General features: G+C 35.1%; 3 protein-coding genes across 3 annotated transcripts in view; all 3 read left to right on the top strand.

The window, feature by feature from the left end:
- The first annotated feature begins 8177 nt into the window (after nucleotides 1-8177).
- LOC142340502 (uncharacterized) lies at nucleotides 8178-9114 on the top strand. Its single transcript, XM_075391076.1, has 2 exons — nucleotides 8178-8582; nucleotides 8890-9114. The coding sequence occupies exons 1-2, from the start codon at nucleotides 8178-8180 to the stop codon at nucleotides 9112-9114; spliced, it is 630 nt and encodes a 209-aa protein (XP_075247191.1).
- Nucleotides 9115-11661: 2547 nt separating this feature from the next.
- LOC142339655 (ribosomal protein S6 kinase 2 beta-like) lies at nucleotides 11662-42594 on the top strand. The gene is made up of 7 exons (XM_075389848.1): nucleotides 11662-12280; nucleotides 23993-24175; nucleotides 34823-34996; nucleotides 36738-37212; nucleotides 37621-38241; nucleotides 38667-38921; nucleotides 41812-42594. Exons 1-7 carry the CDS (start codon nucleotides 11738-11740, stop codon nucleotides 41865-41867), a joined length of 2307 nt encoding a protein of 768 aa, XP_075245963.1. The 5' UTR covers nucleotides 11662-11737; the 3' UTR covers nucleotides 41868-42594.
- Nucleotides 42595-56287: 13693 nt separating this feature from the next.
- Nucleotides 56288-70164, top strand: part of LOC142339656 (uncharacterized) — a 64424-nt gene continuing 50547 nt past the window's right edge. The window contains exons 1-3 of the mRNA XM_075389850.1: nucleotides 56288-56595; nucleotides 58858-58987; nucleotides 59447-59616. Coding sequence (XP_075245965.1) covers nucleotides 56476-56595; nucleotides 58858-58987; nucleotides 59447-59616 — 420 coding nt within the window. The 5' untranslated portion in view covers nucleotides 56288-56475. The remainder of the gene's footprint in view (nucleotides 56596-58857; nucleotides 58988-59446; nucleotides 59617-70164) is intronic.

Here is a 70164-nt window from a genome sequence, read left to right on the forward strand (position 1 = left end):
GTTCGAAGTTCAAGAAGTTTTTAATGGAAAAGTAATTTGTGGCAGGCAGTTTTTTTAGTATATTCAGTCCACCAGTCAGTTTCTTTCATTGCTTTTTTGCTAATTTTTTAAAAGTTCATCCTCTTTAAAAAATTTTTGCTACCGTTGATAATTTTCTTTCCGCTTGGGTCTCTTTTAAAATTTTAGCGTAACATTTGGCAGATGCCTCTCCCTCACAAATCTTTTCACCTCAAGCACCATTTTCTAGCATACCACTCTTTATCTTTTTAATGTCTGCCGAAAGTAGTTTCCTTAAGTGTCTCCTTAGTTGGGTAATTCGGTCCATAAGACAGATAATTTTTTACAAAACTAGTGGTTCTGTCCCTTCTAGGTTTCTGACTGCGTTGTCATTTTCAGTTAACAGTCTATCTTAATGATGCGACACTTTTTCCAGATTTTGATAGAATTTTTTAAATTCTTTTCGAAAAAGAGCAAATCTTTTTTTGTACAAAATAACTACGGCTGCCAAATTTTTGCCCTAATAGAGCCTTTTATTTCTGACCTACTATTTTCAGCTTTCTCACGCACGTCAATCACGCTATACTTATTTTTTCTCTGATCGTATTTTAGTAACATTCATTGAAATGTCTTAACTGTCTGCTCAGAGGAAACGCCATTATTTGCAACACAAAACTAGAGAAAAGGAATTAAATCATCATCTACACATTTTTAGAAGTATACTCTTCATCGGCCATTCTCACGTCTGTAAAGATATTTGATATGCTTTATAATCAATTTTTTTCAAAATTACTCCGATTCAACATGTAGAGCAACCAACTGGGGGTTAGAACTATGACGAAAATCAGCGCCATTGCTGGTAATTTCACTCAAATTAAGGACAATTACATTCGTTGGTAACAATGTTTCTTCCTTGCAAGACTTTTCTGTCTTGCTCTACGTTTGTTCTTACCCATTTATTGTTTTCCTTCTTCGCTTGTTGAGCAGGCTCTTTGGGATGTCTTTGTGATGCCAAATGACTTCAGGTTAGTGCAGTTCCTCATAGAGTATTTTCTTCATGTTTGATTGATAGGTTGTTTTCTTCGTGATACAAAATTAATTACGCTTATCAAAAGATACAGCTAAAAGTTCATTCTCTTTGACATATTTTCCCAATCTTAAAAATTTTCTGTATCATTTGGAAGATGCTTCTGCATCACAAAGTACTTCATCGCAAACTCTGTTATTTTGCCTTAACTCACCAACTTGCTTGTTAAAGTCAACAAAAAATGGGTTATCAAAAAATTTTGTGCCTAATTGGGTGTTTTGGTTTCGTAAAATAGAATTTCTCTGACGAATACTGCTAGCTCTACTCCGGCTAGGCTTTTGACTGCGTCGTCGTCGTTGTCTCTTGGCGGTCTATCTTGACAATGGGACAGTTTTTCAATCAGTTGTTTCAAACTTTTTTAAGTTGTTTTCTATCAAAGATCAAACCTTGTTACGTAATTGAAAAATTAGTGAGCTATGTTTTTTCTCAAAGGAGCTCCTTATTTCTGGCCTACTAATTCAATATTCACACGCAGATCATTCGCGCTATTTTTAAGTTATTCTTAGCTCGTCTATTAGTAATCTATGTTGAAAGGTCTTAACTGCTTGCTCCAAAAAAAATGCCAAGTCGCCGTTATTCGGAATACAAAATTTCAGAAAATTTGAATTAAATGATTATAACAAAATTTTCTCAGGAAATAAACTCCTGAATTGCCATTCTCACATTTTTTCTAGGGTTTTGATGTGTTCTAAAGACAGCTGCTATTCACAGTTGGTCCGTGTCAACAAGTAACATAGCCAACGGGGGGATAAAACTATGTCAAACATCAGCAATTGATTGGGAATTTCACTCAAACAACGGAACCATACGTCCGTTAGTAACAATTTTTCCCCTTCAAGATGCTGATGTCTTACTGTACGTTGGCTTCTAGCCACTTTTGGTTTTTCTTTTTACCTATTAAGTAGCCTCTACAAGTTTTCTTCGTTTAACCAAATAACTTCTAAGGTTTGCAGTTCACTATAGAACAAATTACTATCTTTTGATTGATTTTTGTTTTCCTCACGACCAAAAATCCATTATCCTTGTCCAAAAGTCCAACTTAAATTTCATCCTCGTTAACAAAATTTTGCCACCATTGCTAGTCCTCTATCCGCTGGGTGTCTCTCTTATATTTCTTGCGTTTTATTTGGCACAAGCCTCTACATTTGGCAGATGCTCTACTATTTGGCAGATGCCTCTACATCACAAGGCCTTTCATTTCAAACACTTTTTTCTCGCAAACTACTCACTAACTTTTTAATGATTGCCAAAGGTGAGTTTTGTTAAATTTGTCCTTAATTGGGTGTTTGGTCCGTATGATAGAAGTTTCTTGACGGTTGATAGTAATTCTGTTCCGTCTAAAGTTTTGACATTATTGTCGTTTTTTTCTAACAGTCTAACCTGATAATGCGACATTTTTCAAAAATCTGATGTTGTTAGATGATTTTAAGCGTATGGGTGAAGTTCAAGCCCTGTACCGTTGTTATGCGTGATAGCAGATATCGCTTATCGTCAAAAAGGCTTAATAGCGTGAAAGAGTGAAATGGCTGCTAGAATTTCCATTCTTCTACAGTTTCAAAGTGTTTTGGATTGCAGAGAATCAAGAAAGGACTCAACGGTAGGTCACTCTATCAGCGAATGTTGAGTTATTCGGGTAAGATATTGTTTCCGAATTTATATTGCATTTGAATATAGATTTCAGGTACTTTTGTATGTTATGGAATATACCTTACAAAATTGAATCAAAAATCCGCCTGATCTTGTTTTAGCTGATTGTTCTACATCTTTTCTGCTTTTTTGATTTTAATCGGTGCTGAGGTGTGGATGTTTCGAGAAATAAACTGATAAAACAAATATTTAAAATTATTATATATCAATACAAAAAAGATCAAACTGAACTTATCAACCAAAGGTGATCCGATTTTGCGCTTTCAAGAAATTTTATGCATGTTTTCAGAAGTTGGGGAAGGAGATGTTCACGAAGCTGTAATAAAAGACCAACTTGGGATAGGCAGTTTCTTAAGGTATTTCACTTCACAAGTCAGTTTCCATCAATGTCTTATTGCCTTACTCAAAGACGAACAATATGGTTTCCGACATGCACGACCAGTAGTCATTCGACTAGTATTCTTTCTAGATGAGATTTTCAAGCCCATGGACGAGTAAGTTTACCCACCAAAAACTCTTATCCCAGCATGAGAATTGTTGAGAAAAAAATGAAATGAAAAATTAAAATAATAAAAAAAATTACTATATGTAAGTATATACATATATATATATATATATATATATATATATATATATATGTACAGAGAAGATCAAACTGAACTTACCAAAGAAAAGTTGATCTGATTTTCGTCTTTCAAGAAACGTTATGCATGTTTACTGATCAAAAAAGGGGGAGTTCAAAGTTCAAGAAGTTTTAATGGAAAAGTAATTTGTGGCAGGCAGTTTTTTTGTATATTCAGTCCACAAGTCAGTTTCTTTCATTGCCTTTTTGCTAATTTTTTAAAAGTTCAACCTCTTTAAAAATTTTTGTCACCCTTGATAATTTTCTTACCGCTTGGCTCACTTTTACATTTTCAGCGTAACATTTGGCAGATGCCTCTCCCTTACAAATCTTTTCACCTCAAGCACCATTTTCTAGCATAATACTCTTTATCTATGCGACACTTTTTCCAGATTTTGATAGAATTTTTCAAATTCTTTTCGATCAAGAGCAAATCTTTTTTTGCACAAAATAACTACTGCTGCCAAATTTTTTGCCCTAATAGAGCTGTTTGTTTCTGACCTAATATTCTCAGCTTTCTCACGCAGGTCCATCACGCTATATTTATTTTTTCTCTGATCGTCTTTTAGTAATATTCATTGAAATGTCTTAACTGTCTGCTCAGAGGAAACGCCATTATTTGTGTAGATAATGATTTAAATGGGGATTTAAATCATTATCTACACATATTTTAGAAGTATACTCTTCATCGGCCATTCTCACCTCTGTATGGATTTTTGATATGCTTTATAATCAATTTTTTTTAAACATTACTCCGATTCAACATGCAGAGCAACCAACTGGGGGTTAGAACTAGGACGGACATCAGCGCCATTGCTGGTAATTTCACTCGAATTAAGGACAATTACATTCGTTGGTAACAATGTTTCTTCCTTGCAAGACTTTTCTGTCTTGCTCTACGTTGGTTCTTAACCGTTTTTTGTTTTCCTCCTCCGCGTTTGAGTAGGCTCATTGGATTGTCTTTGTGTTGCCAAATGATTTCAGGTTAGTGCAGTTCCTCATAGAGTATTTTCTTCATGTTTGATTGATAGGTTGTTTTCTTCGTGATACAAAATTAATTGCGCTTATCAAAAGATACAGCTAAAAGTTCATTCTTTTTGACATATTTTCCCATTCTTAAAAATTTTCTGTACCATTTGGAAGATGCTTCTACATCACAAAGTACTTCATCGCAAATTGTGTTATCTTGCATAAAACACACTAATTTGTTAACGTCAACAAAAAATGGGTTTCATTTTTTTTGCCTAATTGGGTGTTTTGGTCCGTAAAACAGAATTTCTCTGACGAATACTGCTAGCTCTACTCCGACTAGGCTTTTGACTGTGTTGTCGTTGTTGTCTCTCTGCGGTCTATCTTGACGATGGGACAGTTTTTCAATCTGTTGTTTCTACTTTTTTGAGTTGTTTTCTATCAAAGATCAAACCTTGTTATGTAATAGAAAAATTACTGAGCTAAATGTTTTTCTTAAAGGAGCTCCTTATTTCTGGCCTACTAAATCGGTATTCACACGCAGGTCAATCACGCTATACTTATGTTTTCCTAGCTTGCCTATTAGTAATCTATGTTGAAAAGTCTTAACTGCTTGCTCCGAAAAAATGCCAAGTCGCCGTTATTCGGAATACGAAATTTCAGAAAATTTGAAATAAATGATTAAAAAAAAATTTTCTCAGGAAATAAACTCTTGAATTGCCATTCTCACATTTTTTCTAGCGTTTTGATATGTTTTAAAACCAGGTGCCATTCACAGTTGGTCCGTGCCAACAAGTAACATAGCCAACGGGGAGATAAAACTATGTCAAACATCAGCAATTGATTGGGAATTTCACTCAAACAACGGAACCATGCGTCCGTTAGTAACAATATTTTCCCCTGCAAGACGCTGATGTCTGACTGTACGTGGGTTTCTAACCACATTTGGTTTTTCTTTCTACTTATTTAGTAGGCTCTACAAGTTGTCTTCGTTTCAACAAAAAAACTTCTAGTGTTTGCAGTTCACTATAGAACAAAACGCTTTCTGTAGATTGATTTTTGCTTTCCTCATGACCAAAATTCCATTATCCTTGTCCAAAAGTCCAACTTAAATTTCATCCTCGTTAACAAAATTTTGCCACCATTGCTAGTCCTCTATCCGCTAGGTGTCTCTCTTATATTTCTTGCGTTTTATTTGGCACAAGCCTCTACATTTGGCAGATGCTCTACTATTTGGCAGATGCCTCTACATCACAAGGCCTTTCATTTCAAACACCGTTCTCCCGCAAACTTCTCACTAACTTTTAAATGACTGCCAAAAGGTGAGTTTTGTTAAATTTGTCCTTAATTGTGTGTTTGGTCCGTATGATACAAGTTTCTTGACGGTTGATAGTAGTTCTGTTCCGTCTAAAGTTTTGACATTATTGTCGTTTTTTCTAACAGTATAACCTGACAATGCGACATTTTTCAAGATTTTGTTTCAATCTCTTTGAATTGATTTCTATCAAAGAGCAAATCTTCTTTAATATTAAGAAAATTACTGAGCTAAAGGTTTTTCTTGAATGGAGTTCATTATTTCTGATCTAATACTCTAAGTTTTCTGACGCAGGTCAACCACCTCATAATTAGTTTTTTATCAGCTTGTCTTTTAGTGATGTACGATGAAAAGTCTCAACTCCTTGCTCGGCGTAAACGCCAAAACAACGTTACTCGGAACACAAAACTACAGATAATTTGAAATTAAATTATTAGCTACACTTTGTTCTAGTCTTCTTTCCGCTGGATTCTCTCTTAACTCTTTAGGGTACCAATTGGAAAGTGCCTCTTTATCACAAAGTTTCATCTCAAACACAACATTCTTGCATACTACTCGATAGCTTCTTATTATCTGCCAAAAGATGAGTTCCTTTAACCTTGACCATAATTGGATATTTTGGACCGAAAGTTGGAAATTTTTTGACGAATACTGGTAGTTCTCTTCCGTTTAAGGTTTTGACTGCTTTGTTGTTTTTTAAGTGTCTATCTTGAGGATGGAACGATGTTTCAAGAACCGACTCAATTCTTTTGAATGGTTTTCTATCAAAATCAATTCTCTTTTCCTACACGAAATTCTACTTAGCACAAACATTTTTACCTAATGGAGCCTTAAATTTCTGACATAATAACATCAATTTTATCATGCAGGTCAATCACGCTATGTTTAATTTTTCTCTGATCGTATTTTAGAAATCTTCATTGAAATGTCTTAACTGCCTGCTCAGAGGAAACACCATTAGTTGGACTCCAAAACTGCAGAAAATGGGGAATTAAGTCATTATCTACACATTTTGTGGAAGTATACTCTTCAGCTGCCATTTTTACGTCTGTATGGTTTTCTGATATGCTTCATAATCAACTTCCATTCACCATTAATCCGACGCAACATTTAGAGCAACCAACGGGTGTTTAGAACTAGGACGGACATCAGCGCCATGATTGGTAATTTCTTTCGAACTAAGGACAGTTACATCTTTAGGTAACGAGATTTCTTCCCTTGCAAACCGTTTTTGTCTTGCTCTACTTTGATTCTTACTCAATATTGGTTTTCCTTCTTTGCTTGTTGAGCAGGCTCTTTGGGTTGTTTTTGTGATTCCAGATCACTTCAACTTAATGTTAAACCTGTTAATGTCATTAAAAAATGGGTCTCAATGAAAAATTTTGGCTCTAAATGGGTGTTTTTGTCCGTATGATAGCTATTCTCTGACGAATACTTCTAGCTCTACTCCGACTAGGGTTTTGACTGCGTTGTCGTCGTTGTCTCTTGGCGGTCTATCTTGACAATGGAACAGTTTTTCAATCTGTTGTTTCAAACTTTTTTTAATTGTTTTCTATCAAAGATCAAACCTTGTTACGTAATAGAAAAATTAGTGAGCTAAATTTTTTTTTAAAGGAGCTCCTTATTGCTGGCCTACGAATTCAATATTCACACGCAGATCATTCACGCCATATTTAAGTTTTTCTTAGCTCGCCTAATAGTAATCTATGTTGAAAGATTCCAAATGCTTACTCCGAGGAAATAACAAATCGCCGTTGTTCGGAACACGCAATTACAGAAAATTGGGAATTGATTTGTTGTATACACAATTTTCTAGGAATTACACTCTTGAATTGCCATTCTCAAATTTTTCTAAGGTTTTGATATGTTCTAAAACCAGCTGTCATTCGCAATTTGTCCGTGCCAACATGTAGCATACCCAACGGGGGGATAAAAATATGTCAAACATCAGCAATTGATTGGGAATTTTGCTCAAGCAACGGTTAAATACGTCCGTAAGTAACAAATTTTCTTCCCTTGCAAGAAGCTCATGTCTGGCTGTATTAGCCAAGCTGTCTGAGAGACAGGACAGTTCTTTGCGGAATGGATCCCATAATAATGTTGTTACACTGGATGGTGTTGAACTGCCAAAATTTGTCTTGCACGTCTTATCATTAGGTTCAAAGCATCCAGTCAGGGACAAATTTAATGAAGTGCAATTCCTTGCGGATGTAGACAAATTTGTTGTTGAGTTAAGGGAGAACAACACTGATGGCGAAAAGTTATGTGAAACAGAATCGTCCGCAAAATGGTACGCCAATCATGTACGTGAGACACCAATGAATAAAGTTTTTGAAAAAGCTAGTCATTTTTTGAAAGATCACAAACTACTTGCTGTACCATTTGACAAATGTTGCGGTTTTTGTGTTATTAAACAGACAATAAAATCGGATAAACTAAATGAAATCCTCAGTTCCAGTCAGTTTGAGCCTCGTAATGGAGAAAGTGATGACCTAATAATAAAAACGGAGAAACCAATAAATAGCAGTTTGCATCAATTAATGAAACAAGGAAAGACAAGTGAAAAGATTTATCAAAGGCTCAGGACAACTGGATCGCAACCGACCAGGCTTTATGGACTTGCTAAAGTACACAAAAGCTGTACTCCGCTTTGGCCTGATCTATCAATACCCGGTAGCAGTTACGAGAACCTCAATATATTCCTCTCTCCCTTTTTCGAGAGGTTACCAGGTGCAAATATTGAGACTAGCTCGAAAGATGCCAGAGCAGCTCTAGAGGCCATCAAATTGAATGAAGTTGAGCTAGTTGTATCTCTCGATGTTAAAAGCTTATACACAAATGTACCGGTTGAGGGGGCAATTGAAATTGCGCTTAAAGAATTGTACTCCAGTGACGAGATATCTGAGATTCCGAGGTCAGCAATGAAGAGCCTTTTGAGACTAGCCGTAACTAATATTCACTTTAAGTGTAAAAAAATGAGGTACACTCAATCGGATGGTTTAGCAATGGGTGATTCGCTGGCTGTAATTTTGGCAAATTTGGGGATGGGATCTTTAAAAAAAATCTGTAAAGAAACCAAATGAGGGAAGGGAGAACAAAACTCCTGACACAGAGGTGATATGCATTGACTGTAACCAACGCGTTACTTTCCGAGGGAAAGGGGTCGAGTGCAAATCATGCAAAAACTGGTTTCATGCAAAATGCCAAGATATCACTGACACAGAGTATAAGACCATGCAGGACATTGTTTAGATTTGTTCCTATTGTGCGGAAAAAGTTTCAAAAGAGAACACACAGGAATTGAAATTATTCAAGAGGTATGTAGATGACATAGTGTACATCGTCAAGAAGAACCCTCTAGATTACCTTGAGTATGCAAAATCTCTTCACAAGGACTTATATTTCACTCTTGAGACACCAAACGATAGTGGAGACCAAGCATTTCTAGATCTAAACATCAAAAGTAAACGAAGATAGGAAAGTTAGCTGTCATTGGTATCATAAATCCATCCAAACTGGCGCGATCTTAATTTTCCGTAGCTTTGCAACGTTACAACTTGAGAAAAATGCGATGCAGAGGACTGTGCATAGGATTTTTAATGCGACCAGTGACTGGCAATCCTTTGATGTAGCTCTCAAAAAAAATAGATCTGGACTGAAAATAAATATCCAACTGAGTGGTCCTCCAGTATTGTTAACAAGACGTTGGATACAATAGTCACGAGGGAAAACGTCAGAGCAACCCCACCAAAACAAACAACATCACAAAAAAGTTAAAAGTCTCAACAATAAGTTGCCTAAACCGAGGTTTTTTGTACAAAACAGAGGAAATATCACTCAAAACTTTGCAAATAGACTGAAAAAATTGTGTGATATTTAAATCGTTTTCACAACAAGAAAGCTAAGAAATTGCTTGCCCGCCCTGAGATAATCTTTTGACAGGAATTTGGAATCCCATGCGCTATATAAAGTTACATGTAATAGATGCAGTTCTATATATGTTGGCCAAACCAGCCGACATGATACCACTAGAGTTTCAGAGCATCAAAGGAAGGATTCTCCATTGGGACAACACCTTGTTGAATGTTGTGGTACACCGCATAATATTGAATGGGAGATTCTTGATACATATCGCGGGGTTGAAAAACTATTGACAACAGAAGCGATCTACATCAAAAAGCTGAAACCGCAATCAAATACGCGCGATGAGTACCGGGGCCGGGAATTGACATTGACGTATTAGTTCAAATGCAAAAAATGTGACTTTTGAAATTCAACAATTATTCGGGTACATGTTAATTCGAAATTTTTTCAACCCCAACAAGTAAAAATACAGATAGATAAGAATGAAAGTAGAAATCCCTTTTCAGGAATAGAAAGCATTATACCCAGGATTTTCAAAAAATCCGGAATCAAAATTCAATTGATTTTAGTGTAATAAGTGTAAATGAAATATTGTAAATGTGATTTTAACTGTAAATAGTTTCAAAAAATCGATGTTATTTCAACTCATTTCTTAGAGTTAGATTCAAAGACAAGTTTATATACTTTGTAAAAGATTTCATTCATTTTTTAAAGCTGACGATGAACGCAATGTTCGAAAACGTTCGTTTTTTAATCAATTTAATTTTTAATTGACAATTACTTCTCTACATGTTTTTGATATATATCGCTTCTATTGTCATTAGTTTTTCAACCCCGCGACATGCATCTCGGATCTCCCATTCAATATGCGCTGTAGTACAACATTCAACGAGGTGTTGTCCCACAGGGGAATCCTTCGTTTGATGCTCCGAAATTCTGTTGATGCTCCGAATTTCGGCTGGCTTGGCCAACATAGATGGAACTGCACCCATTACATGTAACTTTATAAAGCATGATTTCAGGGTGGGGAAGCATGTTCTTAGTTTTCTTGCGAAAATGATTTGAATATCACACAATTTTTTCAGTCTTCTTGCAAAATTTTGAGTGATGTTTCCTCTGTATTGAACAAAAAACATCGGTTTAAGCTCTCACTTTTGTTATGACACGTGCTCTTCAACGGGGGTGGGGGGCACAAACGGAAAAGGTTAAAAAAAATCAAGTGTCCTTGGATAAATTAATTCCATAATTTAATAATATATCTAATTAATAGATAGTGATGCTATTCTTATTTAGAGAGAGAGAGACTTAATTCTCAAAGAGAAACCAAAAGTATTAGCATATGCTCTTCATAACAACACAATTTGAACAAGTAAAAACAACATAATAGGTACAGATTAAGTCTACGCAAAACGTTTTTTTGATCAAGAAATCTTTGACAGCATTTATGTCACTCTTACTGAATCCGGTAATAATCTTAGGACGAAAGAGATAATTAGCCATAACTGTACTCCATGAGAAGAATGATTTTGAGTTGCTAAATTTGGGGTCGATTACAAATAAGCTGGAGGAGCAGACACGTTCAACGATCAAAGTGTCAAAGAGTAGCAGCGATCAAAGTGTCAAAGACCGTTAATAATGATCACAAAAAACAGCATTTGGAGTTAATATCAAGGGTTTTTGCCCAAATTGCTGTTTTCAGCTTTTATATAGAGGATTACATATATTCGATCGTTCATTGAATTGTAATTGTTTGTAAGATGATCTCTTCTACACATATTCTTTTGGTTACAGCTTGTTTTGCTGGTTAGAGGAAGTAAGGCACTATCACAAGTTTATAGGACCAAGCCTGGAAGACCTCTTTAGCCATTCAGATTTAGTAACCAATAGTAATGCACGATTTAGCGGTATTTGCATCCAGCTTTCTGACTGATCTCTCGTTTTATATTTTCGAAATATTTCGAGTTACCTGCGATGTGGTAGATAATTTGGGTCTCTCTCCCATTTTACCCCCCCCCCCCCCCCCCTGTGAAATTATTGCCCCCATTATGGTATGTTTACAATGATGTAGGGGGTGTATAGGCTACGCTGGGGAGTGAGGGCTATAATGGAAAGACCCGATCATTTTTATTTGCGACTATTTACATTGTCGAGTGCCTTATTTTTTTACTCCCATCTACTTGTTTTCAGATCTGTTTTGTTCTTCGTGAAGATAACTTGTGTGTAAGTTAGTTGCAAGATGCCGCTCGCGAGAACAGAGTTGTGGCAGCAGAACGACTCGGTACCCCTAGAGACCCTCGACGATGTTCCTATGGATGCAACATATCAGTCCTCGACATCCGGATCAGCAATGCCCGGAAGTTCCGATGGAGTTATCTTAACTGATGCCGTCAACGGATCTCAGGCATCTGCCGAAGAGGCTATGCAAACTGAGATCAATCTATCTGAGGTTCTAGGAGGTGAAGTCAAGAAAGCAGATCCTTCACATTTTGTCATGTTGAAAGTTTTGGGCCAAGGCTCTTTCGGAAAGGTGTTCTTAGTTAAAAAACGGACGGATCACGGCGGAGGTGATGGTGATCAACTCTATGCAATGAAAGTTTTAAAAAAGGCGACATTAAAAATTCGTGATCGTCACAGGACGAAAATGGAGCGAAATATTTTAGCAGAGATTCGTCATCCTTTTATTGTTACACTTCACTACGCTTTTCAGACAGAAGGAAAATTGTATCTTATATTGGATTTCCTCAGAGGCGGAGATTTATTCACCAGATTATCAAAAGAGGTGAGTTCAAATTGATACAGCGTAATCTGTTTAATCGAAGTATCACGTTAAAAAGAACTGCTCTCTGGAAAATTATAACTGTAATAAATAATTATTTTGTCCGTTATAATATTTCGTACCTGCGAGCATTAATTTGTTATCGAAGTATCAGTTTTTTGTCACTTCACTGTCCATGAGCTCGGTTTGTTTGCGTCATGTTAATTATTTCACGCTTTCATTGAATGTTCCGACCACCTTCAGCGGAGAGTTGATATATATCAATCTGCTTTTCGTTCAGTCAATTTTGGCCGATTGAATTTCATAGGAAAATTGTATAATAATAATAATTATAAATTTCTTTGATGGAGATGAACAACATTTAATATGAATATAATCTGAAAGCAGTTTATTTACATCTGGATCAAAGACGACCAAGCAATAAAGCGCATGTGAGACATCACCCTCAGAGAACCTCATCATTGTTTAAATAAATTCCGAAAACCAACGTGCATATGATGGAACTAAAAAATTTTGTATATATGTAAACTACGTCTGTGATTTTATAACTGTTTCTGCAAAGCCTTATCGGAAAGAAAGATTTATTTCTTTGATTGAAGCTACTATCATATAAGTGAAAAACCATTATAATCTCTTATCAAAGGGACCCTCCTTAAGTGTAAACACCTTTCACTTTAGGGCCCAAGTGAAAGTGCTTCAGAATCTTAAATGTTCGGTTAATTAGAAAACTGTTTCGAAAACAACGTTACTGATTTGGTATTTTTTGACTAAATTCCTAATTTGCTTTGGGAAAACCATTGAGTTACCACGGCATTTTTGCAAGCGTTGCTTTTCTCGAACATGTCTCAAGGAAATAATCATAACTAGGCAAGTTCAATTTATTCTTACTACTCAGAAAAATTTTCAGAAGGTTGTAAATTTGAAGTCGGAATACATCCAAAATTTGAGGCCAACATACAAATTGTCAACAGTGCCTCCTTTTGAGAGTAATAGTATGTAGAAACTTCTGTAGAAAATTAATTATATTTCGTTGTTTTCTTTGCGCAGCCATTAATCAGAAAAACTTATCGAATAATTGGTTTAATGTGAGAGTCGTAGGTTTTAATAGAAGAGGACGGTCAACACAATGTCTCAACCTACAAGTTAACCCAATTAGTTTTGCTATCTCACCACGAACATTGTCTTTGTGCTACTTAAAAGTTAACATCTTATCTATAAGAATACAAAGATATCCAACTACATTGTTCTCAGTGACTGGGCTTCCGTTAATTTGCAGAGGCGGTGGGGTCTTTTACCAAATTCTATCTGGCATTTGTTACCCTTTTCATTAATTGTCCACTTGTTAGCTTGAAGATACATTATCGGGTATTATAGGAAAGACCGAGCGTAGAATGTTTCACCGCAAGATTTTTCGAGTTTCGACTTTGTCAAGCAGTTATTGAGCTTTAAAGTTTACACATTGGGTTCAATTTGCGTTGATTTTGTTCGCTTCTATCGGAAGAAGCTCATTCTTAGTTCAAGTTTACCATTTTCTTTAATAAATTGATGAAATTGTTTATTGCGAGCTATTTTTATGGATCATAAAGCGTTCCTGGCGTGTTTTAAAGCGGCGCTTTGTGCCGTTTTGAGATATTTTGGATGGTTTTCAAGGCTTGCACATAGAGGGATATACACTTCAACCATAACTTGACTTATTCATGAGCTTGCTTTTAAAATTTTTATGATATTCGTCAAGAAGTTGTCCAGAAAGTGTCAAGAACTTGTCATCTCTGTCAAAAACATTTTTAACATTTTTAAATGGGGATGATCATGTTCCTCATTCCAAATGAATTCTACTGATATTTTACAAATTTTGATGTGCCGTGGTCTTCTGTCATATACTCTAAGCGACGTAGATTAGAAAATATTACAAAAATTGCTGTTTTTGATGCTGGTTTTTATGAACACATGATTTCCTTACGAAATTTTTAAAATGCATAATAAATTCAAAAAACAGAGAGTACTAGTCCAAAAATGGAGAATAATCATAAATTTAAGGTGTGCTTGGTTGGGGAAATCATGGTTTAAATCATTTGTCCAAAAATTAGTCCAAATAGTACAAGAACTTCAGTATTCACACTAGGGGAGTGGAGCGTATATAATTATATGTACAGAAACAATTGTATGATACATTTGCTCTTTCATTTAAATTATTTTATTTTATCTCTACTTGTTATAATCATTTTTTTAAAATCTGGAGACTGTCTCCTTTCCTGGCATTATTTATTATCCGGGACTATTACGCGAGATTGTTGTTTTGCGAGTTTGAGGTGGTCTCAAGTTAGTCAACCGACTTTTTTTAGTTTTACTTTCGTTTAAAGGCTTTTTTGCTAATACTTACAGGTCCTTGCTGTGTTCGTTTCTCTTAACTTGACTCATAAACTTCTCTTCAATTTTGTTCTATCAATCTCAATTAAAAGCGAGATGTTTTTTCACCCGAACAGTTGGTCTTGTGGATGTAATCTTATCAAAATTTATTTTCTGCTGATTCATTGTGTTCACAAACTATCAGATAAAAAATTTGCACTTTTTTTTAATCTACTATGTTTGTTGGTTCTTTGGGCCCATTTTTCACGCTAATGTTAGTTTTTCAGGTGCCAGTTTGCTGAATCCCCTTTTCTAAACCAGAAATTTGTATATAACGACCTATAGCTGTTTAAATCAGCGAATTCCGGGAACTCTCAAAATTGAAATGGAATTCATTGAAAGTGAAAGTTGAGTTGAACACCCCATCGGTGCTTTAATCTAATTTTCATTCTGCAGTTGCTGCCTCCTTTTGTGGCCCTATTTATTGATTTCTAGTTAGATCTTTTGGTTGGTGGTTGCTACATTTTTATCAAAATTATAATAATTGATTACAAAATCCACTTTAAATGTTAGCAGAATTGTATTGGTGTTCACACTGCATACTCTAGGAGTCGTTGTTTCATAAAACGGCTTGAGCGCTCTTTTCGATTCGTGGAATTGCGATTTAGATCAAACAATAAACTAGCATGCTATTTTTAATTGCTTTTAAACGAAGTTTGTAGCAATTATATTAGTCCTTGGATCTTTTTTATGCGATTTATCGCTTGACTGTTTTTTACTGACCCTTTTTGATATTTCATTCTCAAAAACGAGATAAACAGGAAAGCCCGGAGGCCATTAACCTCTCTTGGAGCCTTACGGCTCACTAGTTGGTAAGTATCTAAACATGCGATTCACCGAAGTAGTTTAAGAGACACAAATTCACATGAAGTGTGGTTCTTAGAGTTTGCCCCTCCCCCTCAATGAATCTAAAGCTAGCCTTTCTAAGCCGAGCTGCTAGCTACTGACAAAGCAAACCGCTCACCAGTCGTTTGAGAGCGATTCGCCCGACTTTAGTTGTTCAGAATGGACTCAATTTCACGGCAGTTTCATCATTAAGCTTAAGGACAACTGTATAATTGCTCTCGAACGAATTTTGAAGCACTAATTGTAAATGTATGTGTATTTTTATGCAAAATTTTGACTTCTAAGCACTTGACTTTGTCGTTTTGCGTGATCTAAATTTCTCTCGCATTCACAATTTCAAACAGCTTAAATCTTAATAGTGGTATATAGTAACGTCTAATTACATCATTTGAATCTTCCTATTGAACTTCATACTCCCCTCAGTTCCCCTTGCGATGGAAGCAGGCTGCAAGTGAATAGAGCTCCCACGGGTCGTTCGAGATTAATTCTTCGAAGTTAGTCGGATATGTTTACTTCTGTACTCTTTCGTTGCAGTTATAATAAAGATGCATCAGAAAATGATGTTCGAACCAGCTTCCTTGATTCATTCTTCCATTATTTCGCTCTTTAGAGACACATTTTTGTCAGCGATGTGAACGTTAGACAAAATTTTTGCTATTCTGTTGAAAGTTCTTTTCACTAGAGAAACGTTGTAGAAAATTTTCAACTTCAGCAGAACTCCAAGGATTCGAATTAATGTTGATTTCTGAATGTCATTCTGTTTTTATTCCTATATCAGGGGTCTATTGTTTTGGTTGCAGGTCTTATCAGTATTGATGAGGTGCTATTTTTAGTTTGTTTTTTTTTGTAAGAATTCATTTCCGTGTATTTTTGCCAAAGAATTTCCACAAATTGATTCAATGTTGAACACAATTGCATTAATCGAAAACGCTGGTCTAGCTGTCTGTTTGTGCAAACTCTAAGGATCTCGCGTGAAGGAGATTTGTAACGTAACTATGACGTAATCTAGAGCGATGCGAGTTTCGCTTGAGTCCTATTGCGCCAGGAAAACATAAGTGCGCTACAGGCAAAATTGTCGCGTAAATTGAGTTTGCTGGTAAATCTATTTAAAAAATTAAAATGATTGAATTTCTGTTCTTTCACCCTAGTTCTCCCCAATTGAGTTGCTGTCAAGCTAAGTTTAAGTCCCATTTTGCCCATCTTTCAAACAAGTTTTCAGTTGTGGATGAAAGGCATTGCAAGAGTTTTTGAATTAATTCGCTGCCACGAGAACTCAACTTTTTAGCAAGATTGAAAATCAATTTGCTCATTTCAATGATTTTTTTGTTAATAACCGCCTCTCGCATGCTATTATTATGGTTTTCTATTTTTACGAGTATCTGAGAAGTCGTCTTTTTTTTAAATCAATGACTCTCTGGAGTAAAATTGAACCGCGTGATTTACTGCTGATCAATTGTGAAAAGCGAGTAGTTTTTCGTTCATACAGCTAATTTTGAGAAGACGAGAAATTGAGATGTGAACGAAACTTATCTGACCGAGCAAATTTTTTCTGTTGGAGCTCACTTTTTCAAGCAGTTGTTTTTGATTTTAACTATAGTTTTCCGATTCAAAGGCATGAATAGCAATAGTGATTGTATTAGGGTTGCTTTAACTGCGTTTAAAGTTTTCGTTCAAAGGAAAGAGTTGTGAGCAAATTTGGAGCTTTTTCGATTATTTTCTAGTTTTAGGCTATTTTAGCATTATTGTGCGATTGTTCCATTTAATTATTTACTCCCAAACAAATTTTGTTGCAATTATATTAGTCCTGCGGTCTTCTTTTATGCAATTTTTTGCCTGATCGATTTTCCATCTGACGCTTTGACTGCGAGTGACCTCTATCATGCTTGAATTCTTGAATTTTTTTGTGACTTATGTTGGTCTCATTCAGAACTTAATCCGCTAACTTAGTTCGAGGTGGTTTACTACCAAAAATCAAATCAAAGCTTCGCCAAAATTGGGTTTATGAATTTAAATCTTTAAACTGGTCTATACTGAGCTCTAACACCGTAAAAATTATGCCCCTCAGGAGCATTTTATCCCTTTTCTGGCTCAAGTAAAGCCCTCAACTGAACCCCGCTGGTCGTTTGAGCAATTAGGGCGGCAGCCGTGGGTTTCTTTAGGTATTGGGAACTGAATAGACACCTTATGCTGTTAGGAATTTTCAAATATTAGTTTATTTCAGTTTTTGGTGTTATAAGGCAAACGTTCCGCGAGAAAAATTTTACACATTTCTATCAACATTTTATTTCTCAAAACAAAAAAATTCGTATTTTGAAGTTTGTTTGTGGCATTTTTTCATATTTGGCTTTATAATAATTTCAATATTTGTGTCAATAGTTTTCTAATCTTGCTGTTTGCAATCTTTTTCTAATTGCTGTTTGCACTATTTTTTCTTGTTCACTTTTAATTCTAGAGATATTCATCAAGTAATACTACCAAGAAGTGTACCTTCAAGGTTATTCGCGACAGTTTTTACTAAAAGCCTGTTTTCTGTATGTACCGTTTGTGTTGTTTTTTCCAGCTGTTGATTGTCTATTATCGAACGAAAATTAACGAATGTCTATTTTTATTGCTTTTTTGCAAATAGTTATTTCCGAGTCACAACTTGATATTATATAAGTTTTTGTTATCAGATTCCGTTTTTCTGGTGTAAATTTTACTATTGTTTCATGATAAGTGTAATAAATTAATTTGTCAATTTTGTTTTGTGAGTAGATAGCTCGGGCCTACGTAAAAGAATCTACTTCGAGTCGTTTTAAGGTCAAATTCTGTTGCGAGTCTGTTCAAGATTCAAAAAGACGGACAAACCAACAAGGCCGGGACACTAGACATTATGTTTGGGACTTATTGCGTTGAAGTTTCCTAGATTTTACTGCTAAATAAAATTAGTGTTAAGATTTTTCTCAAGTGTAGGAGGTGAATTCACGGTATTTATCTAATCTAATGAAACTTCAGCAGAAATTAGCGCACTTCTTGACACTGTAGGTAATTTTATTTTTTTTTCTCTTACTGTTTCAATCCCAACACCGGTCAGTTGGGACAACGGCGGCGTTTTCCAAGCCATTTGCTTGCTAGATTTCAGATGTTCTATATTTGGGTAGATCTGCGAAATTGTTATACCCGGTTTTTCATATTCTTTTTTGACCCGACCAAAGTTTTTGCTTAGAGAAAAAAACTCTTGAAAACAAAGTGTCAGTGAAGAGATTTTAATTTCTTTTGGAAGAGATATTGGGGCTTATGTTTTTCAATATTTTTAATTGCTACGAAACGATGTGGGTGGAAGCGCTTATCGGCATGATGGTTTTGTTACGTTGTCAGAATTCTACCAAATTTTGCTTATTTGCTGAGCTAGAAAGACCAATTTTTTAATGTCATAGGGTACTGGATAAGCAACCAAAAATTTGTCAAAATAGTTCCAGCTTTTTGAGACTAAAGTGTCATCGTCTGGATGAATGCAGACAGCTAGCCTTTTGTTTCAGTTGTTGTCCACCCGAGATAACCGAGATCATTAGCGAGAAAATAGCTAATCGAACTTGCAACCAATTTGAATTTTTCGGCGCCCCTGAGCTCAAATTTTCATTCATTTTCTGTAATTTCTATTGTTGTTATCTTTTGCAAAAACAAGCCATGATGACCTATTTTTTTTTGATCGAGCAATAGACAAGTGTGCTAAAATTAAAGTGATGGTGGAAAAGCTCGGTTGATTTCTTCAGCAAGCTCGACTGCTGAATTTTTGCGTGATCTAAATTGCCGGTAGAGATTGATGGCGCGAATTTTAAGTTCGTTTGAAATTGGTGTTTGAACAAAAAATCTTTCTTTTTCGATTGTGATTTTGTTTACTTGAGGCATTTTGATTGATTTTTGCTTTGTTCCAAGTCTTTGGCTCGGCTTTTTTAAATGATTTTTGAAAGCCAGGTCATTCCTGGGTCTAGTTTTTTGTTCAGTTAATAACGACTGACTTGTCCTGGTGTTTTTAATCGATCACTTCAATTTTTAGGGGCAGTCAAATGTAAAAAAAGTTTTTTGGCCAATCTACTGGACAGTAGTCAGAATCAATGAGAAACTGCAGTTATTTTTTGTTGATTCATCATTATGCGTGAAATCAAAAAAAGTTGTTGCTCCAAGTGAGCGATATTTGCGATGACGTGCGGCTTTTAAAAAAAGCACTTTCATGGTTTTAAGTGTAACTTTCTTGGCCAAAAGTGTTTTTCTGCATTTTACTAGCTTTTAATGTTACATTTGGAATCTGATATTAATTTTAAGGTATCTTCAGTAAAGAAAATGGAATAATTTTGATCAATTATTTTTACCCATTTTCATTTTTTATTTTCTTGTTTTTTGCCTATTCTAATCTTAAGCTGTTTGCAATCGTTCTTCTTGTTCGCTTTTTATTCATAAGTTGTTCATCAACTATTACTACCAAGAAGTGTCTTGTCAAGGTTATTCAGGACAATTTTTACTGAAATTGACGATACACATTTTTAGGTTTTGTTTTTTCTAATTGTTGTTTAGTACGTCTCTGGAAGGAATTTGATGAATCACTGATCGGGCAGAACAATTTTCAAAAGGTTTTCTGAGAACAATTTGTCTGAAGTACTGAGTTCGCACTTTGTTGTGCTTATAAATTTTCTCTTCCTTCCCCTTTCCTGTTTTCTGTATGTACCGTTTCTATTGTTTTTTCCAGCTGTTGATTGTCTATTTTTGAATGGAAACTTTTTATTGCTTTTTTGCAAATAATTGTTTCCGAGTCGCAACTTAGTGAAGACAGTTTTCAGATATTGTATCAGTTTTTTCATCAGATTTGGCTTTTCTCGTGTCAATTTTACTTCTATTGTTTCATTATGATAAGTGTCATAAATTAGAATGTTAATTTTGTTTTGTGAGTAGATAACTCGGGCCTACGTAAAAAAATCTACTTCGATTCGGTTCACGGTCAAAACGCGAAATCAACAGAGACGGACAAACCATCAAGGCCCAGGCACTAAGACCTTTTGTTTGGGTTTTAGTGCGTTAAGTTATTCAAGTTTCTTTGAGTATACTTCTAACTAAAATTAGTGTTAAGGTTATTGTTCTCAAGTGTAAAAGCTTGATCATCATAATTAACTAATCTTATGAAATTAGAGAAGAAATTAGCGCACTTATTGACACTGTAGGCAATTTTCTTCTACTGTTTCAATCCCAACACCGGTCAGTGGGGACAACGGTGGCTTTTTTCAGGCCCTTTGTCGTCTAGATTTCTAATGTTCTATATTTAAATAGATTTGCGAATTTAATAGGCCCGGTTTTTCATAGATTCTTTTTTGACCCGACCAAAGTTTTTGCGTAGCGAAAAAATGAACTCTTGAAAAACAACGTGTCTGTGAAAAGATTTTATTTTCTTTCGGAAGAGAATTTGGGGCTTATGCTTTTCGAAGTTTTTAAGTGTTGCGAAACGATGTGGATCGAAGCTCCTATTGGCTGCTTGATGGATTTGTACGTCGTCAGAATTTTACCAGTTTTTGCTCAGAAAGACTAATTTTTATGTCATAGGGACTGGATAAGCAACCAAAATTTGTCAAAATCTTTCACAGCTTTCTGAAAGTAAAGTGTCACCATACTCGTCTGGATGAATGCAGCCAACTAGCATTTTGTTTCAATTGTCGTCCACCCGAGATTAGCGAGAATATAGCTTATGGGACTTGTAACCAATTTTCAGGGTCAAAAAGTCAAAAAATACTGTTTAATTTTATAATACAATGTCAAATGTGTTAATACATTTGACATTGTATCCAGGCTCAAGTCAAAAAATACTGTATTTAATTTTGGAATACTATTTGCAAATGTGTTGAAACCGACCTTAAGATATTAGGCGGTGATCAGCAGCTATGTATGGGTCAAAAAAGAGAAATTGAACATGCAATCCGTTCGTTGAGAGCTGCTTTTAAAGACAGAGATTTGGAGGCGATCTTGCTGATTGAGGCAAAAACGCTTTTAATAGTCTCAACCGTGATCTTGCCGTACGTAACATCGAGAAATTGTGCCCTTCTCTCTATTATTCCATGTAATTCATATCGTGAACCATCAAATTTTATCATCAACAATCAAACAATACTCTTTCAGAAAGGTACAACACACGGCGACACCCTTGCGATGTCGATGTATAGAATTGCCATTATCCCATAATTGAACTTGTTGACTATTTCGTCACTCTTCAGAAGTGGTATGAGGACGATGGCAACGCTTTCCTCTTTCTTGCTAACTTGAAAAAGTTTTTTGACTCATTGAAAAAATGGTCCTGCTTTCGGTTATCATACCAAATGCCACATCATTACTAAAGATCATCTTTTTTGAAAGCACAGCTGATTTTTGTTAACGAAGAAGTGAAAATAGTTGACGGTCGTAGAGGTCTTGGTAGTGTAACAGGTTCTGATAATGCAGAAAAGAATATTGTAGAAAGATCACTAAAACAGCAGAAATCGCTTTTGAAAAAGCTGGCCGCTCATGCTAATGTTTCACCGCAAAGCAAAATGTTTATAAATCGTTCACTCCTCGGTTCAGCATAAATTGACCTTCTTAGAAATAAAAGCGTGCTATCAACGAGAAAGAGCTTGCTATCAACTCAAAAAAGACAAAAATTAAGAGGGAATTGAATAAGAAAGATTCGCTCACTTGACGTAGCTTGCGAAAAGGGAGCATCAAGCTGGTTAAACGCTATGCCATTGAAGCGATATCATTTTGACCTAACAAAAAACAAGCTTCGTGATGGCTTTGCCCTTCTCTATGGCTGGGACCCAGTGAAGATGCCATCACTGTGCGCATGCAATGAAAACTTCACTGTTGCACATGCCCTCCACTGTCCGAAAGGAGGATACACTCACATGAGACATAATGAGTTCCGCGATTCCATTGCAAATTTGTTAAGTGATGTCTGTCATGATGTCGAGATCGAACCTCATCTTCAACCGCTGCATGGGGAAACCTTTGCTCTTAAATCAACGACAACTGATGATGATGGAAGATTAGATATCAAGGACAACGGACTTTGGGAATCGAGGTTCCAACAAAAACTATTTTGATGTTAAAATTTTCAACCCGCCGGCAAAAAGTTGCCCTGAAAGCAGTAGCGAAGCCTACAAGTATCCTGAATCTGTCAAAAAGAACAAGTATGAACAAAGAATAACTGAGGTTGAGAAAGCAACATTTTGTCCGCTTGTCTTCGTATGCACTGGTGGAGCTGGCCCATCAGCTTCAAAAGCGCTGAAACAACTGGCATCAAAGCTCTCTGCGCGAAAAGAAGACAGCTACGCTGATATATGATATCATATCTGAGAACATAAATCGGCTTTCCTCTCCTGAGGAGTTCCATCATCTGCATTCCCCGGGTCAAGAACGCTTAGGCGGCGCGAAATTGATGATGCTTCGATGGGACCTGTTTTTGAAGAAGGGAGGCTGCATCTACTTTCGTCATTAGGTGTTTGTTTTCTAATGCTGTCTGTCTTTTGTTTTATGTCCAAAATTACGGTTAGTGGGTATCGAATTTAGTTTTGCATTTATGATTTTTTGATTATTGCTCATTTTTAAAATTGCTTTAAAATTTTGAAATCAGAGAAACATTTTAATGCGGATTTTATATGATTATCACCGTATCCAAGCGTATATTAGCTTTATATAATCTGACCAAGAAAAATAGCGATAACTGATAAAATTTGATGGAAATTGTAAATTTGGAGGAGTCAGTATTTTTTTTGATACCGCATATTTCAGACTGTTTGCATTAGGTTTATCTGATAATTGAACGAGACGTTCATTTTTGGACATTTCTTCATTGTCACATCGCCTTTCTTTAGAAAAACCGTATAATCAATTTTTTAAAAAGAAATGAAAGTAATAGCACGGTTGAAACGTTATGCTCCAACGCCTGTAGTTCTTTGGAGTGATAGCCGAGAGGTAAGGTGTGTGAATGACACACCAATGATCGATAGTTCGATCCTCTGCCTGCGTAAAGCTGTCTGTTATGAGTTCTTGCTTAACCATAGCTTCAAGTTGACCATATCCCGACCAACCAATCTTGGCTGCAATGATGATACCACGTGAAAGTTTCAGAGGCAAAAAAAGTGTCACCATAGTCACGAATACGAGCATACATGCTTACTAAATGAACATCCGAGATGTGGGAACAGTAGGAAAAGGACAGATGTGAACAGGCTACTGTTAATGCAGACTAAAAGCCTAATGTTGCGCCGCTGCAATTACGCAGAAACAAATTATTTTTTATTATTTTGCATTTTTATTAAATGATAAGTTTTGCTTATCTGAATTCTGATATATCAATTTGGATCTCATGGGTTGGACATGGCTATGCAAACGCTTGATGCTGATCAGTCTTGCTAGAGCTACAGTTATATATGACAAGATCTCCATTTTAGCTATAGTTTTGTTTTGCAGGTGATGTTCACTGAACAAGACGTGAAGTTTTACCTGGCCGAGTTGGCACTGGCCCTGGACCACCTGCACTCTGTGGGAATCATCTATAGAGATCTGAAGCCAGAGAACATTCTACTGGATACAGAAGGACACATCAAACTCACCGACTTTGGCCTGAGCAAAGAGGCCGTAGAAGACCAAAAGGTAATTTATAGAAACGCAGACTAATTCAAGTACAAAAGAGTAACACACAAGGGTAACTTAATACGTTACTGTTAACCGCTATATCTTCAAGCAGAGCTGAGTTGAACATCTTAAATAGCCGCAAAGCGATAGCTGGGGCTGTTACACTGGCCTTCTTTTGGTTTTTAGGACTCGAAGAGTATTGGTTTTGAGATTTTTTTTTACCAGAACTAGTATTTGTTCAGGTGACGTTTTGACCTAAAAGCGAAAGTGAATAAAAATGGCCGTGTGAGTTAATAATTGCTTAGCGAGAGAAGTTTCTTGATCATACGCTGCGGTGAGTGAATGACTTCTGGACTTCGAAAAGTGTTTTTGAGAGAATAGCGTATATAGCTAACAGTTATTAAGTTTTTCGTTGCTTTGCCTTAAGTTTTTGCTTTTCGTTAGTTTTTTTGTATAAATAAATTTTGATTCATGTTGCATATATATAGCACCCTGAAACCGATATTACGATAATTTTATCAGCCCAATATAAAGTTGCAAGTGCAAAATCACCCCATTGTTCAATTTTTGTATTTAATTTTAGTGTTTGGCGTTTTTCAATTATTTCTCTATTGTTGGATCATTCAGCAGACTATTTCGTAATCAGTTTATATGACAGCGTCATTTTGATGCCATGCATTGAATTGCTCCATTTTTGACCTGAGGTGTTTTTGTTTCAATCCAATTTTGTCGGTTTTTTGTCCAATTGTTCTAAGTTTTCCTTTGCATTTTGGTTTTACTTACTAGAATATAGCATTTTGTACATCATCAGGTATCTTAAGTACGTGTTAAAGATAATTCAAATAATTTAAGGCGTTTTTGAAATTTTTGCTGTTGTGGTTTTGAAATTCGACAAGAATTTGTTTCTTTTTTCCTTTAAAGGTCTACCCGGTTTTTCCTTAGATTTTATTTCAGTTTGTTGTTGTTTGGCGTTGATTTGATTTAACATTATGCATCTCTATGACTTGTTCAAATTACTTTGATTTTCTTACTTATATGTTTTCGAAATGTTTAAGGTCTATGTAATCTAATAAAATATTTTTTGATATCGAGTTTTTAACTTTTTTTCTGATTCCTGGTAAAATCTTCATTTTGTCATAGTGTGACGTCATTTTTAAAAATGTCTGCAACAAGAGTAGTATTTGTTCAATTTTGTTGAACAGATGTGACGGGAAAGCTAATTGCCTGAAATGTAAATTTTGGTTTTTTAAATTCTGTTTAGGCTCTAAGAATGTTCTCTGTCTTATGATTTTCCAATGTCTTTTGGGTCGCACATTTTGAAACTGTAGACCGGTTATTTTTGGCGATCATCTTAAACGTTGGGCTAGTTTTGAGCACTATACTACAACGATTTATATCTTTAAACAAAATGGTCAGAAAATCTTGATTTGTAAAATCCTGAACCCGCCTTTCAAGTGCTATTTTTAGGTGCTCTCCTTTTTTACATTTCAATGAATTCGAAATGTATTGGTGTTTAATTGCCTCTAACTATGTTTGTAGCAATTGTATTAGTCCTGTCGATCTTCTTATGCGATGTTTCGCTTGACCAATTTTTCGTCTGACGCATTTGACTATTCGTCCTCAAAAACGGGATAAACAGGTAGCGCCCAGCGGGCTTTAAGTGCTCTTAGAGCCTTTCAGCTCACTAGTCTTCAAGTGTGTGATCAAAGAATCTGTTTTAGAGAGTTTTAATTCTGGTGCGAAGGGCGGTTCTTAGAGATTGACTCCCACAACTGTCGCCACCCCATTTACACCCCCCCGCTGCGCTCACTTACGCCGCTTCAATTAAGCTAAAGCTAGCCTCACTAAACCGTGTCTAGCTTCTGGCAAATCCAACTGCTTGCCGGACGTTTGAGAGCAATTCGCCCGACGTTAGTCGGTTATGTTAAATTTGGTCTTTATTGCTAATGAATTGTTCACTTTTTTCGACTTGTCAATAAGAAGTCAGATTGGGTTAGTGACTTTAGTCATACTGAAGTTGTAGTAGGAGCAAAAAGCGAGAATTTTTAAGGCGTGAGTGTGTTTCAAACTGCTTCTAAAGTGCAAAATTAGTTGAATAAATCTTTGGTTTTTGAGAACGAATCGTTGTTCAGGTGCGGCAATTTGACTTCTATTTTTCTCTTGATTTGCTGCAAGAATTGTGTTCTTTCAATTAGTGATTTTTTTGCCAGTTTCAAAGTTATTCTGTTGCTTAGTCTCATTATTGAAAGCTTTCTTTGACTCTCTACTATGGCAAATTTGAGTTAATTTGAAGGGCTCTTTTCATCTCTAAGTTTTAGCGACGTTGACACTACTTGTTTTTCTGGTGTTTTTCAATTTGAACTCTTTATAGTTTTCATTTTTCACCACGTAGTATCTCAAATTAATGGACACACTGGCTCCGTAGTGAGTCATGTTATAATATTTTGAATCGTTGTGATTCATATCTAACTACAACTGTTTCAACGAATTCAAAAACACTCGTTTTCGAAATTGAGTGATTTTTGGGCGTTCGGTTGTTTGTTGTTCTGTACGCCATTTTCGTTGAAGTGTCGCATTGGCTCCCGATTTAGTTTTATTGGAATTTTTCGTTGTGTTTGTAATACCTAGCTGTTACTTTTGGACAAATTTGAGGTTTTTTGCCTGTTTGGTTTTTGTTTATCTGCCGCTTCTCGTTAACGACTGCCCCCATTTTAGCTGATAATGAGCTTTAGTATTCTCTGTACAATTGAATCAGTCGATTATTGGAGGTTTAATTTGCCATGGCTTTTGTTTTCAAAAAATTTTTGTCACTTCTGTTTGTTGCTTGCATTGGTTGTTACGGGGTCCCTGAAATGTTTTTTTTTTATATATAAAATTGATATATGCTTTATAACTCTGGATAGAGTGATATTGGTTAAAGATTATACGTTCTGGTTGCGTTTTTCTTTTATTTTGATTATGCATACTTTTAAAGACATCAGCAAAAATCGATTTCTGCCAAATTTTTTGTTGAACTTTTACTCGTTCTGGTGTCTGACAATTTTTGCTGTATAAAGGCATGCTGTTTGAGTTTTTTTATTGGAGGGTGGTTGGCGTTTTTATTGGAAAAAGAACCTAAAAAATGGGGAGAAAATCCTAACAGTTCTAATGTTTTGATTGTTTTTGTGTATGTAGTTCGATTTGAGGTCACAATCAAACGTTCAAAATTTTCTCTGACTGTTCTGTGACTTAAAACTCACGACTTTCACGTTTTGACTGCTGCTGCTGACGTTTTTCTTCAATCTCAGCGTGGTTCTGTGGGGTCAACGACGGCTATTTTCTGCCTGTTTTCTGAAACTGAGTTCTGATGTTTTTTTGTGGAGCTGTCATTCGAATTCTATTTCAATTTGAATTTTTCAACTCTTCTTCTCATTGACGCCGTTTCGTGACTCTTATCAGCTGCTTCAATTAAAGTGGACTGTACATATGACTATTGATTAATTAATCTAGCAAAATTTTGATCAATTTTGTTGAATTTAGTGAAAAGTCTTTCAAGACAGTAAATGAAGTTCTTTATCATTTCTCAGCTATCGTTTAAGCGTGGCACAACAAATTAATTTCCAATTAGGACGTAAACAAAATCGTTCACCAAGTTCTGTTCTTCTTTCTTTCCATACTTTGTACATTTAATAGCAATTGAATGAAGGAAAAAAAGAACGTCAAACCACAATTTATGTACGTTATTGGCTGCGATCCGATAAAAAAGAAAATGTTTATTTTGAGTCTGTATAACGTTTTGCTGTACTTAAGCTTAATGTAGAAGTTTTTCTCTCCAATCCTGAAAAATTGGAATTTGCTTAACCAAAATTAAGAAAATTTTAACGGAAAGCTTTGAAGTTATACAACGATTTTGAACGCTAAGAAAATATTATAATAAGCATATCTCATTAAAATTGAAGGGAAGCAAAGTGTTCTTGAAAATTTCTTTCAATACAAAAACTTCTTCGAAAGTTGTAAATTAAGTTGCATCTCCAAAATAAAAATAAAACTCAGAGACATTCTTTTGAATCTCGTCAAATTCATTAAAACCACCTGACGTATGTTGAAACACCTGATGTACTGTAAAAATGAGCCTCGATTTTATAAACAATGCTGCTCTAAAACAAGTTGTTGTTTAGATGCGCTGTGTTGAGTAGCCTTAGTTCTTTCACCAGAAGTACAACTGCCATATCTAAAAGCTATCCATGCCAGTGAATACCAATTTTTGAAAATGTAGAAACAGGCTTTTTGCACCAACTTGTGTTCTGTCTTTTTTGGGTTTGCTCACTATGCAAGGTAATTGAGTGCAGTTCCTTTTTTTGGAAAAAGATTTAGAAAACTGTACTGCCGATTCTAACACTGTTCTGTACTGATGCTGTACTGTCTGTAGAAAACTATGCATACTTAAGTTTTAGTTGAAATTTTTTCTATTTGTTAAATTTTTCTGACTCATCAAACGTTTCGGTGTGACGGGAATTCTTAAATAAAAAATTAATTTCCTTTAAAAATTGTTGCGGTTCCAAAAAGTCAATTTCTAAAAAACCAATTATAATTCAAATTTTTTTATGGGAATTTGCTACTTTTGATCAAAGATGTTTTTTACTCATAAAGCTGGTTCTTCTACCTCTTTCATAGTCAAACGATGATTTTAGCCTGACAAGTTTTTTTTGAATCTGCTATTTTTCAAGTGTTCAGCTCATTTTGAAGTTTAAATCTTTTATTACATGAAAGATTATGAATGTTTTTGATTTGTTAGTTTATTTTTTAAGAATATTTATATTGATGGAACCTGCGGTTTTAAGAAGATATCTTTTCCATGTTTCTGGACAGACAACAACACGACAGAATGCAAATTTGTTGATTATGAAGATTGTGAAATTTCTGTCAATTAAGGGTTTTTGGACAACGCAATGGGTTTTTAATATCGATTCAGCATTCCTTTTTCACCGTCATTTTCCATTCCATATTTCGCGTACAATTTCGATGCTATATTTTGGCTATGGGAACGATACCATTAAAATTGTTTCAATGTCATAATTAGCCGGCGTCATCTTAACGCTATTATTTAGGAGCTCTTTTTTGTTTAACTGGTTTTACTTTTTGCTCACGTTTTTCGTTTTACATAAGCTACGGTTTTCAGGTTTATATTGTGAGTTACATCAATGACTCTTTCAGCTGACTAGATTTTAAGTTCCTTCACTCATTGTATTACGCAGTGTAGTCAATACGGTCAATGTCTAAAGAGCAAAATCAAAAGAAACGGGATAAACCGATAAAGCCCGGTCATTAAGTCATATTGCATTAGGTTATCAAATATAATTAAAGCTACTGCTAGCTGACATTATTACTAAGTTGAATAGCTTTCAGTTAAGAATGTGTATTAAGTATAGTTTTTGAATCTAACTGAAACCACACCTAATTTGAACGCTTTTTGACACTTAAAAATTCTGTCAATTGCCATCTCGACTTTTTTCTTTTTCAATCTCGATGTGCGTCGAGCGAGTCAATGGCGGCTATTTTTGGGCAATTTGCCAGATGTTCTTAATGGGCCCATTGAGCAATCAACCTATACTTTTTAATTTAGAATTCTAGAATAGTCAGATAATGCAGTTTAAAAAACAGTAAATTTTATTGATTGGCGTTTTTAAATCTTATGTTGTTCTTTTGAATAGATATTTTCATAAATGAAACTAAAGGTTTCTTTCTAGATCGAAAAAGATCTGGATGTTTTTTCAAAAAAAAATCCAAGCATTGAATTTTCCTGAAAATTGAATGAGTTTTTTGACACAATATCTTGAGGTTGAATTCTATAAGATCTAATGGAGTTTTAAGAGAGCGAGTTTGAATATTCTTTCAGTTTTAATATTAAAACTTTGATTAAATTTTTTTGATTGCGTAACTTTGTGAATAAGAGGGGTCAGAACATTGTGCCAACGCCTCCTGGTTTTCACTCTGATTCTGATCTAATTAATGCAATCAAATTTGTCACATGGATTTCTTTTCGCCATTTACGTTTTGCTGCAACTCATGGTTAAATAATTTTTAGACAAAGTGGTCAATTGCGCTTCGCTAATCTTTGCATGAACTTATTGAAGTTGCCTTTTCTTCTTCACATTAGATCATATAGAAATGTTTGATTTATTGGATTAGGTCATTGTATACCATTAAAAACAGTTCTCTAGATCGGGCTAATTGGTATTGATGACAAAACCGGTAGTAATTGCGTAGTCAAGACAAAAGAATCTTAGAAAGAAAAACAAGATTAGCTTACGGATTGACAGTTTGTATGAATGCTTGATTGATATCTCACCGCAAACATACCTGCGCCTTAGTTGTGCAAGCTTATTTTTTCTACGTCACTGCGGTTGAACAAGGTAATTTAATTTTTGTCGCGTGAAATGTTTTTCTTATCTTGCTGCAATAAAGTGACGATGTCATTGTGTTGGAATTTTTCTTTTTCGCAGAACTGAAATAATGCACAACGTGGAGGCTATTTGTATTCTCTGTAACGCATAAATAGTATTAATATTAAGAGTCTTTTGCTATTTAAAAGGTGCTAGAATGATGAAGAGATAAGATATCATGCGAGAAAAAGACGGAACATGAACAAAGAGAAACATAAAAATATAACCAAACTGAAAACACAGATGAATCCAAAAATTAATTAGTGCAACGTCTACAACAGCTCTTAATGAAATGCGGACGCCTAGTTCGTGCTGTAGGTTGCCAGATGGCTTACTTGACAAATTTGATATGAACTAAAACAGACCGAATATTTAGACATCTGAGACTTACTTTTTGATTTCGATCATTTCATAATTGAGTCAAAACTGAAATTAACATCCGGGATTTATGACATCGTTTACTGTTCTTAACAGTAGCTCTTTCACACATTGCTATTCATTTTCCGAGTTGAGTTTGATATATATTTCATCAGGCGAAGTTTTAAATTGCTCGCGAACGAAGTGAGGCGGTAATGTTTCCAGGCAGGTTTTTCTGGTCTATGGTATTTTGCTTCGTGTTTAATTGCTCTTGAACGAAGTACATAGCAATTATTGTAAACGTGTGTGTCTTTTTTATGCAAATTTTTTCGCTTGACAATTTTGCGTTTTTCTAGAACATTCTTTGACTTCTCAAGTGACTCTTTCACTCTTTCGTTCTTCATTTTTGAGTTATCTCTATTGCTCCGAAGTAAAGCGTGTTGCTAATATAAAATCGGTTGCAGAATAGAAAGGTAAGTGATTTGTAGCGCAGTGGTTAGTGCGTGTGGGTGTGGAGCGGGAGGTCAGTGCTTCGAATCCCGGCTGGGGAAAAGTTTGGAAACTTGGGAAACCCATAAAGAAAGATTGATCTGAATTAAATTGCCTCGCCTGTCGTTCAAGAGCAATGCTTCCGACATTTGTCGGTTTATGTTTAAAATTTCGCATAATAGTCTGATCTGCAAAAATGTAAAGACTTGAAACAGCATTTAACTGATATTTCTGTCAGAGTAAAAGATATTTGATTTTTAAAAACCGTCTTAATTACTGAAAAGAATCCGACAAATTTCATCAACTTAGTTTAAATCGATTATGCCATAATTTTTATGAATGAATACGTGAAATAAATATCCTTTTCCTATTCTATTCTTTCCTTTCCTATTCTTTCCTTTTAGGTAACAACAGATAGACTAAGAAAATTATTCAACCGTTATCACTCACGATAGTTCTGATTAGTTGCTCTCAAACGCTCATTCGGCGCACTATAAAAGTCTTCTGGAATTAAATTTTTGCCTTTTTTTGAAAATTCAACTCGATAAATAAAAATTTATCATTGTTTTTATGATTTTTAATATTTCACTTATCAATTGGTCTAGTTCGGAAACATTTGGAAAACTTGGGTGGTTTGTCGGAAGCGCGGGAAAATCAGGGATACATTTGATATAATCATGGATTCTTACAATCAGAAATATTTGATTTTTTTTGGTGCTGCCTTTTCAAAATATTGCTGCCTTTTTTTGAAAATTCAACTCGATAAATAAAAATTTATCCTTGTTTTTATGATTTTTAATATTTCACTTACCAATTGGTCTAGTTCGGAAATATTTGGAAAACTTGGTTGGTTTGTCGGAAGCGCGGGAAAATCAGGGATACATTTGATATAATCATGGATTCTTACAATCAGAAATATTTGATTTTTTTTTGGTGCTGCCTTTTCAAAACATTTTGCTTTTTTTGTTTTTTTAGTGTTAATTACTGACAAACTTTTTAATTCACGGCGCAATTAATGACAGCTCCCATTTACAGAAAAATGGGCCCGAGTGGATATGTAGTTTGTTTTCAGAGAACCTTATGGTTTTTATGGCTTTGAAGAAGAGTTTTAGTAAACTTTAACTGAATTCCTGTGTTTTGCCTTCAATTGTTGTTCTTTTTGCAACCTGGTTACTAATTCTAACTAACAAAAGATCCAAATGGCTTTTCTCAGCTCTCAGTGAACCTGTACAATGCATTTGGTTGTTATCCAATGTCTCTTATAACATTCACTATATTTGTTTTAAAAACATTTAAGTGATTTCTTGAACTTGTCTTTTTTTTATCTTTTGCAGTCAACTTTTAGCGTATTCCTATTAAATACAGGTCAAACTTTCTTTATTGATTTAAGATACGAACTAATCTTCGTAGCGGTTTTTTTTCGAAATATCAGCTTGTTGGTTTTGGTACTACGAGTTCTCATACAAATTTATTGAACTACAATTTGCTCTATATAACGGTTTTGTTCCCTCAAATGACCTTTGTTTTTTGGTACTACGAGTTCTCATGCAATATTTATTGAACTACAATTTGCTCTTTATAACGGTCTTGTTCCCTCAAATGGTCTTTGTTCTTGGTACGAGTTTTCATAAATTGTTAGTGATTTTTGCATATTCGCCAATTTTTGTATGTTGTGTTCTTTTCATAGTATCACAATAGTGCGTGGTCGTCTGGCCATTTGAAGAAACGGAATCGAAAACTGTTAATGTTTTTAGTGAACAGCTTAATGTTTAATTGGGTGGAACACCGTTTTGGTGCAATATTTAAGTTTTTCGTTCTTTGTGCCTGTATTTGTTGTTTATTTGTAGTCTTATGACATATCCTGGATAACGAAAGGTCTCAATCATCCGACATGCAGGTATACATGAACTTCTCAATAATTTCAGTTGATGCATAATGTTTCTAATCAGTTTGACATTAGTTCTTTTCAAAAATGCACATTTTTCAAAAATGCAAAAGATTGCCCCTTTGCTTATTTCTTGTCGAATTGATACAAAGTCGCTTTGAGAAAAATTCCCATATTTTCTCTAATTAAGTGCAGGTTAATCTTCTTTAGTATAAGTGTTGTCCGATGCCATTTTGATTTGGTTTTTAATGTTTTTTTTTAAAAAAAGAGTGGACGAGTTTTGGTCGTAATAAATATTTTTAATTATTTGATGTTTCTTGCCGTCTTTTCTGGTAGTCATATTATGGTAGTCACAGGTCTCATCGGACTTAGTAGTTTGTTGAACGATATGTTGATATGTTTATTTTTTTATCTCTGGTTAAGTGAAAAATGTAGATGATCGGGGTCGGAACTTTATATGCGAACACACTACCGAGCCTCCTTGTTCACTCTAATTTGAAATAGGGAGAAATTAGCAATTAAAGAAATTAGGGGCGGCATTCGGGATTCAGGAAATCAATAAATTGTAAATTGTGTGTATTTCACTGTTCTTCTCGATAATTGCTCTCAGACGAAGGTACCATTAATCTCAGTGCTGTTGATCTAGTGATGCAAGTTTGCGTGCCACCATTTTTTCGTTTGACCAGCAATATATGCAACTTTTAATCACGAGAAAACTGATGAAATATTGAAATGGTAAAATATACAATTCAATCATGTGAAGTTCAATATTTTCTGGCATGCCGTGATCCTGATATTTTTGGCTGGCTTTACCCCCCACCGCCCTTCACTTCACAACCCAACAGTCATTTGAGAGCAATTCACCCGAATTGAGTCGGTTGTTTGTTAAGAGTATTGTTTATGCAGGTGCGGCAATTGAGAGTTCATTTGTTATTGTTTAAAATTTCGCGTAATAATCTGATCTGCTAAAATGTATTATCTTAAATTTTTACACCTGAATTAACTGAGAGGGTGAATATAATTCTCTTTTTGGTTTGTATTAGCGTAAAAAGTGCGTTGAGCTCTTGGCAGAGCATTTAAGTGATGTTTCTTTCGAAGCAAAAGATTTTTGCTTTTTTTTAAAACCGCCTTAATTACTGAAAATGAGCCAAAAATTTTTCATCTACTTAGTTCAACTCGATTATGGCATACTTTTTTATGACCGAAGACTTAAAATAGATATCTAATCAATTCTTTCCTTGTAAGCAGCAATAAAAATTTAAACAAAGTAAATCATTCAACCATTATCGCTCGCGATGATTCTGATAAGCTGCTGCTCTCAAACGTCCATTTTTTTTTTGTTTCTGCATATTAAAAACTTGGAAGATTGCGCTACAAGAGCTTTTTTTAAAACAAACTACCGAACATATAATTTGAACTCTATGATTATAAGAGTTCAATTTATATGTTCGGTAAGAGTTCAAATTATACGCTGATTAGAATCGACGAATGAACTTGAGTGGTTTGTTTCAGGCATACAGTTTCTGTGGCACAGTTGAGTACATGGCACCAGAGGTGGTGAACAGGAAAGGACACACCGTAGCAGCTGACTGGTGGTCATACGGGGTGCTCATGTTCGAAATGCTCACTGGATCTCTCCCCTTTCACGGCGCCAACAGGAAAGAGACTATGCAACAGATCCTCAAGGTACTTTTATTAGTTACTGTGGATCACTTAGAATACTCATTGCTATTAAACTGCTCCTATAGTATCTGTCATCTGAATAATTTTCATATGTATTTATATAACGCTGGGAATAATGGGTGTCATATGCACAGAAACGATGGGATCTAACTGTATGTTATTGACATTTTAACACCCTTATGATCTTATGATGGTATTTAATTGCTACCGAACAATGTTTGGAGCAATTATTGTAAACCTATGTCTGACTTTTGCTTGCCTTTTTTGCGTGTTTATTGTAGAACGTTTTTGCATGATCTAAATTGCTCTTATTAATAGCCGCCGTCAGCTTTTATTTAGGCGCTCTTTTTTACAATTCAAAATTTTCGAATTGTTTTGGGGAGTTGTCTTTTTTAACTGTACTTGATCTGTACACATTTTCGTGATATTTGAAGTAAAATTGAAGTGATGATTTCGGTCGCGCCGAAACAGGAAGTGAAGCGACGAATGCGAGTAGTTTTGCGGTGTGATTTTTTTTTCACTTTGATTTGAAAGAAAAGTGAGAAAATGGCGTTTGAATAAAAAATAGCTTTTCTGATTCTGATTTTTTGTCCACGTGCGGCTATTTGACTTGTTTTTACTCTTTTTTATCGGTTTTTTTTTCATTTTTTCTCCGAATGAAGTACTCGTCATTTCTATGTCCAGTTGTTTGTAATTGTTTGAATTGTAGTTCACGACATGTCTGATGTTTTAAATTCCCTTCACCTTTCGATCACATTTTTCTTTTGGCATAAATCACGACTTTAAGGTGAGTCTCCTAACACTGTTTCAGTTGAATGAATTTTAAGTTCTCTCACTCACTGAATTGCGCGATAGAGCCAATATGGCCAAGGTCAAAAGAGCAAAATCAAAGGAACTTAGATGGAGCGATAAAGACCGGTCAGACCGGTCATTAAGTCGTATTGCATTAGGTTATCAAAGTTCATTAGAACGATTGCTAGCTGGCAGTACTATTAAGCTGGATAACCTTTAGTTTTAGAAGCTGAATTGTTTACAATTTTAGAATCTTTATAACTAGTAAAAAATGTTTGACGCTTAGAAACAATTTTGTCAAATTTGATCTTTTCTTTTCTGTTTCAATTCCGATATGTATCGAGCGGATCATCGGCGGCTATTTGCGTGCTATTTTTTAGAAGTTAAGTCATTGTAAGTCGGGAATTACAGCGATTGGAGAGCCGAGTGGTTAATGGTTCAGACGAGCACGCCTGAGGTCGCGGGTGACCCTTCCCTAATCGCAAATTTTAAACCATACAAATTTTTCTAAGCTTGAACCCCTCTGAATGAAATTGCCCCACCTGTCGTTCGAGAGCAATTTGTCCGACTTGCCTGGTATATGTTTATCATTCGTACAGTCTAGTCCCAACAAATTCTTACGAGTGATTGATTTGTACGAACTAATAACAGGTGGGACTATGTTATACACAAATAAATATCATCATAAGGGTTTTAAAATGTCAATTACATATAGTTATGTCACCGTGTATGTAGATGAGTCGAGAAATCTGAACCTTGTGTTCATTTAAACTTTTTATTTTGGTTTCGAGGCACTACAAATACTTTTTTTTTGCAAATTTTAGCTAGTTTGAAGCTGAAATTTGAAATAATTTGACTTATCCGAGGTTTCGGCTCCTGCAAAAGTTCTACAACTAATGGCGTCTTCTATGATATGGTTGGAATTTGTCAAAGATCATAGTTTGTTTGCCAGGCTAAGTTGGGCATGCCTCAGTACCTCAGTCCAGAAGCACAAGGGCTACTCCGACTCCTGTTCAAACGGAATCCTGCCAACAGATTGGGCAGCGGACCCGGCGGAGTCAATGATATCAAATACCAAGCATTCTTCTCAACCATTGACTGGGACAAACTCTTCAACCGCGAAATCAGACCGCCTTTCAAACCAGCATGCACAAGTGAGGTTGTCAATTTTGATCACGAGTTCACTAGTAAAACCCCCAGAGATTCGCCCGCATTTCCAGCATCGGCCAATGCCACCCGCCTTTTCAAAGGGTTCTCTTTTGTGAACCCAGAATTGACCACAGATTTTAGTGCCGAGAGGCAAAAGTCCATAAACGAGAGGTACTTTCACGCTGACAAAGACTTGAAAATGGCCAGAGCTGTTCACACCTCTCTTGAGAACGAGTATGACGTCAAAGAGCAAATCGGATTGGGGGCCTATGCAAAAGGTTAGAGAATAGATCAAGATTTCAGTAACACGAGAGTAAATAGATCGAAAATGCAAGTCTATTGTAAGCAAAAGAGGAAATTTTGCATTCTTATGTTTGCTATTTCTGTTAAATGAATTAAGGGTAAATATTGTTATGAAAAATAAGTCCTTTGGTTTCATTTTAAGGATAAAATAATTGTTAGTTTCATTCTTTTACTTCCTAAATTATGAAATCAGCTATTTTTCGAATTGAAAAAAAAATGATTAATTTAAGGTGTTTAAGAATCTATAATTATGACTCGCTAAGTCTGTTGGTTGCAAGAAATAGCGGTTGAAAAGTGTTTTGCGTAATTCTTCGAAATTTTCTATTAGATTTGAACTGAAACTTATTTTTTTATCGACGAACAATGAGAGGTTCTTGTTTTAGTTTATCTCTGCGTTCAGAAATCATCAGGTAGAAATTTTGCTGTGAAGAGGATCACAAAAGGAGGCTTCGACCCAAGCGAGGAAATCGAAATTCTGCTTCGAAACAAGAACAGTCCCCACATTCTCAACCTGTACGAAGTGTACGACGGAGGTGCTACTTACGACTTAGTCACTGAATTCTGCGCAGGCGGAGATCTCTTACAATTGCTGCAGAAACGAACAGTAAGCGAGCAAGAAGCGGCCCATATTATGTTTGGTATTTTAACAGCCGTTACTAACTTGCATGAGAGTGGAGTCGTACATCGCGATTTACAACCGAGCAATTTACTCTTCCGAGGTCCCGATTGTCATCCCAAAGACGTGGTCATTGCGGACTTTGGGTTCGCGAAGCAAATCAGAGCCGAAAATGGTTTGCTCATGACGCCTTTGTACACTGAGAAGTTTGTTGCTCCTGAGATAATTAAGAAACAGGGCTACGATGCTGCCTGTGACATTTGGAATCTGGGAGTGGTATTGTATGTCATGCTATCCGGTCAAACCCCATTTGCAGGAGGCGAGACGAATGAAAGGGCAGAAATTATTTTGCAGAGAATCAATGAAAGCAATCTTAGTTTTACAAGTGGTAAGTACAAGTTATTGTATCTGATTTAATTTCCGTCTGATCGTAGCCCCCCCCCCATTTGTGTTGATTACAATTATTTCCTTTCTGTCAAGTCCTTCTTGTCATTTTAAAAGTACTGAAAGCAGTAGTAACTTGATCTGTCCTGTGAATTTGCACGCCTCTGTGATTTTTTATGCAGGTTAAAAAAAGTTATCTCTGAGGCAAAAGTGTCTACAAACTACGGCTAGCATTTGTTATCATAACTAGTTTAACTTGGTAAGATACTCGGGTGCTAATTCGCCTTTGCCCTTATACGCAATATTTATTAGGCACGTTTTCCAAGGCAAAAGTGCCAGGTATTTATTCGCCGTCACATCAGAATCTGTGAAGCATTTTTGAGATGGTAAATTTTGAATTGTTGGACTCATGTGTTGGCATTTCAATAGGCAACTGGGGCCATGTAACGGACGAAGGGAAAGCTGCGTGTAAGTGGATGTTGCAAGTGGACCCCAAACAGAGACCCTCAGCTGGGCAGCTATTGCAGACACAGTGGATCCTTAACAGAAGTAGCCTGCCTCTGCGGCCCCTGCCTCTCCCCCTGGACTCTGCCAGAGTCACCAGTTCCATGAAGATCCTGCACAACGCCTTCACTCGTACCACTCCACAGCCTAGTTTGGGCGCCGTCACACAAGGCAGCATAGGTACCAACTAACTTTCAGTTTTCGAGTGCTTAAAAAGAAAGAGGAAATTTTAATTGACAATTAACTGGGTTAACATAACTGTTGGTATCAATACAACCGCTCAACAGTTTAATGAATCACATGAGTCGAGTTCATTTTTCCACACGTGTTTTTATTCTTGCCACTTTGGTCCGGTAAGAATAAAAACTCGTAATTGAAGAAATTGGAAGTACATAAAAGAAGACAAGATAAAAAAATATACTTTGATACTTTTTTTGCTTGAAAATATTTTAATTGCTCTCGAACGACAGTAGTCTCACTCTCCACCTCATCCCCATTCTCTATATTTCTAGCTCCTCACTTTTTACCCCTGCATGCAATGAGGATTGGCTCCTTTAAGCTAGCGTCTATGACTTTCCATAACATTTTAGTGGCGTGATAGCCGAGATGTAAGGTGTGTGATTGACACACCAATGATTGATAGTTCGATCCTGTGCCTCCGTGAAGCTGTGTATGTGAGAATGAGCTCTTACTTAACCATAGCTTTAGGTTGACCATAGCCTGACCAATGTTAGCTGCAATAATGGTACCACGTGAGAGTCTCTGAAAATGGTCTGAGATGTAGGGAGTAATAGAAAAAGGACAGCTGAGAACAGGCTACTGTTAATGCACTGCAGACGAAAAGCATAATGCTGCGATTACGCAGAAACATATTATTATTATTATTATTTTATCCGACGTTAGTTGGTTACGTTTGTTCCTAAGGTATCCGTGAAGTCAAAATATGCAATTGAAAATGATTACTTTTAGAAAAGTTTTCTAAAATTTTGTTTGTAAAGGTTGTTGTTTATTTTGAAGTTTGTTTAATAGCCACAAAGCGATAATTGGGCTGTTATTGACCTTCTGTTGGTTTTTTATTACTCTTCAAGTTTTTTTTAAAATACGAGGACATGATGTCAATCTCTTCAAATCTGCTTTTTATTCATTCGTTCGTGAACTTTTGATTAAACTGCCTGGGTGACGTAATTTTCCACACTTGTGGAGCATATTTTTTGTTCAATCGGGTGATTAAGTTTTGGTCACATATGACTTACTCACTCTCAAAAATGACTTCTTCACTCTCAGATTGACTTTTCTGTACTTTAATTGAAGGAGATAAGGTCAAGTGAATGTGTGTCGCTCTAACTTATAGTTATGTAAGAGCAGCTAATAGAAGCTAGAAGTTGTACGTATTCGTAATCAAAATAAAGCATCAGAATTTAATGAAAAGAAATTTCTTTTTGTCTGTTTTTTTCTGTCTTTTTGAGACTGCAGATTTACGAAGCTATTGCGGCTATTTTATAGTCTTGAGAAGTTGTACAAAAAACTTGTGGCTGTTGTGATGCACTAATGCGAAGGGATCCAATGTGTATTTAATTGATCATTTTCTTGAAGTGCTTTTTTTCTACCAGTTTTAAATGATGTGTTCATCAAAATGTTTGAGATGAGCTTTCGTACTTCACTTTTATCGTTCAGAAAGTATTATTAAAATTGTGCTGCGCAAACGTTTGCATAGACAATAACCTTCAAAAATTTGAATTAATTAAGAAAATCTAATTCGTGATTAGAAGTAGTTTTTTGATTAAAAATTGAAGTGTTGCATATTTTTATACTAATTACCTCCAAAAGCGGACAAAATAACAATGTCAGAAATTAGCCGGTCAAAGTATTTAAAAAATCTTTGCATTAAATTTCAACGGATATAACATGAAATAATTGAGAAATATTTTTTTCCTGAAATGAAAGCTCAGGCAGCCTTCCTATTATCTTCGTATAATTGCTCCAATAGTTTTAAAGGGTAATTGTTTGAAAGTAATTGATGTGTTGCTATAATTCAGCTAAATTTTGATGGGCAAAGCTTTTATAACTAATTTACAATCGACCCAAACAGCTGAGTGCAATTGAAATGGTCATGGTCATAGTGCATTAGGTTATCAAAGTTCATTAAAGCGATTGCTGGCTGGAATTAGTATTATGCTTAATAGCGTTCAGATTAGAAGCTGAATTAAGTGTAATTTTAGAATCTAACCGAATATGAAGAATTTGCACACCAAATAAGAATACTTTGACACTTAGAAAAATTCTGTCAATGTTTGTCTCCTATTTCTTTTTCTGTTTTAATCCCCATCTGAGTAAAGCGGGTCAACGGCGGCTATTTTCTGACAATTTATTCGGCTATGTTTAATTTATCGATTGAGCAAAATTAACAACCATTTCGACCAACAAAGAATCATTTGAGCATCCAATTCTTCCCCCTCAAAATGGAGTCAGAATATTTATGAAATATACCCTTATCGTCCTTTTTGGGTCTTGGTATTAAGCGTCAAACTGAAAACAGGTTTCGTGATCTTTTCTGTTTTTTTACTGAACTGAATGGATCCTCGTTTGCTTTCAGATCGTTCAGTTTCTTTGTTATGAAGTTTGGCTGAATTGACTGCTGAGGTTATTTTTGAACTCTACCATAGACCATAATAAATTGCATCCAAAAAGTTTTCAATTATTTGATTCCTGTTGGTCTTTTGCGATTCTTCGTGGGTGATTCTTTGTTGGGCCATTCGACTTTTTGACCTCAAAAACGGGATAAAGTGGTAAATCTCGAGTGCATGAATTTTCTGTTCAGTGCTCTTAGAGCTCTACAGATTTCTAAGAAGACGTTTCAGAAATATAGGTTACTTTTGAAATGTTTGGACCAGCTCTCCGCGCTGTTTGTTGCCAATACCCCCACTCTCCAATCCCCCCCCCATCCACCCAGTGAGGCTAACTTCCTTTAGTTTACGGTACCGACTACGAAAGCGAACCCCTCGCCAGTCGTTTGTGAGCGATTCGCCTGTCGTTAGTGGGATATATTTATTTTTATCTGTTTGTTTTTTAGCCCAGAGAAGAATGAACAGGGTATCCTCCACGAACACACCAATCGAAGCTGTCTAGAATTATATAGCAAATATTATTACTGTTGGTCGCTGCCTGGTTCTATCTGGGTATGGGACAACTACAAATTATCAGGTGGACAGGAAGACAACTGACAATTTTTCACATTATTCTGTCGCTTGGTTACTGATTGATTGTATTCATCAGAATTGAAGACATCAGCTAGCTTACTTACTCTATTTTTCAGCTTAGATTAACTCAATAATTACAGTAAGGCAATTTAGCAGTTTAAATAGCGGAATAGAGGAGAGTACAAACTAACTAAAGTGAACGCTGTTTCTGTAACTATATTTGATTGGAATTGACCATGGAAGTCCTCTGTGGTACCTTGGACAACTTGGTGATCGTGGGAAGGCAACGAGGAATAGCATAGCATAGTATTATATTCCATTGTATCTCCCTCAATTAATTAATTGATTGATTACAAGTGTAGAGTGAAGATGATGTTGTGGAGATTTATTTTATACTTATATTTTAACTTGCTGTCTATATAAAACGATTGCGACGACCGCCTTGTGTAGATTTAATTTTGTGTAGAAAGTATCCATCCCCCTTTTTTGGAATCCCCCTTCCGTTCTCAAAGTAAGAATGGAACGTTCCCGTGGAACCGACTAATTCTTTGGGGCATTGATATGTACTGAATTGTTTGTGCCGTGTTCGCGACATTTATATCGCAACACAAAACTCCTTTCGATTTGAACCTTGGCCATTTAAATTTTAAAAAAAAGTATTTTAAAATTAAGGATCCGAAATGGTGAATTTTCGTGAAAACAAGAAGTTTTGATCATATATACGTTTGTGTGTGCGGCAACTGATAGCTGAGAAAACGGAATCAGTGAGCATAAGGGTGCATAAAAATCTTTCGGCCAAAATATTTGTCTCTAATTTTAAGGAAAAATGCCAGCTCTAATGAGAATCGAAAGTGTTTTTCTTGCTGTGTTCTTGATTTCCTTCTCATATCGCGTGCAGATATTATAATAGCCGTTATTTTTCAAACCAAATCTTTGCTTTTCTAACTGTCTATACATATAACTCATTGAAAGTCAACTGAATAAATGGTCGTCTTATTTTTTCAATGCAATGCTCATGTGTAACTTTTCCTTTGTTTTTTATTCAACCTATATAGAAGATGAATGAACGGAACTGCCCCCCCCAACACCCCCCCCCCTGACCACCAAGTAGAATATGACCCTCTGGCGTTGATATTTTGATCCTTTGTAATAATTGGACATGAATGTCGCGCCTCTCATTAGGCTGCACACACTATTATCACAAACATTAGGTTGTCGATCGACTGCTTAGACATGGCAATGAAAGCAATTATTTTGTTCACCTGGGGGAGGGGGTGCAGTTCCGAATACTGAACAATTAATTAATACTTGAGGATGTGATGAGTAATTTTTTCTCTTCTATTTGTTGCAAATCCAGATGCATTAATACATGATCTTCACCTTTTCTGTTGTCATAATGCTGCTCAGTGCTTTGTTAACTATTAATTAATTTTATCTTTCTCTCTCTCTCTCTCTCTCTCTCTCTCTCTTCAACCATACATAAATCATACAACCTGCCTTGCTCTTTGATAATTAATTATGGACAAGTTGAATTATTTTTGATAAATTCTTGATGCAAATTGCTCTCAGATGTATATTGTATAAATGACACTGAATTGAATGATCAACTCCATATTGAACTGAATAATATGATGATATACGTGTATGCTATTTATTTGATGATTGCGTGCTTACTCTACCACAAGTTTATACAAGCATTCTCAATACAAAAATGGGCAAGCTCTTCCTCAAAAAGTCTTATTCCTTCTCTCTACTCCTGCCATACCCCCTCCTCTCCCACCCCACCCCCCCCCCCCAACAACGAAAGCTTATTGTTGTCAACGTGCAGCGCCAATGCAGTATAAATGCCACAATCGGGATAAATTTCTTGTCGGGCTATAATGAGAAACCTCAATCTTACACTAGCGTTTTCATTGATAAAGTCAAAGATTAATTTCTCCTTTTGGAACGTTCTTGTCAATTCCTGCGTGCAGTGAAGCTCAAAGTTGCAGGGTTAGGTACAAGAATTTTTTTTTGATTGAAAGCCATTTTGCTTTCAATTTTCAAATTTGTTTGAAATTGACGAACGAGCTTGGAACATTTTCACCTTCGTATGTTTTATTTTGTTTTAAATATGCATTGTTCGTTGTTGAAAATTTGCAAATACGTCAAAAGATCTCTACTGACTTTTTTGCTCTATATAAAATCTATCTATTTTGCCTGCATTATTTATGTACGTGACAAATAACAAACAATGTCGTTCACAGGTAATTCAAATGTCAGAAAAGAAGATTAGCAGAAGCCATTCAGCCTTTTGCTACACACCGCTTGCAATTAAAAAGAAATAATTGTATTCACTGAAAGCTATTTGCCCTGAAAAAGAATGCAAACATTTTTGTCACAAGTTTGCATTATTTTCTAAATAGCATGAACTGATTTTGAACCATTTCCAATATGGCTTAGCTAGGTATACACCCGTTCACTCAAATACACTCCCCGTGCAGTCATCTAACCCCCCCCCCCCCCCACCCCCAACTAAAAAAACCTCTCCCAACTATCACCAATAATGCCCTGTGAGATTTGTGAAATATAATAATCGTCTGTGAGGTATGTGTATATAATATTATACATTCACAATCTTTTATGTCCCCAGTTATCAAAAAGGAATTGATAACAATGACAACAGAAGTATTATCTGTCCCTTCACTTCCTACCCACCTCTTTCTCCCCTTTTCCACCCGCGTTCGTGCTGGTGCCCTTCAGTTTGTGATGATACAGTGAATGAGTGAAATGATCTGAGCATATGTTGGTCAGCTGGTGTCTGATCATTGGCCGTTTGTTCAGCGTAATCTTAAATAATTTTAGCATCTTTCTCTATCTTGCGAATCAAGTCAGGATTTACAATTTATTTTAAAACAGTCTTATTTTTGTTTCTTTTTGAGTCACATAGCTAGGCTGTTCTCTTATATTGAGACAATTCAAAGTGGAAGTTCTTGAAAACGATTGAAAGTTCTTGAAAACGAACATGTATATAGAAACAAAACCGGTTATCATGAAGAGGTATAGTGTAGTTATATGAGATGTAGAGTTGAGTATCGAGGAGCTAGATTATTTATTGTTCCGATCCATATAGTGGGCGGAGGAACTATACACTCAAATGTTTTTTTTTGTTCAGTCAATTTTGGCCGATCGATATAATTATTGTAAAGAATCGAGAGTGATATCATTAGAAAGCTCTTCCAGCATAGAATTTCAAACTAAAAGTGTTTTTGAATTTCCTTTTTTAGAGGAGCTATCATAGTTTAGAGTTTTAGTGAATGTTTCACATTTGGGTGTGATTTTATTCACTTTTAGAGTCCTTTTTCATCAATTTTAGATTTTTTTTTGAATCAGAAAAAATAATTGAAATTTGTTTTCTAAGATAAAATGTGGAGCAATTCGGTGTTCCTAAAGGACGAGCAGCCATAAAAAGCCGTGTTGTGGTTTCATCCGGAAGTTTACAATTATATTGGAGAGCTTCTTTTAAAAATTTAGTTCACAACTTTTTGGTTTTCCGCATGTCATTCAGAGACATATAACTTTTCACATTAAGGTTCCATTATTAACGAAACCCATTTTTGATCAAATGAGGCACAATGGACAATAGTTTTGTTTCAGGAAATTATCGCTCATGGTTTTTATGGCTTGGTTTCCTAATTTTTGGTGTTTTTGTGTTTTGCCTGCGTATGTATCTTTCTTGTAGTCCTATGTTTTGATCTCGTTGACAGAAAGTGCAATTGATTTCCCAAAGATGCTTACTCTTGCCTATCTGTTGCTTTGAATGCATACCTAATTGTTGTTAAGACTTATGTTTTTGAATTTATTTTAAAACCCGCTTCTGCTAAATTAGTCCCACTATTGACAGGTCCCATAGGCCTTCAACTGAATGAAAAACTAGTCTGCTCAGCGGTTTTATTCTTTTACTAATGGTTTTATGACCTTAGCGTTACGAGTTTTCATAATTCTTTGATTTATCTTCCAAAAGTTTGGTTGTTTTTGAATTCTTATCACATCGCAATAATGAAAGTTCCCATTGGAGTCGAAAAAATTGTTAGGTGAACACAGAAACTTAACAGCGATTAGAGCGATAAGTTTTTTGGCTGAAAATTTTTGACAGTTTCTTGTACTTTTTGTTTGACTACTCAACTTTTGCCTGTACTTGTTCATTTTGTAGTCGTAAGACTTATTCTGATTAATGATAAATCTCCTTGAATTTTGATTGACATAGTTTAGCATATCCATAAGTTTCCACTGATTCACATTTTTCATTAGTAACTTTACGGTTTTTTACAGGTTAGTAACTTTCGCATTTTGTACGGTTTTAAGCTGTAATTTTTTTTCTTTGTAGTCATACGAAATTTTCTGACTATTAACAGATCTCAATTGCTTCTCTGTAGGCAGTTAATGAGGTTATTCAAGGCTTCGGGTAATAGCCAATAGCTTTGATGATTTTGATCTTTTTTCATTTTTCAGATTTAACTTTTCGAGTTTTGTTTTTCTTTCTGTCAACTTGAGAGTTAGTCTAGTCAATGAGAGGTCCCATCGACTTTCTTTTGTTTTAAATTTCAAACCCTCTGTCTGTTTTATATTGCAATCGATGTTCTAGATCTTGAACAGTATGCTTTTTCTTAAAAATTTTGTGATTGATCAGTTTCGTCAATTTTGTGATTAATTGTGAATTTTGTGATCAATTGTCAATTTTTTGATTGATCAATTTTGTGATTGTTTTTTGTCCTTTAAAAACATTCGTGTTCAAAACAAGTTTCATTGATTTTCAAATGAGACAAGTGAACATATACAATCTTTCATTTATATGTTTACTGAATCGAAACAAATAATAATTGAATTAATTTACTTAATAAGATCATTGCTGATGATTTTAACATCTTCAATACTTTGTTTTTGTTGATTGTAAATTTTTCTTTGTCTGTTTGTAGTTATTCTGCAGTATTTTTCTGTCACATATTCTCAGGGCAACCATTGGTTTTTTGAAGACTTATTATTGAACCTGTCTAGGATTTTTTTTAGCTAATAATGTTTTTATGACCTTTGAAATTATTTAGTTTTAAAATATCACTGGGTCTTTAATCATCGCTCCTTTTTTCGTTTTGTTGACTGGTTATCTAGTCCCATTGTGGATAAGTCCCATCTGCTTTGTAGTTCAGGATAAGTGTTTTTTTGGGTATTTTCTGATGGTGTTTTGACTTGGTTATTATATGCTTTTAAATTTAGATTTTGAGTTTTTGCCTTACTTATATTTGTTTTTTTTTCGTCATTTATAATGTCTTGCAATGTTATTGATGGCAGGAATCATGAGCTCTCTAAATGTGGATGAGTGGGGTAGGGACATTATGTGCGAACGCACATCTACTTTAACGGGCGCCTTGCTCAATATACACCCAAATTAGATTTTCAACTTTGTATATCAACTTTTAAGGTATAATTCTTTCATTTTTATAAGTTTCCTGCCATGTTCAGCTTAATTTTTTAGTGAACCATGTTAGACTTTGAGTGAACCATGTTACTTTTTTGTGAACCACATTTTACACTTTTTAATCAATTTTTGAATCTCTTATATATTGTAAATATATTCACAGGTAGATAATGTAATCAATGAAGGAGATAAGCAGCAGTCTAGCAATCAATTCCAATGTCTAGTTTTATTTTTTCTTGACGTAACGGTTTTGTTTCGTATTACACGCTTTGACGTTTTTCGTAGAATTAGATGACATTTTTCTTCAAAATAAATGCGTATGAAACAAGGAGGATAGCTAAAGTGCGTGCGCACATAATGTTGCCGACCATTAAAATCGAAACAGCATTGTGATTTGTGCATTGACACTAGTTAATAAACTTAGTTGCAATTATATTAGTAATGTGGTCTTTTTTATGCAATTTTTCGCTTGACCGATTTGTCGCCTGACCACTTTGTGACTTTTTGTCCTCAAAAACGGGATCAACAGGGCATTAAGTTCTCTTACAGTCTTATTCTTCTTTGAGAATGCGATTCACCAATACTGTTTTGAGGAGACAAATTTCATGGTGTGAACGGAGGTTCTTAATCTTGACCCAGACCTCCCACCCCCCCCCCCCCCCCCCCCAGTCACGCTCCTCTCACCTCCAACTCCGCCTCTCACCCCTCCTATTGACGGTTTGGAACCCCTTTCGTGCAGTCCTCCCAATTATACCCACATCGCGCTTGACACCCCTAATTGCGTTGATTTTTTCTGCTAGCACTCCAGCCCTATAGCCTTTATTTTAGCACCCCCAAAATCTAAATTTTCGCGAATTGTAAGAGCGATATTTGCATTTCATTGAAACAAGAGTGTCTAGGTAGATTGAAAGGCACTTTTAGAATGGTTTCCTAAAAAAAATTAAAAAATCGAGCCCTCATTGTAACCGATAACACCAAAAATTATGTACAGAAGTTTTTATTGATGCTTACGTTATATGCAACAAATTTTTGTTGAAATACGTAATAATTTCAAGCTATAGCTGTGCTAGCTCCCCCCCTCCACTCTGCTCACCGCCACTCCGGTCACCCCCGTCCCCAACTCGGCTGCGTCCCCCCCCCCCCCCCCCCCCTATTGTTAGGAGCATCCCTAAGCCCCGCTGGCTATTATCGAATCCAACCGGCTACTATCGAATTCAGTCGGTTATGTTTTAACTGCGTTATGAAAAAATTGTCTATTAATCCTAATAGGTCAGAAAAATTGTCGCATTATGTTTAAAAAGTAGGTCATTAAAATAAATTGAAAAAAAAATGAAATGAAAGTTCATATTTTTAACACATCATTTTTTATAATTGGGTTTTCGGTCTTCAAGTGTGAACATTGATATCTCTTCAGACGACTTGAAAGAAAAGTTAAGGTTTAATATCCACATTGTTTTAAGTAAATGCAGGTGAAAGGGGGAAAAACTTTGTCCTCATAGACACGAAGAGAAAAACTTATCTCAAAACCTGTAGGTCTTGTCCGATTTTGTCAATTAACTTTTTGGTCTCTTTGAGAAATAATGAATACAAAAATAGCTCAACTATCGGTTTACTTTTTAATGAGCTTTCAAATAGTACCACTTTTTTATCTTTCTATTCTGCAAAACATATTATTTGGCCAAAACTGGCTGAACAAGGAAATTTAGCGCTGGTATAGAGTCCCTAACCCACTATCAAATTTGGAGGGTTGGGAGAGTTACGAACACCCCACCCCCACTTTCCCCTCCCTCACTTCATCCCCCCGGCAATTAAGCTAAAGCTAGCCTCCCTAAACCTAGCCTAGCGACTGTCGAAGCCAACCGCTCGCAGTTCGTTTGAGAGCTATTCGCCCAACGTTAATCCGTTATGTTTTGCAGCATAAATTAGTTTTTTCCATTACTTTTGTATCGTTTCTGTTTTTAATTACTTTTGCAGTTAATTTACTTTCAGAAAGATCAATCCTTTCTAAATTATTCTTACGATAAATAAAAACTCCGTAACCACGCAGGGTACACCGAAATTGATAGTGGTTTATGCCGAGTGGAGTAATACAGAGGGAGCCGAGTGGTTTATACAGAGGGAGTAAATTAATTGGAAATGGAAATTTTGTAGGACTGCAATTGATGAATAGCTGTGGTAGTGATGATATCTATCTAGTAATGGTTTGTGCGTGGAATAGAATATGGGAATGGGAATGACATGCGGCTAAGATGTGTGCAATTAGATAGTAATTGAGTCAGTCTCATTCTAAAATAAAGTCACCATGCAATCACCTCCTTGTGCACTTATAGATACATACACAGTGATAGGGAAGTAACTAGATGACTGAAAAAACGGTAGATATGCTTAAAAAAGGGGTATGCCGTAGATTTGTAGGATTACATGCATGTAAGGTTATACCTCACATATAAAACTATGTCCGTCTGCATAATGTTTCATATTGCAGGAGCAATGTGATGTTTTCAATTATCTGGAATTTCCTGGTTAAGAAATTACTGTTGAGATTTTGTTCTTTTTTGACCCGAAAAGTCGGCTCAAGTTTTGCTTAATCGAGTGGAATCAGTTCGGGCCAGTGACTGCAAATGGTATGAAGTGGGTGGTTTTTGTTTTTTATTTGCAAGTGCGTTGTACATCCATCTTAATATAAAGTCAGAGAATGAAACTGAGTGGACTCTAATAACCTTAGCAATTATATTAGTCCTGAAGAAAACATTTTTATAGCGCTGCAGCTAATAACTGAAACAAACAAAATATTGAACATGTGCTCCCCTAATTTTTTGATTTGTTGTCCTTTTTGAATAATTTGTTGGCTAGGTTTTGGATTACGTAGAACTATGCCTACGTAATACTATGCCGACGTTTTAGAGTGCTGAAACTGAAATTGATTATAAAAGTGCAGAAACGGCTATTACCAATTAATTATCAATAAACGGTAACCGAATGTAATTTTCGAAGTAACCAGGGCACGCTTGTTCAGTAATTCGGTTGTGATAGATTCATATCAGGTCCCATGGGCTGCTTAGGCATGGCTGCAATTATCATTGTTTGCTTTAAATATTTCTCGCTCCAATTATCTTGTCTTAATAAAAAATAAAATCCAAAATCTCACCATTTCATTGTGATTGGTTCAGAATTTTTGCGATCATTTCAGTTAAAGTGATTTGATTGGTTTAGAAGTTTATCGGGTGAAAAATTGAATAAATTTTTGGCGCTCTTATACTCGGCATAGTATTACGTCGGCTTAGGTGTACGTCACCATATTTTCAACTTATTTAACGAAAGTATATCAAGTCATCGTATCTAGTCAATAATTTCTTTGAGCAAATTGAAACCGAAGATCGGTCTGATCTCGTTATTTGTCCACGTTGTTTATATTTATTTTAAAATGTAAACAGCAACGAAATTAATTCTTTTTTTCCGGTTGGTCTTTTGTATTTGATTTTTTGGTTTGAGCGATATTTCGTCTGACCGTGACTTCGACTTGGACTTTTGTAGTGCTTTTTTACGCTTGACTTGTTTTTATGTGATTTGAATTGCTCTTTCAGAACTAAAGCCGTTAAGTGAAAAAAAATAATTTTTTTTATTTCGAGTCTTACTAGTAGTCTAAGTCTAATCAGCTCCAACACAATCATTTTAAACATTTTAGTGTTCTAATACCACCCCCTCCCCGGCTAAAGTAAGGAACAATTGAACCCCGCCTGTCCGTTGAGAGCAATTAGAGCGACCCCTGAGGTCTTTAAGATTTGTTTCTCTAAAAGAGAACTCGATTGTTTTTGTGTTCTTTTTTGGGAATTATGATGCCTGTTTTTGTGTTCTTTTTTGGGCATTATGATGCCTGTTTTTTCGTTTTTTTTTTGGGCATTGTGATGCCTCAAGAAGAATATCAAGTTGAAACAAAAATAGAAAGTAGTTTAATTTCCACTTTTTCGTCTAAAACACTGCAGTCGGCAATGGTGCTCGAATTCATTGTTCAGTTAAACTTCTGCAAAATAAAATAATTATTTTGCAAGGCGGAGCATTGCAAAATATTTCTTTTGCAGTTACAGAGGGTTTAAATTAATTGATAGTAGAATTTTCGATGCGATGCCGTCTAGCAAGTGATTCCAGTTACTGACCTTAAATATTGACTGAACAAGTTTGGCTGAATCGAGTGAAATTTCTTTGGGCCATTTACTGTGAATGGTATGTAGTAGGCGGGCTGTTTGAAGCTTTTCTTGGAACTAGGTTGTACAACACAATTAAAGAGTCAGATAGGATGAAAATGAGTGAGATTGTCAAGATTATTTTTTGAAATTGCTTTAGCAAAATTTTCTAACCGATTTTACTTTTCGAGTGACTTTTATCACGGTGGATTTATTGCTATAACTTAATCTAAATGTAGATTGCTCTATCATTCACAAATTTAAGCAACTGAACGCAATTGGAGATCTATTGTCCCCCCCCCCCACCAGTGTTTTTTACGCCCCGTTACAATTTATATGTTGTTATATAGCACGTTACTATGTAAAAAAAATAGCACCTGCGCTTGGGGGCGTAAAAAATAAGCCCACTAAGCTTGGGGGGGACGGAATAGATCCAATTTTTCTAATGACATAATATCGTTTGTATACCCACTTATTGAACCTACTCCTACTCCTCACTGCTACTTCACCCGTCTGCCGAGGCGAGCTCCCGTCAGTCGTTCGAATTTCTGTACATATTGAGTTTGATTTTTTGGTTCTATATAGAATCTTCCCGTTTTCGTCACAATTATCCTAAACTCTACGCTTCGAAAAATCAAAAAGTTTTGCGTTCAAGTGTTTTTTTTTGCCTTTTTAGAATTCCTATGTTTCGAATGTATATCAATCGTAAATATCTTTTCAAATTGTAATTATTTAGATAACAAAAACAGAAACTAGTTTATTTTCGTAACAAAAACTTTTTCTGAGTTTGATATGATGCTGTGAGTTAAAATCAGATTAATGAGCTCAAAATGTTCAAATGTACAGTTTTCTAAATGCTTATTATGAGTCTTAACTATAAGCAAGTTGATTGTTAACAATCAGTTTGGTTCTCTCAACTTTGTTATCAACACAATCGGTATCAACTTTGAAAGTCCTGCTTCGCACAATCGTTTTCTCTTCATTTTATGATCCCGAAGTATTGGTCTTCTGATGTCACAGATCTACGAAATCTATCATACCGATTTTGTGACGATCTGTCAGCTTCATTTAAAAAAATTATAGCTCGTATTTCAGACAGCGTATCAACGACTGATTAGCTTGTGCTAAGAAGTTTTTCACGATATCAACAAGGTGTTGATTTGTTCCAAAACATTGTTAAATAATATTTGTCGGGGCTAATCTCTGCTTAACGGTATTTAGGCAAAGATTAAGGTGTTCAGAAGTATTCAACAACATAAACTTCTATGTAGCCTCAGATTGTATTAATTCTAGACTAATTACGGTTTTCGGGCATGTCAGATTTTATACACATATGGTTTTTCTCCTTTTTTTTAGCGTAGAGCTACTAAGCATAGCAATTTTTTTACTGCTCAAAACAAGTCAGTGATTTTTTGCAGCATGCAACTTGCTGGTTGTTATTGTGTTTTCGCTATTGAGCAATTACAATTCGAGCATACCTCAATTACAGCAGTTAAAAGGGACCAGGGATTATAAATTAGTTTGCATAAGGCAAACGTTAGCTTCCGCCTCGTGCCTGCTATCTATTAAGCTGTTTGTTTCTATGCACAAAAACGGCAAAGTACTGGTGTACATCTTATTTTTAATGGTTTCATGGAAGAGTTAATGCGCGTATTTAAAACACCTTTTCTGAAACGTAACGAAGCAGGTTAATGAAGACAATTTTATTACTTCCGAAAGCAACATAAGTTTGTTTTAAAGGAAAAAAAAACTGGCTACTATTTGCGTCTGATAAATAAAGGCTGAGCGATTGTTCATTTTTTGCCATTCAGAAAAGGAAAACTTTAGAGAACAGATGTGATTATTTTGCTGATATCGTCCAGAAATGAGAGCAGTAATTGTTCATGTTTCAGTATTCTAATTTCACTTTTAGCGATTTGAAGTGGTCATACTCTTACCGAATCACCAAAGACTATCAGGCCTGATTCAGAAATTTTTCAGAGGCCAAGTCTTGGCAGAGAGATGCCAAGACTTGGTTAGAGGCCCCAAGACTTGGGACTTCTCTGGACAGAGAGAGGCACAGACTTCGATTTTTCTGGGCAGAGCAGAGCCCAAGTCTTGGGTTTCTCTGAGAAGAGTTAAGCTTGACATCATGAGGATGTCTTTCATTTAATGAGGGCAACTCTTTCACAATTGTTGCACTCGATTGCAATTTTTCTGTCAAAAAAATAATTTGCCGTGCTTTGATTTTTGGATTTGACTCCCAAGACATCATATATCTTCGTAAGAGAAGTCAAAACTGAGTGTTTTAATTTTAAATGCGACCAGTTCTTACGTATTATATCCCAAAAACATAGCTGAAAACCAAATTTTTTTAAAAAAAAATCGTTTGCGGGTTAATTGGATCAAATAAATTCGGTCCGACATTAGTCATTTATGTATGTTATTTTAATATTTTTGATTTAAAAAGAGAGTAACGAATTGTTTCAATTTTTTGAGACCAGACTTTCAGATTCTATGAAAAAAATTTTAGCTGTTGATTTAGATATATGCAATGAATGGCAGCATTTTTTGAAAAATGGCAATTAAAAATTCGTTTTAAACGTATCAGCTCGATGTGATGTGATTAAGCTTTTTTAAGATAAAAGTTTCATTGCTAAATATCCTATTTTCTTCATATGGAAGTTCACGAAAACGCAGGCCTTGATTTTTTTAGACAATTCTGTCGATGTTCTTTCGTGTGGTTGCTTTGACACCTGAATTTTCAGTTATTACGGCGGAACTGAAATCTAGCCTTCGTTTAATCAGCTTTCTAATGAAAGTTCCCAAGAGTCGTTTCAGAGCAATTTGCTATTTTTATTGCAATTTTTAGCATGTGGATGACAGAATATGGATAACATGCGTCACTATTTTGCGTTTTTTTTTTTTAAAAAAAATGGGTTTTATAGAAACCCATAAATTGCGTCTACTATTGCCATTCCGAGGTCAGGTCTGCAAATGTGTGATTTTGTTGTGACCCGATGTGGCACAGATTGACAAAATGCGTAAACAGCAGTTTTGAATTTAATGTTGGAATTGCGAGCCTGCAGAAAAAAACTTGATCCCTAGAACACTTGATCCCTAATCGCGATTATTTCACATTTCTACTGTTTTGAAGCGAAGAAATATAATTTTTGATGTAATATTTTTGCAGCACTCCAATCAGCTATCATCGGGGAATTATATTCTTTTTTCATCTATTCATTCAGCTAAGCTATCAAATTTATAACACGCGATCTTGTCCATTCATCGCCACAGCCTTTGAGAGCGCCCGCTTTGCGGCAGCTCTTTGTTAACCTGATGCTGAGTATACTAGCTGCGTTTGCACTCACACAACAGCAAACTAAGAGCATAGACAACCTGACTTCATTCGCACAGCTAAATGACCTGTTTATGACTGTGGAAGTGAAAAGAACAGACTCGCATACTCGAATTATGTTGTCAAAATAGAAAAGAGAACTACAGCTAATAATAATACTAATTCAGTTCAATCAGTATGTAGTGCATACATGCGCACGGATAGCTAGGTGGCTAAAAAAGTATCGCCACATGCGTTCTTTTTCACATTTTTAATCCTACTTGGGTTTTGTTGTTGTTATGGGTGCTCAATTATGTACTACATTAAGACTGAATGGATCTATTCTGTTTCACCCCCCCCCCCCAGTGTTTTTTTGCGCCCCAGGTACAATTTATATGTTGTTATAAAGCACGTTACTATGTAAAAAAATATCACGTGCGCATGGGGGCGTAAAAAATATAAGCCCACTAAGCTGGGGGGAGGGGGGGGGCAAAACAGAATAGATCCGTCTGAATAAAACATGACATTTTCACTGTTGACATGTGCTGCTTAATGTATTTAATTGAGGAAATTGGAACCAATATGAAGTCTGACTGTGGTTAAGTCAAACGTGTTTAATGGTTTGTGGCTCCTTAAAGTTATCAGGAAATAATGCTAAATTATGGAGAAGTTGGTAGTGAAGCTAACTTGGAATACAGGGACATTAGCTACGCTGGGCTGGACCATTTTTTCCTCTAAGGTCGCATGGGTCTTAAAGGTTTCCAAGTATCTGTGAAGAAATACAGCTATTGTGGATGTTGGTACGAAACTATTTATTTGCTCTCAAACGAAATTTGTAGCAATTATATTAGTCCTGTCGGTCTTTTTTATGCGATTTTTCGCTTGGCCGATTTTTCGCCTGACCCATTTGACTTTTCGTCTTCAAAAACGGGATAAACAGGTAGCACCCAGTGGGCATTAAGTGCTCTTAGAGACTTTCCGTTCACTCGTCTCCAAGTATGCGATTCACAGAACTGTTTTAGAGACTTATACTTATGGTGTGAAGGGCGGTTCTTAAAGGTTGAAGACCCCCCCTGTTGCCCGCCCTCCCCCCTGTTGCCCGCCCTCCCCCCTGTTGCCCTATGTCTAATGAAATGGTGAGATATTTTCTCTCTTAAAAGGAAACCCGTTTCAGTGAAACTGAATTAATATGATGTCCAGATACACAAAGCTCAATGGTCTACCAGATTGTTGAATTATTGTTTTCAGACCAATTTTGGGCTCAAATTTCTTTTTCCATAGGATCTACTACATTGAGAAAATTTTAGCGAAGAAATATCTACTACATTGAGAACATTTTAGCGAAGAAGTATGTTAAAATTGCAATAAGATTGGTTAAATTCACTGTTGCGCAGAATTTGATTAGTTGTTGTATTTCAGATTTGTGTTTTGTTTGCCGTTGAACCCAACAGTCTGTTTTTTATAGTGTGGTCTGACAAACTTAGCGATCACTTGAAGCCAACCAACCATTTTTATCTGCTGAAACGAGTAGTTAGTTGAAGTAGACTGTTAGAAGTAGAAAATAGAGTAGAAACAGAGAAGAAGACAGATGGGTGGTAACTTTTTGTCACAGCCTAAGAGGGATGGACCAGGAGAGAGTGGTACTGACAAAGAGAGAGATGTCTCTTTTGGAGTGATCGGATTGCAAGGATGGCGCACAAGCATGGAGGTCTGTCCTTTCTTATACCAATCTGCATTAGTATTGTAAATTGACCTATTACTGTGTGTGCGTGTGGCTTGTTACCACCCCCCTTTTTCCCCACATGACTTTTACCATCACTGAAAAATTTTCTCTTGCATTTTGTTGGCATCACAAAAATAAAAATGCGAAACCAAAAAATAGTTCTGAAAAAGCTTGAAAACCGTCAAAAGGTTTAAAGAAGCATTCAGCAACATCTTTGTTTTAGACCTAGCAGCAAAAGAGAAGACCGCTGTTCCGCTGTAGAACTATTTTATACTACACTATAGCTGTAGAATTTAAAGAAAGAGAAATCAGTTGTTTCAATTAATTTTTGTCGCTAATTTCCAATAATACAAGGATTTAGGAGTTAGCTGATTGATTCCAAACAACCAAAATAGGTTCGTTGCTGCTTCAGAAATTTCTCCTGTAGACAAAAAAGTGCCCTAACACTTAATTTTTTGCAAAAAAATGTCAAGTTTAGCCCAAATTTTCTGACTTGTCTCATAAGTTTGACCATTAATAGAACACTATTGGAGAGGTTCAACATTTTAGCCAGTTGTACAGTGGTACACAAAACCTCAAAAAGCAGCCGAGGCAACGAAAATGCTTAAAAAGACAGCGATTTCGCAACAATTACACTAAAAATGCGTCACTTCTATAGACGCAAAAAAAATTGAATTGAAAACTTCTATTTGTTTTTGAATTCTGGAGGCTTTCAGACGCAAGAACGTATGTTGATCTGAATTCTCTAAATATCAAATTTTGTCAAAATTGACAGAAAGCGTGGCGGGAATATATTTCATACAATTTTTTTGTCAAATTACTTGAACAGAAATTGCATTCAATGAATTTTTTCCTCTTTTTTCTAGATCAAAAAGCATGACCAAAAGTTTCCCATTATTACCTCAAGATGATGAGAAAGGTAACTTGCCTTGAAGTTTGCCAAAAAAACGCCGATTTGACATTTCACTTTTTCAAAATGAGTAGAGTCAACGAGCTTTAATTTAAAACCACAGAAGTTAGACCTGAGCGACCTGAAAACCGGGCAAGATTTGTCTAAGCGAAAGAAAGTCGGTCCCGCGTAAAGTTCTCTCATTCAAGAAATGGAACAATAAGTTATTCAAATGTGCAAAAGCTCAATTTTTCTTGATTTCTTAATGTTTAACTAGGTTAAATACTCACATAACATAAAGAGAGGAGAACAAACCGAAGATTAATTGTTGAGACCGGCTTCAACATTGATCATGAAGAGTTTAAAAGCCACCGTCAGCCTCTCAACGGCTATTATCTAGGCGCTCTCCTTTTCAACAAATCTGAATTGTATTGGGGCGCTGTCTTTTTCGTTAAGATCTGCACACATTTTCAGGGTTTTTGAAGTCAAATTGGAGTAGTGATTTTGGTCACGCCGAAACAGGAGGTCTAGTTTTTTAATTAGTCAATGAAAATGAAAATTCTTTGAATTGTAGGTCTTTGTCCTGCTGTTTTTTTAGTTCGCCTTTCCTTTTAGTCACTTTTTTTTTCGTTTTACATGAGTCACGATTTTCACGCTTGACTTCTGTCTGACCTCACTCACTGTTTCAACTGAATGGAATTCAATTTTTTTAATATATTGATTTACGTAATGTAGTGAATACGGTCAAAGTCAAAAGAGCAGAATCAAAAGAAACAGGATAAGCATATAAAGCCCGGTCATTAATTCACAGTGCATTAGATTATCAAAGTTCATTAAATCGATTGCTAGCTGGCATTAGTATTTTGCGTAATAGCCTTCAGTTTATAACCTGAATTAGGTGTTTTTTTAAATCTAACCGAATATGCACATTTTGGTCACCAAATGGAGTTACTAGGACTCTTAGAAAAATTAATTTTTATCTTTTTTGGTTTCAATCGCAATTTGCGTCAAGTGGGTCAACAGCGGCTATTTTTCAGCTTCTTACCGGCAATGTTTTCTATTTAAATTAACCTCATAGGTAATTTTAGGTACCTTTCACCTAATTGATATCCATAGTTTTATATCCTTAAAGATAATGGCTTAATGTATTTTAAATTTTCAGATAAAAGTAGTGAGATTAAAACGCTTTCTCTTTTGCTCGTACATTGGACAAATATAAATGACAGCTCCACGATCTGAAATGACTGGACTATTTGAGATAACAGGATTGATTTCCGAAGTATTGGAACTATATCGTTATTAACCTGACAGTAATTTCACATCTGATTGTGTTTGTCATCTGCTACTCGCTATTTTAGGATGCGCACCTATGTATACCCGCACTGAGAAAACATATCGAGCAGAGTTGTGAAGATTTGAAGCTGTCCCCAGATGTGATCGAAAAGGTCCCAGATTGCAGTCTCTTTGCTGTTTTCGATGGCCATGGTGGTACGTAAACTCATAGCCGTTGTTTGAAGCCAATTCTTCCGATTACAGTATTTGATTGTCTTTTTCAGATGGCTTTTATCTGTCAAATTTCAAAAAGTGATGATATACAAATTTGATCTCAATTTTATAGCAGCTCAATAATATGAAGATATCTAAGTATGAAGTTCTGTTCTGCTGATATTGACAGGGCTCTATCATTATGAAGTATGAAGCTGAGTTGTAAAACCATAGACACCAAAAATTATGTACACATTGATTTTTCTTCGGTTATGGAAGACAAATTAAAAAAATCAAAACTCCCAATTTAGGTAGGGAACGATTTTAGTAAAAAAGAAGAATTAAGCTCATGTGTAATAACCATGACTATGATTGAACTTTCTAAAAGCTATGTAGGCAACTGTTAATATTAGTTGAAGGTTTTTGTGAATTTGAGTTGCTGTAATGCGAAGCATGTGATAGGAGCCGAGGTGGCGAGGATGTGTTCGAGTAAGTTTGTTCAGTTTCTGGTGGCAGAAGACAGCTTTCTAAATGGGGACTACGAGACTGCTCTCAAAAATGTTTACCTGAAATTGGACCAATTTGTCATATCGGAGGAGGGTCAGAAAATGCTGCAAAACATCATTGAGGAGGTAAAAAAATTTTGTATTTCCCGGAATACATGTTTAGAATAATAGTAATTTTTTATTTATATTTATTAATAGCCGCCCTCATCTTCTCAGCCGGCTATTATAGCGCTCCTATTTTTTTTTTTTTACTTCGTCGAATAAAAAAATGTTTCGCTTTACCTCATTTTGCCGCCTTTTCAACATTTTGCGTGAAATCTTTTTGACTTCTCTAGGCTAGTTTCTCTCTTCTCTCATTCTGCTAAAAGTGATTTTGAACATCAGTTGCTCAGCAAAGCAATTCAAAATGAACAGTCAGTATAATAATTGAAGTCAGAAATAGAAACGGGATAAACCCATAAAGCCCAATTTTAGATGCCCGCTATTTGAACGTCGGTCCTATAAGTATTAGTTACCTCTCTCTAATGCTGATTGTTATTGATAGTAGCCCCTGTAGCCTCTCTCTAAGAAACAGAAGTATGTTCAACTACGAAATGCCATCAAAATAAATCGGACTTAAAAAAATGTTTTTGTACGAAAATCTTTTTTTTTCAATATCTTCTGTTATTTCAATCCCAGTCATGCTTATTGGAATCAACGGCGGCTATTTTCCGGCAATCTGCCGGGTATGTTTATTTATTTTTATTAATAGCCGCAGAGCGATAGCTGAGGCTATTGTTGGCCTTCTCTTGGTTTTTTACGACTCGACGAGGAGTATTGGTTTTCTTAAGGTTTTTTTACCGGAAGTACTATTCGTTCAGACGCTGTTTTGACCTAAAAGTGAAAGTGAGTAAAATTGCCGTGTGAACTAATTTTTTTCTGAGCGAGAGAAGTTTTTTGATCATGCGCCGCGTTTAGTGAATGACTTTTCGACTTTGAAAAGTAGTTTTTGACTGAATGGCACATATAGATAACCGGTTTTAGCCGTTTTTTCCTCTAAGTGGCCCAGTTTTTTGCTTGTAATTTGTTTTTTGTAGAAATAATTTTTATTTGATGCTATATTGAAATGTGAACCTCGGAAATTGATACCACATTGTTTTGCAGAGCCTGAAAATGCGTTTGTAGTTCAAAATTAGCACATATTTCTTGATTTTTTAGTTAATTTTTGGTTTTTATTCTAGTAATTTTTTCGTTTTTGGATCTTTCAGCCGCCTTTTTGTCAAAAATCAGTTTATATAGCGACTTGCTTTTGATAATTCGTATACTCAATGCCTCTTTCTACCTCGATGTTATTTTGTTTTTTATAAAATTGTACATATGCTAATCCGATTTTGTTAGTTTTTTTCCAATTTTTGTCACTTTTTGTTAAATTGCTCTTGAGCGCAGTTCATAGCAATTATTGTAAACGTGTGTGTCTTTTTTATGCAAATTTTTCGCTGGACAATTTTGAGTTTTTTTCTAGAACATTCTTTGACTTCTTAAGTGACTTTTTCACGCTTTCGTTCATCATTTTTGAGTGATCTCTAGTTATACGAAGTTGCTAATATAAAATCGTTTGCAGCATAACAAAACTAAGTGCGTCGTAGCGCAGAGGTTAGTGCGGGTGGCTACGGATCGAGAAGTTAGTGGTGCGAATACCGGTGGGGGCAAAGTTTTTTGCACCCATAAAGAAAAATTAATCTAGACTAAAGACCATGAAATAAATTGCTTCGCCTATCGTTCAAGAGCAATTCTTCCGACATTTGTCGGTTTATGTTTGTATTTTGGTTTGTTACTAGAAATAGTCTTTTTGCGCAACATGAGGGACTTTAATTTTGTTTCAATAAAAATTCAATCAGTTTTTGGCGTTAAGTTTGCGAAAAACAGTTCAAAATTTTTTTTCTATAATTGCAGTCTCAAAAATTTTTTGAACATTTTTTTTGCAAAATGTTTCAATGTGTCGTATGTTTGAATTCTGCCTCTTCTTTTTTTCTTCTGCATAAGAGAATGGATTTTTGTCTCGGCTGACGCGTTGTCTTTTCTTATGTCTCGAATGCTGAACATGGAAATGTTTTCGTTTTTCTTGATTTTTAATTTGATTTTTAACTTTCAAAAATCAAGAATTAGTCTTTTTGTTACAGTTTTCCTTTCATTGTGTCCTTTTTCTTTTTTCTTTACATTCTGGTTTGTATAGTTTAGCTTTGTCCTAGCACCTACATTTATATTCGTTATGTTGATTTTTTTGGTTGTTAAAAAGTTGAATTCAGCTCTTTATTAAATATTTTCGTCATTTCTTTGGTTTGCAATTGATTTCATTCAACATAGGGCAGTCCTGAGGCTTTGAGTGAAAATCTTTTTCAACTTTTTTAACTGTTACTATTTATCGCAATTTTCTTCAGGCATTGGCACTTTTTTTGAAACGATTTTTTGCCTTTGATTATTATTTTGTTGCTTATGTCTTTTCTATGATTAATTTTGTTTTTGAATTATTATGAAATCATGTCTAGAATATATAAATCAAGGAAGAAGTATGTGTTGTTTTTGTCGTTATTGCAGTGATTAGAAGTCTAATGGTAATTGTTTTCTGATTCCTAATTTTGAGCATCATCTTTTGAAAAATTTAACTTAGTTTCTAAGATTTATCTGCCGTTTGCTTTCACAATCTTTTTGAGATTAGAATCCTGAATTATTTGAGGGCAATTGATAGCCCTCTCAGTTTTTTCAGCCTATCAGTATTTTGACCATCCTAATTATTTCTGACCTTTTTTAACGTTACCAAACGTTTTCAATAATATAAAATTTTGCTGCATTTTTTCTCTTGTTGACAATGGTTTAAATTTCATCAATTTTTAGATCAGACCTGGGGAGGTAATGAGTTAATTGTTTGATACAAAAGGTAATGGCTTCAGCTAATTACGTTTTTTTAACTTTGATGCTTCGAGTCGCTTCCGGAATTCTTCTGGCTATGTTTTTTTGTTTCATCGTCAAGGTTTTTGTTACGACCATATGACGTCACAGGCACTTTTTGTTCATTCGTTCATGCAATTTCAACTGAATTGCATGCGTGACGTCATTTTCCGCTCTTAGTGGAGCGAGTTTTTTTTTTTGTTCATTGGCGTGATTAAATTTTTGGTCACACTTGACTTTCCTCACTCTCAAAACTGACTTCCTCACTTTGAAATTGACCTTTATTTACTTTAATTCAAAGAGATAAGGTCAAATGGGTGTTTGTCACTCTAAATGAAGGTTATTTGAGATCAGCTAATAGAGGCAGCAATAACTTATACAGATTTTTAATCAAAATATAACAGATCAGCCTTCAATGAAAAGACGAATTTTTGGTCTGTCTTTTTTGAGACTGCAGATCTACGAATCTATTGAGGCTATTATCTGGCAATCTGCCAGCTTTGTTTATATATTTATTATTGTATTCATTATCGAATGTCTATTGTCACATTCGTTTACAATGAATTTTAAGTTAAATTGTGTGATTGATATTTATGATTACTTATGACGTAACTCGAGACTGATTTATTACTCAAAGATAGTTTTCCAGCACAACGTAATCCTTTTCAATGGCAATTTTATGCAGCGATGTATAGAAGGCTGATTATATTTTATAGTTGCTTGTGTGTCACTTCATTTTTTTATCAGTTGCTATCTATATTTAAGGCATAAATGTTTACTTTGAAGCTGTATTCTTTAGTTTATCCCCCACTCAACCCAACCCCACCCCCAATCGCCCCCCCCCCACACCACTCTGCTTACCCCCCTCCCCTACCCCGCTAATGCTAGCATCTCTGAGCCCCAGCTGGGTATTAACGAAGGCAACCACTCGAGTAGTATAACGTGAGCAAGAGTGGGGGGGGTAAAAGGAAGTACCTATGTATTAAGATTAGGTATAGCCCATTTTCGCTCAAATTCCAAGGAAGTACCTCACAGCATGATACCCAAGCTGTTCACACGAGGGGGATTAGCAAGTTAATCCCTTAATATTAAATTAGGTCATTTACTCATTCCCAAATTGCACTTGAATAATGTAAATTTTCAAAGACGTACCTCACAGCATGACACCAAAGCTGTTCTCTCAAAGGGGATTAGTTAGGTAATGTTTTAATATTAATTTAGATAGGGTGACTCATTTACTCTTACGTACGGTTTACGTGATTTTCAAAAGTGTACCTCACAGCATGATACCCAAGCTGTTCACACGAAGGGGATTAGCAAGATAGAGCCTTAACAACAAATTAATAAGGTCATTGACCCCCTACCATATTGCACTTTACTAATGTCAATTTTCAAAAGTGTACCTCACAGCATGACACCCAAGCTGTTCAGACTAAAGGGATTAGCAAGGTAATGTTTTAATTTTAAATTAGATAGGATGACTCATTTACATTTACGTACGGCTTAGGTGATTTTCAAAAATGTACCTCAGAGCATGACACCCAAGCTGTTCACATGAAAAGGATTAGCAAGATAGTGCCTTAACAACAAATCAGTAAGGTTATTGACCCCCAACCATATTACACTTTATTAATATCAATTTCCAAAGACGTACCTCACAGCATGACACCCAAGCTGTTCACAGGAAAGGGATTAGCATAAATCATTTTCTACACAAGTTTCATTGTCTTAAAAAAATGTTTTATAAGATCTCATTGGCTACGAAGTTTTTTGTTCCCTATTGTTCTTGTTTATACTTAAGTTTCATTGGCTCCACATTTCGAGGTTTTTTAGATGTTTCTATCATTTGTTTCTTTCCCCTTATTTTATTCAGTTACCCTCATTCATCCAGAGTTTCTTATTTGTTGCTTCCAGATCCCATATTTTGCTCAATTCACCAAAAGTGACTACCAAAATTAGCAATTCTATTTACAGTAAATCTAATTCAAAATTCTAGACTGCTAATCATTTTTTAATAATCTAACCTAGAAAAAAGAATGTCTCTCGTTGTGTTTGATATTGAGTGCTTGGAGGGGCAAATTGTTAAGGAGTTGGGTGTTTTCAAGGACGGAATTGTATTAGGATACAGTTTCCTCCCACCCAAAGACTACAAACCTACTTTTCAAGCAAAGTGGAACACTAAAAATTTACATGGGATTAATTGGAACAGTGGAAAACTGGAATATACTGAGTTGTCATCAATCATTCACCAATATTGTTCATCTACAACTGAATACTTTGCAAAGGGGTTGGAGAAGTGTAATCTCCTCTTAGAATACTTGTGTAGAGATGTGGAGAATCTAGATGATCTTGGTTGTCCAAAAGTTTCCAAACTTCTCAACAACTTGGATACTGACTGGGATTGTAGCAACTATCCGTATCGACACCAAAAAACCTTTCAATGTGCAGAGAAGAAAGCTTATGCATACGGAATTTGGACTCTTGATTTTTTTGATAATGTATTATATTTGTGATTTCTAATTGTATTTGTGATCGTTTTGTAATTAAATAATTTTGTTTTACTACTTTTTAAATCAGAGAAAAGTCGCATTTGAAGATCATTTGCTGAGTACAGATTACATGATTAGATAAAAATGCCAGAAATGCACGTTTCAAAATAATAATAGATACCTCTTCTTAAATTGGGAAACAAAAAAAACTAAGTTTAAAAAGACGCTTTTTTTCATTGTCAGTTTTTTAAATTTTTTAATGTAAAATTTTAATTATTGTTCTTGTTTATACTTAAGTTTCAGTGGCTCCATATTTCGAAGCTTTTTACGATATGTCAATCATTTGTTTCTTTCCCCTTACTTTATTCAGCTCCCCTTTGATAATGTCAATTTGCAAAGACGTACCTCACAGCTTGATACCCACGCTGTTCACACGGATTGGACCAGCAAGATAATCCCTCAATAACAAATTAGGTAGGTCATTGACCCCTTCCCACATTACACTTTACTAATGTCAATTTCCCAAGACGTACTTCACAGCAGGATGCCTAAGCTGTTTACACGAAGGGGATTAGCAAGATAGAGACTTAACAGCAAATTAGTTAGGTCATTCACGTTTTCTCATATTACATTTTACAAATGTCAATTTACAAACACGTACCTCACCGCATGATGTCCAAACTGTTCACACGAAATGGATTAGCAAGATAATCCCTCAATCACACATTCCAATTCTTAAGGGAAGAAAGACACACCTATCCCCAAAAATACACATTTATTGGCAACAAACACTCAATTCTTGACACGAAACATCCAATTTTGCCAAAAATAGCAAAATGTTGAAAAAAATACCAAATTCGTAGCAAAAGAACCAATTCTAGCCCAAAAATACTCGTTTCTAGTCCAGAAATACACCATTTTAAGCAAAAATTACACAATTCTTATGTTAACAAAAATTCGTAGTTCCTGACAAAAAAAACCCAGGTCTAGCAAAAACTGCGCAGTAATTGCCAAACGAACACTCAAATCTTCCCGAAAAATACCGATTTTTACCACAAAGTGGAGATATCTTGTCAAAGAACAACCAAACTCCACCCAATTTGTTAGAATTTTTAAAAAATACCCAAATAGAAAACGAAATAACAAAAATTCATCAAATATTTATCCAAAACATATCATAAATTAGACAATCTTGCCATCATCTGTATTTATCAAATTTCTTCCCGACAATCCAATTATTTAGTGACCTGACAAACATCAACTTTAGACATCGTCTTTTGTGATGATGAATCTTCTCCGCTGATTGATATAGGTTTTATGAGCACAAACTTGTCACGAATTATTTACTGTCGTCTAAAATTAGTCATAAAATGCATCAGTTTAATCATAGTAGTTCAACAATTACGTCCTACTATCTTCAAAATTTTGAACAATTAGGTGATCTCATCCATGTAGGTGGGTCACTGACCTCTTTGAGAAAAAGTTTAGTTCAACTACTTCGTATGATTGCCACAATTGCGGATATCCAGGCATTGTATGGGCTCATTGAACTAATGTGAACAAAATATAATCCACACTAACGGCAATATGATTTTCATACTTTATCAAAGCATGCAGAGCTCACGTGATATAAGTCTTACTCATAGTATCGTGATAATTACGTCACTATTGCGTCATAATGATTTCAGTTTTTATCATACTGTATAAACAAAAGTCCAATTCATTGTGCTTCTTTTTTCCTTCTGTTCAACAGCTCAACAAAAGCTAGCTTTCATTCTTATCTTGAGACAATTTCTTGCTCCTTCTATTGCAAAACCAAGTTATCATTTATAAACCCTTAGGTGAATATTTGTCATCTCCAGGACCTCTTCCTATTTCCCATTCCACGTAAGTCATTTCTGTTATGAAATATGAAAACAAGCAAGAAAAAACAAACAAATGGCCATTTTTTATCATTGTACTCATTCGCAAATAGCATATTAATTCTTCAGTGAGAAAGATTCACCAATACGGGTAATTTATCCTTAGCTTTAGTTTTTTTTAGTATTTCAACCGTCTTCAACCAAAAAAAGGCTGAAATAATGAACATCAAATCTGTGAAATTGAACAAAAATCTCAAAGCCCACATCTTCCCCGATTTCAATGATGATGTTGCAATTATAAAGGAGAGAAAAACTTGCTACGGCTGGGTAGCTGATCCTCCATTCTCAATTCCGAGGCAGCTCCTGGTCTTCATTATTGCTATCGAGAATTTGCCTGAAGTCTCTGTTCCATACAAACAGACAACTGTAGACTTCTACAAAAACCGCATCGAAAACACAAATTTGCAAGTGTCAGACAACATGGAACTGAGCAGATCAGTCCGTGAGCAATTCTGTGATTATGAGTTGTCCTATAGACCAATGTATGAAAATCAACTGGGATTTTTTGAGGAGGAGAGAGAACTTAAATTTCTCTGGTGTGTGTCTGACGAGTATGACAATTTGCAGGAGCAGAAACCTCATCGGGATTGTGACGACTGGGAAAATGGGTCGTTGACAGAGAGTATCATTGCAAGTATAGAGGAAGAGAACGCAATTGAGCTCAAGTTTAGCAGCAAAAATTGCGACAAGGCAGTCCCCTTCTTGTATTTTTCTACAGAAACTGGACAAGATACAACGAAAGAAGTACAGGGAGCATCCACTGTTGAAAATACTTCACTCAATTCTGCCGAAACCATCCTCAGTAAAGTACTCGATGAATGTGCAGATAACCAAGATCATATTTTTTCTCATGATGCAATTGAAGCAATATCTGAAAAAACTTCCCTCAAATGTGAGCAACCGGCGTATTGTACACAAAAGACAGTCAAGAGAAGGGCCCCTGATGTCAATAAACCCTGAGAGAGGGAAGTAGAAAGCCAGAAGTTTGATCACAAGAAAGAAAAAATGTGTCCTCCATCGGGCAAATTGAGACGACATACTGAGTTATATGGTAACTAGACTAGCAATCTGAGAAGTTATTCCTTTTGCAGATTATTTTTGTTTGTATTTCCTGTATGATTTCATATCTGATACTAGTATTTTTAGTGACGACTGATTGACTGAATAATTTGAAATGTTCTGTTTTACACTTAGAAAAGCTGAAGCTCATGTATGCTTTTGAATTAATACTTTGATACTAATATTTAATTGAGTTTTAAAATGCATTTTCGAAAACAATTTTTATCATAAGTTCAATTTTGAATTTAAATATTTATCGAAAAAAGCCTGTTTTGTAATGTCTGCTTTTTTTCTCAAAAATGCGGGTTAGTAGTCGTTGCAGAGACTGTGAAGTTGATTGGAAATAGTTGGGATGCAAATGATATGGTTATCAGATAATGGACCGTAGTCGATTTACGGACATACGACCAAAAAATATCTGTAAGGTTTTCATGTAGATAGATTTATTAACAACAGGTTTTCAAGTCCCTGAATGAGCTGAAAGACCAGATTTTTGAGGTAGAAATGAGCAAGACACGTATTGCACATAAAGCACCAATAATTGTTGGGTTCTTTATCCTCTTGTACGCCAGAATTACAATGTTGCAACTTAAAAACCATTTCTTATCCTCTTTCTGCGATACAAACAAATATGAGTTGATTAAATGGATAATGAGTCTTTACTTGGCACGTAGTGAGGAAAAATTTGACGAATTCAGTTGACCAGAAATACATCAAGTGTGGTACTGGATGATGCAAAGCGATTGCAGTAATAACTTCGCAGCAGACTCTAGCAACAGTTGTTTACCACGAATACTATGCCATAATCATGGAACCTTTGATAAGAGAACACCTGGTTTTTGTAAAGAAGAATTTTCGGTTAAGAAATTTTAGATATCGATACATACATATCAATAAGTATAAAATTTACAAATTTTTTAAGTGGAAAACCATTTCCATTAGTTTTTTTTATTGTTTTGAAAAAAAAATGTTTTACTCAAGAAAAATCTTTTTAAAAAATGTAAATTTTATAAGGTTTTTAACAAAAAAAATGTAATTTTACATGTTTTTTATCTATTTTTACAATTTTCAGTTTTTGAAGTTTTTTTCAAGTTAAATTTTCAATTCAATTGTTTTTTTTATTTAAAAAATGTTGTTTTACTAATATAATTTTTTTCAAAAATGACGTTTTTTACATAAGGTTTTTAACCAAAAATGTAAATTTTGTTATTTTTTATTTTTATATTTTTACATTTCTCAGTTTTGGATTTTTTTCATGTAAAATGTTCAATTTAATTGTTTTTTTTAATTAAAAATGTTGTTTTACTAAAATAATTTTTTTTTCAAAAATGTCGTTTTTTACATAAGGTTTTTAACCAAAAATGTAAATTCTGTTGTTTTTCATTCTTCTATTTTTACATTTTTCAGTTTTGGAAGTTTTTTTCTTGTAAAATTCTCAATTTATTTGTTTTTTTTTATTTAAAAAAATGTTGTTTTACTAAAATAATTTTTTTTCAAAAATGTCGTTTTTTACATAAGGTTTTTAACCAAAAATGTAAATTTTGTTGTTTTTCATTTTTCTATTTTTACATTTTTCAGTTTTGGAAGTTTTTTTCTTGTAAAATTTTCAATTTAATTGTTTTTTTATTGAAAATGTTGTTTTACTAAAATAATTTTTTTTCAAAAATGTCGTTTTTTAACATCAGGTTTTTAACCAAAAACGTAAATTTTGTTGTTTTTCTTTTTTCTATTTTTACATTTTTCAGTTTTGGAAGTTTTTTTTCTTGTAAAATTTTCAATTTAATTGTTTTTTATTAAAAAATGTTGCTTTACTAAAATATTTTTTTTCAAAAATGTCGTTTTTTACATAAGGTTTTTAACCAAAAATTTAAAATTTGTTGTTTTTTCATTTTTCTTCTTTTACATTTTTCAGTTTTGGAGTTTTTACACCCCCCAACTCTGCTTAACTATTACTACTCTGCTTAACTAATGCCAGAAATGCACGTTTCAAAATTACTATTTTCTTTCATGTAAAATTTTCAATTTTTTTTATTAAAAAATGTTGTTTTACTAAAACAATTTTTTTTTCAAAAATGCCGTTTTTTACATAAGGGGTTTAACCAAAAATGTATATTATGTTGTTTTTTTGTTTTTCTATTTTTCCATTTTTCAGCTTTTGAAGTTTTTTTCATTGTAAATGAAAAAACTTCAAAAATTGAAAAATGGAAAAATAGAAAAATAAAAAAACAACATAATATACATTTTTGGTTAAATCCCTTATGTAAAAAACGGCATTTTTG

Source organism: Convolutriloba macropyga, chromosome 5 (assembly GCF_964194025.1).
Source record: "Convolutriloba macropyga chromosome 5, txConMacr16.3, whole genome shotgun sequence".
NCBI lineage: Eukaryota > Metazoa > Xenacoelomorpha > Acoela > Convolutidae > Convolutriloba > Convolutriloba macropyga.

What these genes read in the sequence shown, in the direction of transcription:
- LOC142340502 (XM_075391076.1), top strand. Translation starts at nt 8,178, where the DNA reads ATGAAACAAGGAAAGACAAGTGAAAAGATTTATCAAAGGCTCAGGACA. An exon ending in AGAGCCTTTTGAGACTAGCC is followed by an intron (nt 8,583 to 8,889) that starts GTAACTAATATT and finishes GACATTGTTTAG; the next exon opens with ATTTGTTCCTATTGTGCGGA.
- LOC142339655 (XM_075389848.1), top strand. Translation starts at nt 11,738, where the DNA reads ATGCCGCTCGCGAGAACAGAGTTGTGGCAGCAGAACGACTCGGTACCC. An exon ending in CTATGCAACAGATCCTCAAG is followed by an intron (nt 34,997 to 36,737) that starts GTACTTTTATTA and finishes TTTGTTTGCCAG; the next exon opens with GCTAAGTTGGGCATGCCTCA. An exon ending in CAATCTTAGTTTTACAAGTG is followed by an intron (nt 38,242 to 38,666) that starts GTAAGTACAAGT and finishes GCATTTCAATAG; the next exon opens with GCAACTGGGGCCATGTAACG.